This window comes from Diplotaxodon limnothrissa, linkage group LG16 (genome assembly GCF_057381915.1).
Source record: "Diplotaxodon limnothrissa isolate DT_005_m linkage group LG16, D_limnothrissa_male_GT1.1, whole genome shotgun sequence".
In the NCBI taxonomy this organism is placed as follows: domain Eukaryota; kingdom Metazoa; phylum Chordata; class Actinopteri; order Cichliformes; family Cichlidae; genus Diplotaxodon; species Diplotaxodon limnothrissa.
This window is the reverse complement of record NC_140611.1, coordinates 9,088,932-9,148,857: the sequence shown is the minus strand read 5'-3', so window position 1 is coordinate 9,148,857 and position 59,926 is coordinate 9,088,932. Positions and strand designations below refer to the sequence as shown.

The window sequence follows — 59,926 nt, the reverse complement described above, 5'->3', positions numbered from 1 at the left end:
GTAATCCGAAGCGAACACAGCAGCCGCCCTGCACAGCGCTACCCTTCCAGCGCGTCACACAGACCCGCCGTGTTCCCCCGCAGGAAACAAGCATCGAAGGCGTTTGGAAAGGGAGGGGGATAAGTGTGTGTGTGTGTCCATAGTTCGCCCTGCCAGGCTAAGTAAACAGTCTACCAGCCAACCCAGGTGGCCTTGTATGGAGTGGGAAGGAACAGACTAAACACAGTCGTTATCAGGGTGTTTTTGTTCGGCTCCAGCCTTGCAGCTGGCGCCAAAGGGGCTATCCGCATGAAGTGATGGTGCTTTTTACTTTAGTGCGAACAGCTCATATGAATTTCAAAGCAGTTCTACAGTCCAACACTGGTCTCTCAATCTCCTGTTGGAGAGCCGCGAGCTTCGCCATACTTGCGTTCTTTGATGTTGTCATTTCTTGTGCTCATGATGTTGGTTTTGATATCTGTTGAGAGGGAAACATGAAGATGAAACCAGAAGATGTCCTTAAGTTGTCATGTGATGTAAACTGTTTAGAACTCATACATATATACCAACAAGACAGTGTACATCACTGTCACAACAGCATTTGTTGTCATCCAAAGGTTTTATGGTTTTTCCTATAATACCTTGTGGCCACTCTCTAGTCAAAATGCCCTGACCGATTTTTTGTCCCAGTCCAGCTGACCAGGTGGTCAAGGTGCGGCCTCATGGTCTCTTGCTTCTACAGCCGAACAGAGCAGGCGGGCTAAAACTTTGTTATCGGTAAGCTGAAGAAATTAATCTCTAACGAGTTAAAATGCCATCCAAACTGATAATGTTCACAAAGTATAATTTTGTACTTGTCGTAGAGGACAGAGTGAAACCAGAAGGTTTACTGAGCTGTGGCTTCATGTAAATGCTGAGCATCCACTCGACGGCGGTAAGCTAAATGTGGCTAATCAGACACGTGATGTGCGGAGTGTGGGTACAGTTGTTGGGTGTCTCTGAAACGCACTGTTGATATGCTAGTTAGATCGTTAACCAAGTCATTAACATGTGAAAAGCTGTAAATGGTTAAAACAGCTGAAAATAAGTTTATGAGAGATAATTGTAAGCAGACTTTATGCTGCTTCCTGCTTAATTTTTTGATGTCAATCATTTGTTTTACAATACAGTGGAACCCCGACTTAGGAATACCCCATTTAACGAAAAATTCAAGTTACGACGGCACTTAACGGCAATATTTCTGCCCGTGTTATGGCAAAATGCCCGTGTAACAAAATCCACTGTCTCTGATTGGCTGAGCCCAGAATGCCTACAATGCCCACAATGCCTTCCAAATCATGTGACAACCCCCTTGGCTTTCGTACTTGAGCTTCGCTGTTCCACTTGAACGACGTATTGTTGTTGCAGTTAGCAATTAGCCTATAGCCTACCATTCACTCAAAAGGCGCGATGGGTGCTTCGACTTACGAAAATTTTCGACTTCTGAAAGACCCTCGGGAACGAATTAATTTCGTAAGTCGGGGTTCAACTGTACTCAGTATTGAATACTTGGAGGTAATTTTTAGTGTATTTCCACTTGTACTAGTAGGCCTATGATACAAGCGGGATTAAGCACATCTATTCTAATACTCCTATTCGTGGACTGAGTCCTTGTGTTTACATGTTATTGAAATTATTTGCACTTTGTTCGGTTTCTGATAAGCGTTTGTGTATTGCTCCAACAATGACTTTATATCTGATGGATCTAATGAATGTTTACCATGAAAAGTGAATTATATGGTGACTATAATTCCTGAATGTTTGAAGCCCTGTAGATCATCTTTAACATTGCTGCAGGTTACAACTTCAGGTCTCAAAGTCAAATGAACACTGCAGCATCACTGAGAGTTAAAAACTGTATAAATTATTTCACCTTTAATAAAATGGGTGTTCTGTTTTACAAAGTGTAACAATTACATTTAACATCCAGGTATTCATGAAAACAGAATTTAGTAAATTTAACAGAGTTAGAAATTAGCATTGAATTTACACATTACACTATACAATACACTATATTATGTTTATAAATAATGAGTTATGGAAAGTTCAAAAGAATTTTTCATTTAAAAAAACTATATATATATATATATATATATATAACTGAGAAAACAGAAGACACTGTGATGAATATTCACATGCTTGTCAGCATCAAAGAGAGACTTCTACTAATTGATTCATTCTACTAAATTATTTTTATGTGAATATACAATAGTAAATAATAATCTATGACAATATAGAAGGGAAAATGTGAAATGCAGGCATATGAGATGTTTAGAATTTAAACATTACCAGAAACAGTTTAAGAAATTGTTTGTCTTTGTTTTATGACCATTATGTTGTCATCAATAGAAGAACAGAAATCAACATTTACATAAATGTCATGACATTTCTATAAATTTGATCTCTTTTCCTCTGTCTAGTATGTAAAATCGGAGAAAAGGTACTCCATTGTCTAGTTTGCATTACAATTTAAAATTATATGCCATACATTTGATAATAGGGCAGTAATACCAGTGTTATTAAACTTGACAACAATATTTTGATATGTTTGAAAATTTCATTCATTTTGAGTCCATATATGATTGGATTTAAAAGAGGATGGAATACAATTGACTGAAACGTCAATGTCAAACGAAGAGTTTTGGATAGATCAGAATCCAGTCGAACTATAATTATATCAAAGAAAATAAAACAGGAAAAGTTGGTTAACACCAGCAGGTGGGGTAAACATGTCTTTACAGCTTTTTTCCTCACTTCTCTACAACAATGGTAAGATATTCTAAGAATCCTGATGTATGTAAAAAGTATGAAAAGCAAAGGTAGAAGGGCAATGCTTATCAACATGACCACACCATATATAGATATTGCGACCGAGGGCACACACTGAAGCTTGTAAAGTGAATTATTACAAAAAATTCCTGTCAGAGAAAAGCTACAGAGTTTGACATTCGAATACAACACACCCATCACTGAGGTTTCAAAAGCAGGTATAAGCCAAGCTAAAATCAGACATACATAAATAGTTATTCTATTCATAATAACTGGATATTGCAGGGGTTTACATATAGACACATACCTGTCATATGCCATTGCTGCCAACAGTAAAAAGTCTGAACCAACCGAGGTGTAATATGATAAACCTTGGAAAAGACAGAGTGGATATGATATCATCTGTTTTTCAGACAAAACATCAGATAAGAGCTTTGGATAGATAATCATGCTGTAAAGAACAGAGTTGATTAACAAAGCTGCAATAAAAATGTACATTGGCTCGTGAAGGTTTTTGTGAGTCCAGATAAGGAAAACTATAGTGGAATTAAAGCAGAGTATCAGAATATAAAGTGTAAATATGATCACAAAATAAAGATATCTGTATTTGTGCAATTCTGCAAACCCACCTAGAGTTAGCAATGTTACATTTAATTCAATATCCATTTAATGAACAAAAATGTTATTTACTATACAACTAGATGACATAAATGGTATTCATTAAAAATCAAATGAAAAGACAAGTCTTAATGTATTGTAGTAATGCTTTTCCAGCACCGAACTAAGAAGTAATTGGCTCTGTGGCTTTGTTTTATCAGACAATTTCCCATTCTCAATGGGACTCATTAAGTTCTTCAAGAACATGTAAACAACTTCACCAAACTTTATCAGTTGATATTTTTGTCTGTGTGATCTATCATCGTACAGCATACCTCATAGAGAGGTGAGTAGACTTAGTAGTGTAGATAAAATAATAATAAAATATCATTATTATTATTATTATTTGTGTATAACTTTCTATAACCAAAGTGCTTGCTGGTACAGGAGAAGCACTTCTAGTATATATTCTGAGCCCAGGCCATGAAGGACAGGTAATTAGTAAAATCTTAAAATCAATTCTAATGCAATATGTAAATTTTTCTTAGTCTTTAGAAGATGTCTAGCTGCTGTATTTTGCACGATTTACAGTCAATTTAATGCTTTCTGAATGATACCTGTTAGAAGACCATTACATTACTGTATTTTTTGGATTATAAAGGTGCACTTTAAACCCTTGATTATGTTGAATGATGAATTGAAGGCAAAAAAATACTGAATGCAATTCTAACAAGCTTGAAAGTCAATATGTGTTCAACACAGCTTAAACTCTTTTGAGCAAATTTTACTGAATGTCTTTAAATAGTCTTCAGGAATAGTTCTCCAGGCTTCTTGAAGGGTATCCTAAACCATTAATGTTGAGGTCCTGGTGCTGTAGACATCAGTCCATAACTGACAGTGTTCTGCAGTGTTGTTGTTTTTTTCGTTGTTGTTGTTTTTTAATTCCAGGTTATTGAAAGCCATTGCTAATTAGATATTTTCTAAATTATATCACATGGTGGATCAAACTCTGACATAACTTATGAAAGTGACCAACATTATTAGAGACAAGGAAACAGAAGCAGGGCTACAGAGTAGGGCTGAACGATTATGGAAAATAATCTAATTGCGATTTTTTGCCCCAATATTGCGATTGCGATGCGATATGCGATTATTTTTTAAGGTCTTTGTCTTCTGTATTTTAAACAAAGACAAGCAATACATCATATAGTATGGCCAATACTATATTACATTAATTTTAAACTGTTCTTTCCTGGAAGACAGACCTCTGTTATGATGACATGAGGTGATGCATGAATTGATGACTGACATTTTTATTTAACTTCTTCAATCACAACAGTATATTTGAACATACACAATAGTTTATTTTTAGCTTACAAACATCTGAGCATAAAGTGCTGACAAGGAACCCTGGTGTAAACATTAAAATGAAAGTCAGTACAATGTGCAGATTGCAGAAATATACATAAAAAAAATCAGTGGCTTTACCACACTCAGTTTTTCGACATCTGTGAACTACTAGACAGTCATTCAATTAAAAAATAATATTAAATAAATAAAACTATCCATCCATCCATCCATTTTCATCCGCTTTGTCCGGGGCCGGGTCGCGGGGGCAGCAGCCTAAGCAAAGAGGCCCAGACCTCCCTCTCCCCAGCCACCTCCTCCAGCTTATCCGGGGGAATACCAAGGCGTTCCCAGGCCAGCCGAGAGATATAATCTCTCCAGCGTGTCCTGGGTCTGCCCGGGGGCCTCCTCCCGGTGGGACATGCCTGGAACACCTCACCCAGGAGGCGCCCAGGGGGCATCCTTGTCAGATGCCCGAACCACCTCAGCTGGCTCCTTTCGATGTGGAGCAGCAGCTGCTCTACTCTGAGCCCCTCCCGGATGGCCGAACTTCTCACCCTATCTCTAAGGGAGAGGCCAGCCACCCTTCGGAGGAAGCTCATTTCTGCCGCTTGTATCCGCGATCTCGTTCTTTCGGTCACTACCCACAGCTCGTGGCCATAGGTGAGGGTAGGGACGTAGATCGACCGGTAAATTGACCGGTAAATAAAACTAATAAATAAAAAATACACACATCTTACTGATCTCTGCAGTCAGTAACATTACACATAAAGTGCAAACATAATAGCAATTGTATAAACACACACACAAACACGCCTTTAAAGTTTAAAGGCGTGAAATTGGACGGTCTAGTTCTGATTAGCGTCACCGCTGTCTCCGTGGAGTTTAATAAACTCGGCCGTCTGCTTCTTGCTATCTAAAATATAACCAGACACTGGTGTAAATTCTCGACTGTCTCATACTTCTGTTTAATAAGTTTTCTGTTTGACGTTTAGTCAGCTGTGTGAAAACCAAGGAGGAACCCACCCGGGGGATTAATAAAGTTTTATTTTATCTAATCTAATAACTTTAATCTCAGCCAAACCGATTTACTCACGAACAAACAAAACACTGAAAAAAGCCCAACAATAACATTTTTAGGTTGTCTAAGTGACTTATATATTACGTTTAACCCGAGCAGCGAAACTCCGCGGTGATCTGAAAATGATGTGCCGGGAGTTGTGCCGTTCTCGGCCGCATCAGTAACCCTCGAGCTCCCGGCTAGCTGTCGAGCTGGTGGGTAGCAGACGCCTCTGAAAACGTCGAAGCACTTTTGCAAATATGGGATATCTTGATAAACCGAGCAGATATTTGATGTTTACACAACTACTTTCTCGCCTGAAAATATGTTAAAAGTTTATTTTGTGACCCAGAAAGATTAGTATGAGTAATTTTAAAACTTAGTAGCGGCCGCCATTGCTGGAAACTGGAGTTTGGCTGGGCCGCGCTATGAATTCTGGGATATGGTAGTAATTTGGACAGCCTTCGGCGCGTCGCTGTGACGTAATCGGTCTACAAATGCGGCCTCAGGAGGATGCAGCCCATGAATTTGGACATGTCCAGAGTATAATCGCAGCCTTTGCGGTTAGAAAATTGCACTTGATCATGTCGCGATATTATCGCAAATGCGATATATCGTTCAGCCCTACTACAGAGTCAGAATACAAACAGACTAAAGAAGTCTCTCCAGAAAAAAAAGAACCACTGCCCAGTATTTACATCATACCCTGAAGTATACCTTGAAGAACCTGGAGAGGTTAATTCTCAAACATCTCACAACTCTGGTGAGTAAACTGCTGGATCCCCTGCTGGTCACTTACTATCCTAGTATTGGGGTGAATGATGCAGTCATGTACCTCCTGCACAGATCACTGTCACACCTGGAGAGTACTGGAAGCACTGTGAGATTCATGTTTTTTTTTTCTCCCTTCCTAACGGCCACCTCCAGAAATTCTCTGATGATACAGTCATTGATGGATGTCTGAGGGGAACGATCTAGAATATAGGAAAATCATCACCGACTTCATCATCTGGTGTGAATTCAACCAACCACCATCCATCGCACCAGTGAACATCCATAGTTTGGATATTGATGTGGTCGACACATACAAATTCCTGGGTGATCCAACATATCACCCTAATTTAATTTAGCCTTCTGTTTATTTTACTTTATACCTCGTGTATTTATATTTATTCAGTCGGATCTGTTTCCAGCCCTTTTTAAACTACTTTAAACCACTTTGATCTCTAATTTTCACTTGGTGAGGGATTATTATGTTCTTCCTAGTCTGAACTGCTCTCTTCACCTGAGCTGCTATCCTGTTCTGAGTCACTGTCTTCTTTGTTTCTTACAGTCACGTGCAAAATGTCCCTTTTTTCCACACTCCCAGCATGCAGCGCTAAAATTACTGTTTGGTGTGTATCTAAGTCTGCCTTTACCTCTTGCTCTTCCAATATGCATTCCTCTCCCTTTCTTTTGGATTATTCCTGCTCCAGCTTATTGTTTTTCTAAACATTTCTCATCAGGTGTTAATTTTACTTGTTTATTTCCCATTTTCAAAGATTTTGCTGGGCCGTCACTGGCACGCTTGACTTCAGAGTGGTTGCTGATACTCCCTTCTACTTCACTTCTAAAAAATGAAGCGGTATCAGTTTTATGAGATAAAACTCAACCGTTGTCCTTTGTCACCAGTACGTGAGCCTCAAGCAAAGAAAACAAAAAATGGAAGTAGTTCAGCAGCATATTGTGCTGTAAAATCAACTTACTTCCAGACAAATACACATAGACATTTGCGCCCTTCTACAATTTGTTACGAAGTAATTACGACTACCTCTAAAACCTAAGTCTAATTTGGTTCGTTACGGCGTAATTGCGGCTACTTCTAACCTATTTTACGCGTTTCATTAAACCTTTGCGGTGGTTTTATATACCAAAATAATGTTTCTCACCCTCAGATGTCTCACTGGTGGTTCGGATCGTCAGACTGAATCCCACCGCCGTGGACCAGACTATAAACACCTGCCCGCACCCGAATTCACGTCCCGGGGCTTTCTTCCTCGTCTAAGAGGAAAACCTTTTGGTGGCAGTGGTTATTATTATATTCACATGCTTCCATCTTCCATCAGTGGTCAGTGACAACTCGTACTTTTCGACTCTCCTTCTTCTCCCTCCTCGCGCTCACAGAAACATAACAGGTATTGCAGTCCATTCTCCCTGCAGCACAGACTACACTGCCCATGAGGCTACTTTCTTCTGCAACACTCTGCCTATTGCCTTCATAATAAATTATTTTGAATAATAATTTTTAAAAATATTTCTTCAAGTCATTAGGCGGCCGCAAGTACAGGTGACATGGGGCGCGAGATTCAGACACAGGCATTAGAGCCTCTTAATGCGTGCTTTCTTTGGGTTTCCACTGGCGTGGAATTACCAAAAATAGAGAGGGCATAGCCTAATATATGAAACAGGGAAAGACCGCCGTGTAATCCATTTATTTCAATAAGGTAACTGTATTCTGAATACCACCTTTTAAAACGGTAACTGTAATGGAATACAGTTACTCATATTTTGTATCTTAAATATGTAACGCCCGTACAATTATTCCATTACGCCCCATCACTGCCGGCAGGGTGCAGGTGTTGAGTGGCCAGATGTTGTTCTTCCCATTCAACTGACTATTCAAAACTTGCTCTAGCTTGAAGTTGGCCTTTAGTGTTGTTCTGTCATGGTTGGCTGTGTGGCAGGCAGGCAGGAGTGGTGAACCCAAAATGCAGGACTCTTAGGAAACGAGGTTTAAACTGAAAATGCGGCTTTATTGCTGGAACAAAACTTCAACATAAAATAAAACTCACAAAAGCAAACAAAACTCTAACTGAGGTGCAGGAGGCCTGGAAGTCATGAACACACAGCAAGTTGAGGGTACGACAAGACAGGGAGCACAGGAAAACACAGGGCTTAAATACACAGGGGAGTAATTAGGAAATGGACAACAGGAGGGAGACACAGCTGGGAGAAATTAGGCTAACGAGACAGGAGAGAGGTAAAACTAAACACATTGACATGAGACATGAACTTTCAGAATAAAACAGGAAACTAACAGACACAGAGAACCAGACAGGACACTGAACTTGGCAGGCAGACTCACGAGCAGACACAGTGACACCATGGACAGACAGAGGGAACACAGGCAGGCATGAAACAAACACACTAACACATAGCAAACCTAAACAAAAGACAAGGCAGAATAAACAAGAATATAGAAGAATATAAAGAAACACAAAACACCGAGTCCTCAGACTCAGGACCATGACATGTTCGCCACATCCCCACTGAATTGAAGGCTCTTAGCATTCTATGCATTCCATTGAGTCAACGGCTTTCATTTTCATTTTTCTCCTTGTGTGATTAAGTCTTACCTGTAGGCCATTCTGTGGATACAGTGATGTTAAGGATCTCTGCCTGTAAAATCTCCTCAAACACATGCATAGCAAAGTAGAATATTACCAAGCTCTCAGAGCTTCGCGATTAATAATCAATACTCTTTTGATGTATTTGTTTCGCAACTACTTTCTTCTCCTTTCCCCGTTTGCTACTGATGAACTGATAACACTATCGGAGTTATTACTGTACAACTGTGACATTTAAGAAATCAAAATATTCATATTTTCATTCATTCTTGTGTGTGTGTGTGTGTGTGTGTGTGTGTGTGTGTGTGTGTGTGTGTGTGTGTGTGTGTGTGTGTGTGTGTGTACATGCGCACTCGCATATGCCTTAGAAGAATGAAAAAAGGTACTTCAAACTGTATGATGCAATTTACTTCATAATATCAACATGGCCCCTTAAGGCGAATTCATGACTTTAACATTTGGCTACACAAAGCTGCCCCCTGGTGAGTAAGGAGCCGGCTCGCGTTGTTCACTTCAAAGAGTTGGCTCTAAGAGCCATTTTTGTGCCATTTCGTTCGTGACCGACACGTCACTAATTTGTATTCAGCCAATCTTGATATCTGATCACTCAGATCACTGCAGCGTTGACCTGCCCCACACTAAGACTAGGGCCTCAACATAGTCAAAATGAACATACTGTCATGTCTTAATTTCCTTTTATTCATGTTGCCACTTCTCCCTCCTCTGTCTTGCTTTAAGAATATACACTCTGTGGTGTCTAAATTTATTTGGAATGGGAAAAGGCCATCAACATTGCTACAGTTTTACTACTGGTCATTCAAAATCAGGGTGCTTAGGGGGTTGTTACTACCAGAGATGGGCAGTAACGCGTTACTGTAATCCGATAACTTTTTTCAAGTAACGAGTAAAGTAAGGGATTACTATTGCAAAAACGGTAATTAGATTACCGTTACTTTCCCGTAGGAATGCTGCGTTACTGCGTTACTAAAACCGTGATTTTTTTGCGAGAATGTCTCATGACAGTGACGTAAGCGAGTGGACGTTCGTGACAACAGCTGTGTGCAGATCAATGGATAATATATCGAGTGTGGGAGAGAGTATGAGCATGCAGCGTTTAAAGCGTGGAAGTACTGACCTTACTTTAAGTTTGATTCCATAAAAAGTGACAAAAACATTAGTGTCCGTTGTGCGTGGGAAGAAAACTTCTTTTTACAGCGAAAAAAACCTCTAAACTTCCAAGCAAGCACCAAGTGCGCTACGACGTAATGGGAAACTCACAGAGAAACTCGCGGATTCTTCCACTGACCGCTGCGGCACACCTGCACCAGGGTAAACCTCCGCCTACCCTGCTCCTGCTTTACAGGTGAAAATAGAGCAACAGGACCGCTGAGTCTCTGACTTTATTTATTTTCTGCTGTGTTTTACTTGCATCTATTTGAAAGAGTGAGTGTAAACACACAAAAATATTTTATGTGCTGGAATGTGCAGAAAATAGGTTTAAATATTAAACAAATTTCTTCCAGTCAGAGAATGTTGCATATAATTAAATTTTTGCTTGATGCATAAAGTTAAAAGATTAAAACTAATAAAACAAGTTTTAAAAAGAGACTTTTCCATTTGATTACATTTTGTATGATGGATTATGTAGAAAAAGTAGAATTGGACTGAAAGATCTATCGCTTTATCACCTATTCAGGTTGTAAATCGTGTTTTTAAAAAGTAACTAAGTAATTAATTACTTTTGAAAATAAGTAATCAGTAAAGTAATGGGATTACTGTTTTGGGGAAGTAATCAGTAATTAGTTACTGATTACTTTTTTCAAGTAACATGACCAACACTGGTGAGGAGTAATCCGAAGCGAACACAGCAGCCGCCCTGCACAGCGCTACCCTTCCAGCGCGTCACACAGACCCGCCGTGTTCCCCCGCAGGAAACAAGCATCGAAGGCGTTTGGAAAGGGAGGGGGATAAGTGTGTGTGTGTGCGTGTCCATAGTTCGCCCTGCCAGGCTAAGTAAACAGTCTACCGGCCAACCCAGGTGGCCTTGTATGGAGTGGGAAGGAACAGACTAAACACAGTCGTTATCAGGGTGTTTTTGTTCGGCTCCAGCCTTGCAGCTGGCGCCAAAGGGGCTATCCGCATGAAGTGATGGTGCTTTTTACTTTAGTGCGAACAGCTCATATGAATTTCAAAGCAGTTCTACAGTCCAACACTGGTCTCTCAATCTCCTGTTGGAGAGCCGCGAGCTTCGCCATACTTGCGTTCTTTGATGTTGTCATTTCTTGTGCTCATGATGTTGGTTTTGATATCTGTTGAGAGGGAAACATGAAGATGAAACCAGAAGATGTCCTTAAGTTGTCATGTGATGTAAACTGTTTAGAACTCATACATATATACCAACAAGACAGTGTACATCACTGTCACAACAGCATTTGTTGTCATCCAAAGGTTTTATGGTTTTTCCTATAATACCTTGTGGCCACTCTCTAGTCAAAATGCCCTGACCGATTTTTTGTCCCAGTCCAGCTGACCAGGTGGTCAAGGTGCGGCCTCATGGTCTCTTGCTTCTACAGCCGAACAGAGCAGGCGGGCTAAAACTTTGTTATCGGTAAGCTGAAGAAATTAATCTCTAACGAGTTAAAATGCCATCCAAGCTGATAATGTTCACAAAGTATAATTTTGTACTTGTCGTAGAGGACAGAGTGAAACCAGAAGGTTTACTGAGCTGTGGCTTCATGTAAATGCTGAGCATCCACTCGACGGCGGTAAGCTAAATGTGGCTAATCAGACACGTGATGTGCGGAGTGTGGGTACAGTTGTTGGGTGTCTCTGAAACGCACTGTTGATATGCTAGTTAGATCGTTAACCAAGTCATTAACATGTGAAAAGCTGTAAATGGTTAAAACAGCTGAAAATAAGTTTATGAGAGATAATTGTAAGCAGACTTTATGCTGCTTCCTGCTTAATTTTTTGATGTCAATCATTTGTTTTACAATACAGTGGAACCCCGACTTAGGAATACCCCATTTAACGAAAAATTCAAGTTACGACGGCACTTAACGGCAATATTTCTGCCCGTGTTATGGCAAAATGCCCGTGTAACAAAATCCACTGTCTCTGATTGGCTGAGCCCAGAATGCCTACAATGCCCACAATGCCTTCCAAATCATGTGACAACCCCCTTGGCTTTCGTACTTGAGCTTCGCTGTTCCACTTGAACGACGTATTGTTGTTGCAGTTAGCAATTAGCCTATAGCCTACCATTCACTCAAAAGGCGCGATGGGTGCTTCGACTTACGAAAATTTTCGACTTCTGAAAGACCCTCGGGAACGAATTAATTTCGTAAGTCGGGGTTCAACTGTACTCAGTATTGAATACTTGGAGGTAATTTTTAGTGTATTTCCACTTGTACTAGTAGGCCTATGATACAAGCGGGATTAAGCACATCTATTCTAATACTCCTATTCGTGGACTGAGTCCTTGTGTTTACATGTTATTGAAATTATTTGCACTTTGTTCGGTTTCTGATAAGCGTTTGTGTATTGCTCCAACAATGACTTTATATCTGATGGATCTAATGAATGTTTACCATGAAAAGTGAATTATATGGTGACTATAATTCCTGAATGTTTGAAGCCCTGTAGATCATCTTTAACATTGCTGCAGGTTACAACTTCAGGTCTCAAAGTCAAATGAACACTGCAGCATCACTGAGAGTTAAAAACTGTATAAATTATTTCACCTTTAATAAAATGGGTGTTCTGTTTTACAAAGTGTAACAATTACATTTAACATCCAGGTATTCATGAAAACAGAATTTAGTAAATTTAACAGAGTTAGAAATTAGCATTGAATTTACACATTACACTATACAATACACTATATTATGTTTATAAATAATGAGTTATGGAAAGTTCAAAAGAATTTTTCATTTAAAAAAACTATATATATATATATATATATATATAACTGAGAAAACAGAAGACACTGTGATGAATATTCACATGCTTGTCAGCATCAAAGAGAGACTTCTACTAATTGATTCATTCTACTAAATTATTTTTATGTGAATATACAATAGTAAATAATAATCTATGACAATATAGAAGGGAAAATGTGAAATGCAGGCATATGAGATGTTTAGAATTTAAACATTACCAGAAACAGTTTAAGAAATTGTTTGTCTTTGTTTTATGACCATTATGTTGTCATCAATAGAAGAACAGAAATCAACATTTACATAAATGTCATGACATTTCTATAAATTTGATCTCTTTTCCTCTGTCTAGTATGTAAAATCGGAGAAAAGGTACTCCATTGTCTAGTTTGCATTACAATTTAAAATTATATGCCATACATTTGATAATAGGGCAGTAATACCAGTGTTATTAAACTTGACAACAATATTTTGATATGTTTGAAAATTTCATTCATTTTGAGTCCATATATGATTGGATTTAAAAGAGGATGGAATACAATTGACTGAAACGTCAATGTCAAACGAAGAGTTTTGGATAGATCAGAATCCAGTCGAACTATAATTATATCAAAGAAAATAAAACAGGAAAAGTTGGTTAACACCAGCAGGTGGGGTAAACATGTCTTTACAGCTTTTTTCCTCACTTCTCTACAACAATGGTAAGATATTCTAAGAATCCTGATGTATGTAAAAAGTATGAAAAGCAAAGGTAGAAGGGCAATGCTTATCAACATGACCACACCATATATAGATATTGCGACCGAGGGCACACACTGAAGCTTGTAAAGTGAATTATTACAAAAAATTCCTGTCAGAGAAAAGCTACAGAGTTTGACATTCGAATACAACACACCCATCACTGAGGTTTCAAAAGCAGGTATAAGCCAAGCTAAAATCAGACATACATAAATAGTTATTCTATTCATAATAACTGGATATTGCAGGGGTTTACATATAGACACATACCTGTCATATGCCATTGCTGCCAACAGTAAAAAGTCTGAACCAACCGAGGTGTAATATGATAAACCTTGGAAAAGACAGAGTGGATATGATATCATCTGTTTTTCAGACAAAACATCAGATAAGAGCTTTGGATAGATAATCATGCTGTAAAGAACAGAGTTGATTAACAAAGCTGCAATAAAAATGTACATTGGCTCGTGAAGGTTTTTGTGAGTCCAGATAAGGAAAACTATAGTGGAATTAAAGCAGAGTATCAGAATATAAAGTGTAAATATGATCACAAAATAAAGATATCTGTATTTGTGCAATTCTGCAAACCCACCTAGAGTTAGCAATGTTACATTTAATTCAATATCCATTTAATGAACAAAAATGTTATTTACTATACAACTAGATGACATAAATGGTATTCATTAAAAATCAAATGAAAAGACAAGTCTTAATGTATTGTAGTAATGCTTTTCCAGCACCGAACTAAGAAGTAATTGGCTCTGTGGCTTTGTTTTATCAGACAATTTCCCATTCTCAATGGGACTCATTAAGTTCTTCAAGAACATGTAAACAATTTCACCAAACTTTATCAGTTGATATTTTTGTCTGTGTGATCTATCATCGTACAGCATACCTCATAGAGAGGTGAGTAGACTTAGTAGTGTAGATAAAATAATAATAAAATATCATTATTATTATTATTATTTGTGTATAACTTTCTATAACCAAAGTGCTTGCTGGTACAGGAGAAGCACTTCTAGTATATATTCTGAGCCCAGGCCATGAAGGACAGGTAATTAGTAAAATCTTAAAATCAATTCTAATGCAATATGTAAATTTTTCTTAGTCTTTAGAAGATGTCTAGCTGCTGTATTTTGCACGATCTACAGTCAATTTAATGCTTTCTGAATGATACCTGTTAGAAGACCATTACATTACTGTATTTTTTGGATTATAAAGGTGCACTTTAAACCCTTGATTATGTTGAATGATGAATTGAAGGCAAAAAAATACTGAATGCAATTCTAACAAGCTTGAAAGTCAATATGTGTTCAACACAGCTTAAACTCTTTTGAGCAAATTTTACTGAATGTCTTTAAATAGTCTTCAGGAATAGTTCTCCAGGCTTCTTGAAGGGTATCCTAAACCATTAATGTTGAGGTCCTGGTGCTGTAGACATCAGTCCATAACTGACAGTGTTCTGCAGTGTTGTTGTTTTTTTCGTTGTTGTTGTTTTTTAATTCCAGGTTATTGAAAGCCATTGCTAATTAGATATTTTCTAAATTATATCACATGGTGGATCAAACTCTGACATAACTTATGAAAGTGACCAACATTATTAGAGACAAGGAAACAGAAGCAGGGCTACAGAGTAGGGCTGAACGATTATGGAAAATAATCTAATTGCGATTTTTTGCCCCAATATTGCGATTGCGATGCGATATGCGATTATTTTTTAAGGTCTTTGTCTTCTGTATTTTAAACAAAGACAAGCAATACATCATATAGTATGGCCAATACTATATTACATTAATTTTAAACTGTTCTTTCCTGGAAGACAGACCTCTGTTATGATGACATGAGGTGATGCATGAATTGATGACTGACATTTTTATTTAACTTCTTCAATCACAACAGTATATTTGAACATACACAATAGTTTATTTTTAGCTTACAAACATCTGAGCATAAAGTGCTGACAAGGAACCCTGGTGTAAACATTAAAATGAAAGTCAGTACAATGTGCAGATTGCAGAAATATACATAAAAAAAATCAGTGGCTTTACCACACTCAGTTTTTCGACATCTGTGAACTACTAGACAGTCATTCAATTAAAAAATAATATTAAATAAATAAAACTATCCATCCATCCATCCATTTTCATCCGCTTTGTCCGGGGCCGGGTCGCGGGGGCAGCAGCCTAAGCAAAGAGGCCCAGACCTCCCTCTCCCCAGCCACCTCCTCCAGCTTATCCGGGGGAATACCAAGGCGTTCCCAGGCCAGCCGAGAGATATAATCTCTCCAGCGTGTCCTGGGTCTGCCCGGGGGCCTCCTCCCGGTGGGACATGCCTGGAACACCTCACCCAGGAGGCGCCCAGGGGGCATCCTTGTCAGATGCCCGAACCACCTCAGCTGGCTCCTTTCGATGTGGAGCAGCAGCTGCTCTACTCTGAGCCCCTCCCGGATGGCCGAACTTCTCACCCTATCTCTAAGGGAGAGGCCAGCCACCCTTCGGAGGAAGCTCATTTCTGCCGCTTGTATCCGCGATCTCGTTCTTTCGGTCACTACCCACAGCTCGTGGCCATAGGTGAGGGTAGGGACGTAGATCGACCGGTAAATTGACCGGTAAATAAAACTAATAAATAAAAAATACACACATCTTACTGATCTCTGCAGTCAGTAACATTACACATAAAGTGCAAACATAATAGCAATTGTATAAACACACACACAAACACGCCTTTAAAGTTTAAAGGCGTGAAATTGGACGGTCTAGTTCTGATTAGCGTCACCGCTGTCTCGGTGGAGTTTAATAAACTCGGCCGTCTGCTTCTTGCTATCTAAAATATAACCAGACACTGGTGTAAATTCTCGACTGTCTCATACTTCTGTTTAATAAGTTTTCTGTTTGACGTTTAGTCAGCTGTGTGAAAACCAAGGAGGAACCCACCCGGGGGATTAATAAAGTTTTATTTTATCTAATCTAATAACTTTAATCTCAGCCAAACCGATTTACTCACGAACAAACAAAACACTGAAAAAAGCCCAACAATAACATTTTTAGGTTGTCTAAGTGACTTATATATTACGTTTAACCCGAGCAGCGAAACTCCGCGGTGATCTGAAAATGATGTGCCGGGAGTTGTGCCGTTCTCGGCCGCATCAGTAACCCTCGAGCTCCCGGCTAGCTGTCGAGCTGGTGGGTAGCAGACGCCTCTGAAAACGTCGAAGCACTTTTGCAAATATGGGATATCTTGATAAACCGAGCAGATATTTGATGTTTACACAACTACTTTCTCGCCTGAAAATATGTTAAAAGTTTATTTTGTGACCCAGAAAGATTAGTATGAGTAATTTTAAAACTTAGTAGCGGCCGCCATTGCTGGAAACTGGAGTTTGGCTGGGCCGCGCTATGAATTCTGGGATATGGTAGTAATTTGGACAGCCTTCGGCGCGTCGCTGTGACGTAATCGGTCTACAAATGCGGCCTCAGGAGGATGCAGCCCATGAATTTGGACATGTCCAGAGTATAATCGCAGCCTTTGCGGTTAGAAAATTGCACTTGATCATGTCGCGATATTATCGCAAATGCGATATATCGTTCAGCCCTACTACAGAGTCAGAATACAAACAGACTAAAGAAGTCTCTCCAGAAAAAAAAGAACCACTGCCCAGTATTTACATCATACCCTGAAGTATACCTTGAAGAACCTGGAGAGGTTAATTCTCAAACATCTCACAACTCTGGTGAGTAAACTGCTGGATCCCCTGCTGGTCACTTACTATCCTAGTATTGGGGTGAATGATGCAGTCATGTACCTCCTGCACAGATCACTGTCACACCTGGAGAGTACTGGAAGCACTGTGAGATTCATGTTTTTTTTTTCTCCCTTCCTAACGGCCACCTCCAGAAATTCTCTGATGATACAGTCATTGATGGATGTCTGAGGGGAACGATCTAGAGTATAGGAAAATCATCACCGACTTCATCATCTGGTGTGAATTCAACCAACCACCATCCATCGCACCAGTGAACATCCATAGTTTGGATATTGATGTGGTCGACACATACAAATTCCTGGGTGATCCAACATATCACCCTAATTTAATTTAGCCTTCTGTTTATTTTACTTTATACCTCGTGTATTTATATTTATTCAGTCGGATCTGTTTCCAGCCCTTTTTAAACTACTTTAAACCACTTTGATCTCTAATTTTCACTTGGTGAGGGATTATTATGTTCTTCCTAGTCTGAACTGCTCTCTTCACCTGAGCTGCTATCCTGTTCTGAGTCACTGTCTTCTTTGTTTCTTACAGTCACGTGCAAAATGTCCCTTTTTTCCACACTCCCAGCATGCAGCGCTAAAATTACTGTTTGGTGTGTATCTAAGTCTGCCTTTACCTCTTGCTCTTCCAATATGCATTCCTCTCCCTTTCTTTTGGATTATTCCTGCTCCAGCTTATTGTTTTTCTAAACATTTCTCATCAGGTGTTAATTTTACTTGTTTATTTCCCATTTTCAAAGATTTTGCTGGGCCGTCACTGGCACGCTTGACTTCAGAGTGGTTGCTGATACTCCCTTCTACTTCACTTCTAAAAAATGAAGCGGTATCAGTTTTATGAGATAAAACTCAACCGTTGTCCTTTGTCACCAGTACGTGAGCCTCAAGCAAAGAAAACAAAAAATGGAAGTAGTTCAGCAGCATATTGTGCTGTAAAATCAACTTACTTCCAGACAAATACACATAGACATTTGCGCCCTTCTACAATTTGTTACGAAGTAATTACGACTACCTCTAAAACCTAAGTCTAATTTGGTTCGTTACGGCGTAATTGCGGCTACTTCTAACCTATTTTACGCGTTTCATTAAACCTTTGCGGTGGTTTTATATACCAAAATAATGTTTCTCACCCTCAGATGTCTCACTGGTGGTTCGGATCATCAGACTGAATCCCACCGCCGTGGACCAGACTATAAACACCTGCCCGCACCCGAATTCACGTCCCGGGGCTTTCTTCCTCGTCTAAGAGGAAAACCTTTTGGTGGCAGTGGTTATTATTATATTCACATGCTTCCATCTTCCATCAGTGGTCAGTGACAACTCGTACTTTTCGACTCTCCTTCTTCTCCCTCCTCGCGCTCACAGAAACATAACAGGTATTGCAGTCCATTCTCCCTGCAGCACAGACTACACTGCCCATGAGGCTACTTTCTTCTGCAACACTCTGCCTATTGCCTTCATAATAAATTATTTTGAATAATAATTTTTAAAAATATTTCTTCAAGTCATTAGGCGGCCGCAAGTACAGGTGACATGGGGCGCGAGATTCAGACACAGGCATTAGAGCCTCTTAATGCGTGCTTTCTTTGGGTTTCCACTGGCGTGGAATTACCAAAAATAGAGAGGGCATAGCCTAATATATGAAACAGGGAAAGACCGCCGTGTAATCCATTTATTTCAATAAGGTAACTGTATTCTGAATACCACCTTTTAAAACGGTAACTGTAATGGAATACAGTTACTCATATTTTGTATCTTAAATATGTAACGCCCGTACAATTATTCCATTACGCCCCATCACTGCCGGCAGGGTGCAGGTGTTGAGTGGCCAGATGTTGTTCTTCCCATTCAACTGACTATTCAAAACTTGCTCTAGCTTGAAGTTGGCCTTTAGTGTTGTTCTGTCATGGTTGGCTGTGTGGCAGGCAGGCAGGAGTGGTGAACCCAAAATGCAGGACTCTTAGGAAACGAGGTTTAAACTGAAAATGCAGCTTTATTGCTGGAACAAAACTTCAACATAAAATAAAACTCACAAAAGCAAACAAAACTCTAACTGAGGTGCAGGAGGCCTGGAAGTCATGAACACACAGCAAGTTGAGGGTACGACAAGACAGGGAGCACAGGAAAACACAGGGCTTAAATACACAGGGGAGTAATTAGGAAATGGACAACAGGAGGGAGACACAGCTGGGAGAAATTAGGCTAACGAGACAGGAGAGAGGTAAAACTAAACACATTGACATGAGACATGAACTTTCAGAATAAAACAGGAAACTAACAGACACAGAGAACCAGACAGGACACTGAACTTGGCAGGCAGACTCACGAGCAGACACAGTGACACCATGGACAGACAGAGGGAACACAGGCAGGCATGAAACAAACACACTAACACATAGCAAACCTAAACAAAAGACAAGGCAGAATAAACAAGAATATAGAAGAATATAAAGAAACACAAAACACCGAGTCCTCAGACTCAGGACCATGACATGTTCGCCACATCCCCACTGAATTGAAGGCTCTTAGCATTCTATGCATTCCATTGAGTCAACGGCTTTCATTTTCATTTTTCTCCTTGTGTGATTAAGTCTTACCTGTAGGCCATTCTGTGGATACAGTGATGTTAAGGATCTCTGCCTGTAAAATCTCCTCAAACACATGCATAGCAAAGTAGAATATTACCAAGCTCTCAGAGCTTCGCGATTAATAATCAATACTCTTTTGATGTATTTGTTTCGCAACTACTTTCTTCTCCTTTCCCCGTTTGCCACTGATGAACTGATAACACTATCGGAGTTATTACTGTACAACTGTGACATTTAAGAAATCAAAATATTCATATTTTCATTCATTCTTGTGTGTGTGTGTGTGTGTGTGTGTGTGTGTGTGTGTGTGTGTGTGTGTGTGTGTACATGCGCACTCGCATATGCCTTAGAAGAATGAAAAAAGGTACTTCAAACTGTATGATGCAATTTACTTCATAATATCAACATGGCCCCTTAAGGCGAATTCATGACTTTAACATTTGGCTACACAAAGCTGCCCCCTGGTGAGTAAGGAGCCGGCTCGCGTTGTTCACTTCAAAGAGTTGGCTCTAAGAGCCATTTTTGTGCCATTTCGTTCGTGACCGACACGTCACTAATTTGTATTCAGCCAATCTTGATATCTGATCACTCAGATCACTGCAGCGTTGACCTGCCCCACACTAAGACTAGGGCCTCAACATAGTCAAAATGAACATACTGTCATGTCTTAATTTCCTTTTATTCATGTTGCCACTTCTCCCTCCTCTGTCTTGCTTTAAGAATATACACTCTGTGGTGTCTAAATTTATTTGGAATGGGAAAAGGCCATCAACATTGCTACAGTTTTACTACTGGTCATTCAAAATCAGGGTGCTTAGGGGGTTGTTACTACCAGAGATGGGCAGTAACGCGTTACTGTAATCCGATAACTTTTTTCAAGTAACGAGTAAAGTAAGGGATTACTATTGCAAAAACGGTAATTAGATTACCGTTACTTTCCCGTAGGAATGCTGCGTTACTGCGTTACTAAAACCGTGATTTTTTTGCGAGAATGTCTCATGACAGTGACGTAAGCGAGTGGACGTTCGTGACAACAGCTGTGTGCAGATCAATGGATAATATATCGAGTGTGGGAGAGAGTATGAGCATGCAGCGTTTAAAGCGTGGAAGTACTGACCTTACTTTAAGTTTGATTCCATAAAAAGTGACAAAAACATTAGTGTCCGTTGTGCGTGGGAAGAAAACTTCTTTTTACAGCGAAAAAAACCTCTAAACTTCCAAGCAAGCACCAAGTGCGCTACGACGTAATGGGAAACTCACAGAGAAACTCGCGGATTCTTCCACTGACCGCTGCGGCACACCTGCACCAGGGTAAACCTCCGCCTACCCTGCTCCTGCTTTACAGGTGAAAATAGAGCAACAGGACCGCTGAGTCTCTGACTTTATTTATTTTCTGCTGTGTTTTACTTGCATCTATTTGAAAGAGTGAGTGTAAACACACAAAAATATTTTATGTGCTGGAATGTGCAGAAAATAGGTTTAAATATTAAACAAATTTCTTCCAGTCAGAGAATGTTGCATATAATTAAATTTTTGCTTGATGCATAAAGTTAAAAGATTAAAACTAATAAAACAAGTTTTAAAAAGAGACTTTTCCATTTGATTACATTTTGTATGATGGATTATGTAGAAAAAGTAGAATTGGACTGAAAGATCTATCGCTTTATCACCTATTCAGGTTGTAAATCGTGTTTTTAAAAAGTAACTAAGTAATTAATTACTTTTGAAAATAAGTAATCAGTAAAGTAATGGGATTACTGTTTTGGGGAAGTAATCAGTAATTAGTTACTGATTACTTTTTTCAAGTAACATGACCAACACTGGTGAGGAGTAATCCGAAGCGAACACAGCAGCCGCCCTGCACAGCGCTACCCTTCCAGCGCGTCACACAGACCCGCCGTGTTCCCCCGCAGGAAACAAGCATCGAAGGCGTTTGGAAAGGGAGGGGGATAAGTGTGTGTGTGTGCGTGTCCATAGTTCGCCCTGCCAGGCTAAGTAAACAGTCTACCGGCCAACCCAGGTGGCCTTGTATGGAGTGGGAAGGAACAGACTAAACACAGTCGTTATCAGGGTGTTTTTGTTCGGCTCCAGCCTTGCAGCTGGCGCCAAAGGGGCTATCCGCATGAAGTGATGGTGCTTTTTACTTTAGTGCGAACAGCTCATATGAATTTCAAAGCAGTTCTACAGTCCAACACTGGTCTCTCAATCTCCTGTTGGAGAGCCGCGAGCTTCGCCATACTTGCGTTCTTTGATGTTGTCATTTCTTGTGCTCATGATGTTGGTTTTGATATCTGTTGAGAGGGAAACATGAAGATGAAACCAGAAGATGTCCTTAAGTTGTCATGTGATGTAAACTGTTTAGAACTCATACATATATACCAACAAGACAGTGTACATCACTGTCACAACAGCATTTGTTGTCATCCAAAGGTTTTATGGTTTTTCCTATAATACCTTGTGGCCACTCTCTAGTCAAAATGCCCTGACCGATTTTTTGTCCCAGTCCAGCTGACCAGGTGGTCAAGGTGCGGCCTCATGGTCTCTTGCTTCTACAGCCGAACAGAGCAGGCGGGCTAAAACTTTGTTATCGGTAAGCTGAAGAAATTAATCTCTAACGAGTTAAAATGCCATCCAAGCTGATAATGTTCACAAAGTATAATTTTGTACTTGTCGTAGAGGACAGAGTGAAACCAGAAGGTTTACTGAGCTGTGGCTTCATGTAAATGCTGAGCATCCACTCGACGGCGGTAAGCTAAATGTGGCTAATCAGACACGTGATGTGCGGAGTGTGGGTACAGTTGTTGGGTGTCTCTGAAACGCACTGTTGATATGCTAGTTAGATCGTTAACCAAGTCATTAACATGTGAAAAGCTGTAAATGGTTAAAACAGCTGAAAATAAGTTTATGAGAGATAATTGTAAGCAGACTTTATGCTGCTTCCTGCTTAATTTTTTGATGTCAATCATTTGTTTTACAATACAGTGGAACCCCGACTTAGGAATACCCCATTTAACGAAAAATTCAAGTTACGACGGCACTTAACGGCAATATTTCTGCCCGTGTTATGGCAAAATGCCCGTGTAACAAAATCCACTGTCTCTGATTGGCTGAGCCCAGAATGCCTACAATGCCCACAATGCCTTCCAAATCATGTGACAACCCCCTTGGCTTTCGTACTTGAGCTTCGCTGTTCCACTTGAACGACGTATTGTTGTTGCAGTTAGCAATTAGCCTATAGCCTACCATTCACTCAAAAGGCGCGATGGGTGCTTCGACTTACGAAAATTTTCGACTTCTGAAAGACCCTCGGGAACGAATTAATTTCGTAAGTCGGGGTTCAACTGTACTCAGTATTGAATACTTGGAGGTAATTTTTAGTGTATTTCCACTTGTACTAGTAGGCCTATGATACAAGCGGGATTAAGCACATCTATTCTAATACTCCTATTCGTGGACTGAGTCCTTGTGTTTACATGTTATTGAAATTATTTGCACTTTGTTCGGTTTCTGATAAGCGTTTGTGTATTGCTCCAACAATGACTTTATATCTGATGGATCTAATGAATGTTTACCATGAAAAGTGAATTATATGGTGACTATAATTCCTGAATGTTTGAAGCCCTGTAGATCATCTTTAACATTGCTGCAGGTTACAACTTCAGGTCTCAAAGTCAAATGAACACTGCAGCATCACTGAGAGTTAAAAACTGTATAAATTATTTCACCTTTAATAAAATGGGTGTTCTGTTTTACAAAGTGTAACAATTACATTTAACATCCAGGTATTCATGAAAACAGAATTTAGTAAATTTAACAGAGTTAGAAATTAGCATTGAATTTACACATTACACTATACAATACACTATATTATGTTTATAAATAATGAGTTATGGAAAGTTCAAAAGAATTTTTCATTTAAAAAAACTATATATATATATATATATATATATAACTGAGAAAACAGAAGACACTGTGATGAATATTCACATGCTTGTCAGCATCAAAGAGAGACTTCTACTAATTGATTCATTCTACTAAATTATTTTTATGTGAATATACAATAGTAAATAATAATCTATGACAATATAGAAGGGAAAATGTGAAATGCAGGCATATGAGATGTTTAGAATTTAAACATTACCAGAAACAGTTTAAGAAATTGTTTGTCTTTGTTTTATGACCATTATGTTGTCATCAATAGAAGAACAGAAATCAACATTTACATAAATGTCATGACATTTCTATAAATTTGATCTCTTTTCCTCTGTCTAGTATGTAAAATCGGAGAAAAGGTACTCCATTGTCTAGTTTGCATTACAATTTAAAATTATATGCCATACATTTGATAATAGGGCAGTAATACCAGTGTTATTAAACTTGACAACAATATTTTGATATGTTTGAAAATTTCATTCATTTTGAGTCCATATATGATTGGATTTAAAAGAGGATGGAATACAATTGACTGAAACGTCAATGTCAAACGAAGAGTTTTGGATAGATCAGAATCCAGTCGAACTATAATTATATCAAAGAAAATAAAACAGGAAAAGTTGGTTAACACCAGCAGGTGGGGTAAACATGTCTTTACAGCTTTTTTCCTCACTTCTCTACAACAATGGTAAGATATTCTAAGAATCCTGATGTATGTAAAAAGTATGAAAAGCAAAGGTAGAAGGGCAATGCTTATCAACATGACCACACCATATATAGATATTGCGACCGAGGGCACACACTGAAGCTTGTAAAGTGAATTATTACAAAAAATTCCTGTCAGAGAAAAGCTACAGAGTTTGACATTCGAATACAACACACCCATCACTGAGGTTTCAAAAGCAGGTATAAGCCAAGCTAAAATCAGACATACATAAATAGTTATTCTATTCATAATAACTGGATATTGCAGGGGTTTACATATAGACACATACCTGTCATATGCCATTGCTGCCAACAGTAAAAAGTCTGAACCAACCGAGGTGTAATATGATAAACCTTGGAAAAGACAGAGTGGATATGATATCATCTGTTTTTCAGACAAAACATCAGATAAGAGCTTTGGATAGATAATCATGCTGTAAAGAACAGAGTTGATTAACAAAGCTGCAATAAAAATGTACATTGGCTCGTGAAGGTTTTTGTGAGTCCAGATAAGGAAAACTATAGTGGAATTAAAGCAGAGTATCAGAATATAAAGTGTAAATATGATCACAAAATAAAGATATCTGTATTTGTGCAATTCTGCAAACCCACCTAGAGTTAGCAATGTTACATTTAATTCAATATCCATTTAATGAACAAAAATGTTATTTACTATACAACTAGATGACATAAATGGTATTCATTAAAAATCAAATGAAAAGACAAGTCTTAATGTATTGTAGTAATGCTTTTCCAGCACCGAACTAAGAAGTAATTGGCTCTGTGGCTTTGTTTTATCAGACAATTTCCCATTCTCAATGGGACTCATTAAGTTCTTCAAGAACATGTAAACAATTTCACCAAACTTTATCAGTTGATATTTTTGTCTGTGTGATCTATCATCGTACAGCATACCTCATAGAGAGGTGAGTAGACTTAGTAGTGTAGATAAAATAATAATAAAATATCATTATTATTATTATTATTTGTGTATAACTTTCTATAACCAAAGTGCTTGCTGGTACAGGAGAAGCACTTCTAGTATATATTCTGAGCCCAGGCCATGAAGGACAGGTAATTAGTAAAATCTTAAAATCAATTCTAATGCAATATGTAAATTTTTCTTAGTCTTTAGAAGATGTCTAGCTGCTGTATTTTGCACGATCTACAGTCAATTTAATGCTTTCTGAATGATACCTGTTAGAAGACCATTACATTACTGTATTTTTTGGATTATAAAGGTGCACTTTAAACCCTTGATTATGTTGAATGATGAATTGAAGGCAAAAAAATACTGAATGCAATTCTAACAAGCTTGAAAGTCAATATGTGTTCAACACAGCTTAAACTCTTTTGAGCAAATTTTACTGAATGTCTTTAAATAGTCTTCAGGAATAGTTCTCCAGGCTTCTTGAAGGGTATCCTAAACCATTAATGTTGAGGTCCTGGTGCTGTAGACATCAGTCCATAACTGACAGTGTTCTGCAGTGTTGTTGTTTTTTTCGTTGTTGTTGTTTTTTAATTCCAGGTTATTGAAAGCCATTGCTAATTAGATATTTTCTAAATTATATCACATGGTGGATCAAACTCTGACATAACTTATGAAAGTGACCAACATTATTAGAGACAAGGAAACAGAAGCAGGGCTACAGAGTAGGGCTGAACGATTATGGAAAATAATCTAATTGCGATTTTTTGCCCCAATATTGCGATTGCGATGCGATATGCGATTATTTTTTAAGGTCTTTGTCTTCTGTATTTTAAACAAAGACAAGCAATACATCATATAGTATGGCCAATACTATATTACATTAATTTTAAACTGTTCTTTCCTGGAAGACAGACCTCTGTTATGATGACATGAGGTGATGCATGAATTGATGACTGACATTTTTATTTAACTTCTTCAATCACAACAGTATATTTGAACATACACAATAGTTTATTTTTAGCTTACAAACATCTGAGCATAAAGTGCTGACAAGGAACCCTGGTGTAAACATTAAAATGAAAGTCAGTACAATGTGCAGATTGCAGAAATATACATAAAAAAAATCAGTGGCTTTACCACACTCAGTTTTTCGACATCTGTGAACTACTAGACAGTCATTCAATTAAAAAATAATATTAAATAAATAAAACTATCCATCCATCCATCCATTTTCATCCGCTTTGTCCGGGGCCGGGTCGCGGGGGCAGCAGCCTAAGCAAAGAGGCCCAGACCTCCCTCTCCCCAGCCACCTCCTCCAGCTTATCCGGGGGAATACCAAGGCGTTCCCAGGCCAGCCGAGAGATATAATCTCTCCAGCGTGTCCTGGGTCTGCCCGGGGGCCTCCTCCCGGTGGGACATGCCTGGAACACCTCACCCAGGAGGCGCCCAGGGGGCATCCTTGTCAGATGCCCGAACCACCTCAGCTGGCTCCTTTCGATGTGGAGCAGCAGCTGCTCTACTCTGAGCCCCTCCCGGATGGCCGAACTTCTCACCCTATCTCTAAGGGAGAGGCCAGCCACCCTTCGGAGGAAGCTCATTTCTGCCGCTTGTATCCGCGATCTCGTTCTTTCGGTCACTACCCACAGCTCGTGGCCATAGGTGAGGGTAGGGACGTAGATCGACCGGTAAATTGACCGGTAAATAAAACTAATAAATAAAAAATACACACATCTTACTGATCTCTGCAGTCAGTAACATTACACATAAAGTGCAAACATAATAGCAATTGTATAAACACACACACAAACACGCCTTTAAAGTTTAAAGGCGTGAAATTGGACGGTCTAGTTCTGATTAGCGTCACCGCTGTCTCGGTGGAGTTTAATAAACTCGGCCGTCTGCTTCTTGCTATCTAAAATATAACCAGACACTGGTGTAAATTCTCGACTGTCTCATACTTCTGTTTAATAAGTTTTCTGTTTGACGTTTAGTCAGCTGTGTGAAAACCAAGGAGGAACCCACCCGGGGGATTAATAAAGTTTTATTTTATCTAATCTAATAACTTTAATCTCAGCCAAACCGATTTACTCACGAACAAACAAAACACTGAAAAAAGCCCAACAATAACATTTTTAGGTTGTCTAAGTGACTTATATATTACGTTTAACCCGAGCAGCGAAACTCCGCGGTGATCTGAAAATGATGTGCCGGGAGTTGTGCCGTTCTCGGCCGCATCAGTAACCCTCGAGCTCCCGGCTAGCTGTCGAGCTGGTGGGTAGCAGACGCCTCTGAAAACGTCGAAGCACTTTTGCAAATATGGGATATCTTGATAAACCGAGCAGATATTTGATGTTTACACAACTACTTTCTCGCCTGAAAATATGTTAAAAGTTTATTTTGTGACCCAGAAAGATTAGTATGAGTAATTTTAAAACTTAGTAGCGGCCGCCATTGCTGGAAACTGGAGTTTGGCTGGGCCGCGCTATGAATTCTGGGATATGGTAGTAATTTGGACAGCCTTCGGCGCGTCGCTGTGACGTAATCGGTCTACAAATGCGGCCTCAGGAGGATGCAGCCCATGAATTTGGACATGTCCAGAGTATAATCGCAGCCTTTGCGGTTAGAAAATTGCACTTGATCATGTCGCGATATTATCGCAAATGCGATATATCGTTCAGCCCTACTACAGAGTCAGAATACAAACAGACTAAAGAAGTCTCTCCAGAAAAAAAAGAACCACTGCCCAGTATTTACATCATACCCTGAAGTATACCTTGAAGAACCTGGAGAGGTTAATTCTCAAACATCTCACAACTCTGGTGAGTAAACTGCTGGATCCCCTGCTGGTCACTTACTATCCTAGTATTGGGGTGAATGATGCAGTCATGTACCTCCTGCACAGATCACTGTCACACCTGGAGAGTACTGGAAGCACTGTGAGATTCATGGTTTTTTTTTCTCCCTTCCTAACGGCCACCTCCAGAAATTCTCTGATGATACAGTCATTGATGGATGTCTGAGGGGAACGATCTAGAGTATAGGAAAATCATCACCGACTTCATCATCTGGTGTGAATTCAACCAACCACCATCCATCGCACCAGTGAACATCCATAGTTTGGATATTGATGTGGTCGACACATACAAATTCCTGGGTGATCCAACATATCACCCTAATTTAATTTAGCCTTCTGTTTATTTTACTTTATACCTCGTGTATTTATATTTATTCAGTCGGATCTGTTTCCAGCCCTTTTTAAACTACTTTAAACCACTTTGATCTCTAATTTTCACTTGGTGAGGGATTATTATGTTCTTCCTAGTCTGAACTGCTCTCTTCACCTGAGCTGCTATCCTGTTCTGAGTCACTGTCTTCTTTGTTTCTTACAGTCACGTGCAAAATGTCCCTTTTTTCCACACTCCCAGCATGCAGCGCTAAAATTACTGTTTGGTGTGTATCTAAGTCTGCCTTTACCTCTTGCTCTTCCAATATGCATTCCTCTCCCTTTCTTTTGGATTATTCCTGCTCCAGCTTATTGTTTTTCTAAACATTTCTCATCAGGTGTTAATTTTACTTGTTTATTTCCCATTTTCAAAGATTTTGCTGGGCCGTCACTGGCACGCTTGACTTCAGAGTGGTTGCTGATACTCCCTTCTACTTCACTTCTAAAAAATGAAGCGGTATCAGTTTTATGAGATAAAACTCAACCGTTGTCCTTTGTCACCAGTACGTGAGCCTCAAGCAAAGAAAACAAAAAATGGAAGTAGTTCAGCAGCATATTGTGCTGTAAAATCAACTTACTTCCAGACAAATACACATAGACATTTGCGCCCTTCTACAATTTGTTACGAAGTAATTACGACTACCTCTAAAACCTAAGTCTAATTTGGTTCGTTACGGCGTAATTGCGGCTACTTCTAACCTATTTTACGCGTTTCATTAAACCTTTGCGGTGGTTTTATATACCAAAATAATGTTTCTCACCCTCAGATGTCTCACTGGTGGTTCGGATCATCAGACTGAATCCCACCGCCGTGGACCAGACTATAAACACCTGCCCGCACCCGAATTCACGTCCCGGGGCTTTCTTCCTCGTCTAAGAGGAAAACCTTTTGGTGGCAGTGGTTATTATTATATTCACATGCTTCCATCTTCCATCAGTGGTCAGTGACAACTCGTACTTTTCGACTCTCCTTCTTCTCCCTCCTCGCGCTCACAGAAACATAACAGGTATTGCAGTCCATTCTCCCTGCAGCACAGACTACACTGCCCATGAGGCTACTTTCTTCTGCAACACTCTGCCTATTGCCTTCATAATAAATTATTTTGAATAATAATTTTTAAAAATATTTCTTCAAGTCATTAGGCGGCCGCAAGTACAGGTGACATGGGGCGCGAGATTCAGACACAGGCATTAGAGCCTCTTAATGCGTGCTTTCTTTGGGTTTCCACTGGCGTGGAATTACCAAAAATAGAGAGGGCATAGCCTAATATATGAAACAGGGAAAGACCGCCGTGTAATCCATTTATTTCAATAAGGTAACTGTATTCTGAATACCACCTTTTAAAACGGTAACTGTAATGGAATACAGTTACTCATATTTTGTATCTTAAATATGTAACGCCCGTACAATTATTCCATTACGCCCCATCACTGCCGGCAGGGTGCAGGTGTTGAGTGGCCAGATGTTGTTCTTCCCATTCAACTGACTATTCAAAACTTGCTCTAGCTTGAAGTTGGCCTTTAGTGTTGTTCTGTCATGGTTGGCTGTGTGGCAGGCAGGCAGGAGTGGTGAACCCAAAATGCAGGACTCTTAGGAAACGAGGTTTAAACTGAAAATGCGGCTTTATTGCTGGAACAAAACTTCAACATAAAATAAAACTCACAAAAGCAAACAAAACTCTAACTGAGGTGCAGGAGGCCTGGAAGTCATGAACACACAGCAAGTTGAGGGTACGACAAGACAGGGAGCACAGGAAAACACAGGGCTTAAATACACAGGGGAGTAATTAGGAAATGGACAACAGGAGGGAGACACAGCTGGGAGAAATTAGGCTAACGAGACAGGAGAGAGGTAAAACTAAACACATTGACATGAGACATGAACTTTCAGAATAAAACAGGAAACTAACAGACACAGAGAACCAGACAGGACACTGAACTTGGCAGGCAGACTCACGAGCAGACACAGTGACACCATGGACAGACAGAGGGAACACAGGCAGGCATGAAACAAACACACTAACACATAGCAAACCTAAACAAAAGACAAGGCAGAATAAACAAGAATATAGAAGAATATAAAGAAACACAAAACACCGAGTCCTCAGACTCAGGACCATGACATGTTCGCCACATCCCCACTGAATTGAAGGCTCTTAGCATTCTATGCATTCCATTGAGTCAACGGCTTTCATTTTCATTTTTCTCCTTGTGTGATTAAGTCTTACCTGTAGGCCATTCTGTGGATACAGTGATGTTAAGGATCTCTGCCTGTAAAATCTCCTCAAACACATGCATAGCAAAGTAGAATATTACCAAGCTCTCAGAGCTTCGCGATTAATAATCAATACTCTTTTGATGTATTTGTTTCGCAACTACTTTCTTCTCCTTTCCCCGTTTGCCACTGATGAACTGATAACACTATCGGAGTTATTACTGTACAACTGTGACATTTAAGAAATCAAAATATTCATATTTTCATTCATTCTTGTGTGTGTGTGTGTGTGTGTGTGTGTGTGTGTGTGTGTGTGTGTGTGTGTGTGTGTGTGTGTGTGTGTACATGCGCACTCGCATATGCCTTAGAAGAATGAAAAAAGGTACTTCAAACTGTATGATGCAATTTACTTCATAATATCAACATGGCCCCTTAAGGCGAATTCATGACTTTAACATTTGGCTACACAAAGCTGCCCCCTGGTGAGTAAGGAGCCGGCTCGCGTTGTTCACTTCAAAGAGTTGGCTCTAAGAGCCATTTTTGTGCCATTTCGTTCGTGACCGACACGTCACTAATTTGTATTCAGCCAATCTTGATATCTGATCACTCAGATCACTGCAGCGTTGACCTGCCCCACACTAAGACTAGGGCCTCAACATAGTCAAAATGAACATACTGTCATGTCTTAATTTCCTTTTATTCATGTTGCCACTTCTCCCTCCTCTGTCTTGCTTTAAGAATATACACTCTGTGGTGTCTAAATTTATTTGGAATGGGAAAAGGCCATCAACATTGCTACAGTTTTACTACTGGTCATTCAAAATCAGGGTGCTTAGGGGGTTGTTACTACCAGAGATGGGCAGTAACGCGTTACTGTAATCCGATAACTTTTTTCAAGTAACGAGTAAAGTAAGGGATTACTATTGCAAAAACGGTAATTAGATTACCGTTACTTTCCCGTAGGAATGCTGCGTTACTGCGTTACTAAAACCGTGATTTTTTTGCGAGAATGTCTCATGACAGTGACGTAAGCGAGTGGACGTTCGTGACAACAGCTGTGTGCAGATCAATGGATAATATATCGAGTGTGGGAGAGAGTATGAGCGTGCAGCGTTTAAAGCGTGGAAGTACTGACCTTACTTTAAGTTTGATTCCATAAAAAGTGACAAAAACATTAGTGTCCGTTGTGCGTGGGAAGAAAACTTCTTTTTACAGCGAAAAAAACCTCTAAACTTCCAAGCAAGCACCAAGTGCGCTACGACGTAATGGGAAACTCACAGAGAAACTCGCGGATTCTTCCACTGACCGCTGCGGCACACTTGCACCAGGGTAAACCTCCGCCTACCCTACTCCTGCTTTACAGGTGAAAATAGAGCAACAGGACCGCTGAGTCTCTGACTTTATTTATTTTCTGCTGTGTTTTACTTGCATCTATTTGAAAGAGTGAGTGTAAACACACAAAAATATTTTATGTGCTGGAATGTGCAGAAAATAGGTTTAAATATTAAACAAATTTCTTCCAGTCAGAGAATGTTGCATATAATTACATTTTTGCTTGATGCATAAAGTTAAAAGATTAAAACTAATAAAACAAGTTTTAAAAAGAGACTTTTCCATTTGATTACATTTTGTATGATGGATTATGTAGAAAAAGTAGAATTGGACTGAAAGATCTATCTCTTTATCACCTATTCAGGTTGTAAATCGTGTTTTTAAAAAGTAACTAAGTAATTAATTACTTTTGAAAATAAGTAATCAGTAAAGTAATGGGATTACTGTTTTGGGGAAGTAATCAGTAATTAGTTACTGATTACTTTTTTCAAGTAACATGACCAACACTGGTGAGGAGTAATCCGAAGCGAACACAGCAGCCGCCCTGCACAGCGCTACCCTTCCAGCGCGTCACACAGACCCGCCGTGTTCCCCCGCAGGAAACAAGCATCGAAGGCGTTTGGAAAGGGAGGGGGATAAGTGTGTGTGTGTGCGTGTCCATAGTTCGCCCTGCCAGGCTAAGTAAACAGTCTACCAGCCAACCCAGGTGGCCTTGTATGGAGTGGGAAGGAACAGACTAAACACAGTCGTTATCAGGGTGTTTTTGTTCGGCTCCAGCCTTGCAGCTGGCGCCAAAGGGGCTATCCGCATGAAGTGATGGTGCTTTTTACTTTAGTGCGAACAGCTCATATGAATTTCAAAGCAGTTCTACAGTCCAACACTGGTCTCTCAATCTCCCGTTGGAGAGCCGCGAGCTTCGCCATACTTGCGTTCTTTGATGTTGTCATTTCTTGTGCTCATGATGTTGGTTTTGATATCTGTTGAGAGGGAAACATGAAGATGAAACCAGAAGATGTCCTTAAGTTGTCATGTGATGTAAACTGTTTAGAACTCATACATATATACCAACAAGACAGTGTACATCACTGTCACAACAGCATTTGTTGTCATCCAAAGGTTTTATGGTTTTTCCTATAATACCTTGTGGCCACTCTCTAGGCAAAATGCCCTGACCGATTTTTTGTCCCAGTCCAGCTGACCAGGTGGTCAAGGTGCGGCCTCATGGTCTCTTGCTTCTACAGCCGAACAGAGCAGGCGGGCTAAAACTTTGTTATCGGTAAGCTGAAGAAATTAATCTCTAACGAGTTAAAATGCCATCCAAACTGATAATGTTCACAAAGTATAATTTAGCTTACGGCGGTAAGCTAAATGTGGCTAATCAGACACGTGATGTGCGGAGTGTGGGTACAGTTGTTGGGTGTCTCTGAAACGCACTGTTGATATGCTAGTTAGATCGTTAACCAAGTCATTAACATGTGAAAAGCTGTAAATGGTTAAAACAGCTGAAAATAAGTTTATGAGAGATAATTGTAAGCAGACTTTATGCTGCTTCCTGCTTAATTTTTTGATGTCAATCATTTGTTTTACAATACAGTGGAACCCCGACTTAGGAATACCCCATTTAACGAAAAATTCAAGTTACGACGGCACTTAACGGCAATATTTCTGCCCGTGTTATGGCAAAATGCCCGTGTAACAAAATCCACTGTCTCTGATTGGCTGAGCCCAGAATGCCTACAATGCCCACAATGCCTTCCAAATCATGTGACAACCCCCTTGGCTTTCGTACTTGAGCTTCGCTGTTCCACTTGAACGACGTATTGTTGTTGCAGTTAGCAATTAGCCTATAGCCTACCATTCACTCAAAAGGCGCGATGGGTGCTTCGACTTACGAAAATTTTCGACTTCTGAAAGACCCTCGGGAACGAATTAATTTCGTAAGTCGGGGTTCAACTGTACTCAGTATTGAATACTTGGAGGTAATTTTTAGTGTATTTCCACTTGTACTAGTAGGCCTATGATACAAGCGGGATTAAGCACATCTATTCTAATACTCCTATTCGTGGACTGAGTCCTTGTGTTTACATGTTATTGAAATTATTTGCACTTTGTTCGGTTTCTGATAAGCGTTTGTGTATTGCTCCAACAATGACTTTATATCTGATGGATCTAATGAATGTTTACCATGAAAAGTGAATTATATGGTGACTATAATTCCTGAATGTTTGAAGCCCTGTAGATCATCTTTAACATTGCTGCAGGTTACAACTTCAGGTCTCAAAGTCAAATGAACACTGCAGCATCACTGAGAGTTAAAAACTGTATAAATTATTTCACCTTTAATAAAATGGGTGTTCTGTTTTACAAAGTGTAACAATTACATTTAACATCCAGGTATTCATGAAAACAGAATTTAGTAAATTTAACAGAGTTAGAAATTAGCATTGAATTTACACATTACACTATACAATACACTATATTATGTTTATAAATAATGAGTTATGGAAAGTTCAAAAGAATTTTTCATTAAAAAAAACTATATATATATATATATATATATATATATATATAACTGAGAAAACAGAAGACACTGTGATGAATATTCACATGCTTGTCAGCATCAAAGAGAGACTTCTACTAATTGATTCATTCTACTAAATTATTTTTATGTGAATATACAATAGTAAATAATAATCTATGACAATATAGAAGGGAAAATGTGAAATGCAGGCATATGAGATGTTTAGAATTTAAACATTACCAGAAACAGTTTAAGAAATTGTTTGTCTTTGTTTTATGACCATTATGTTGTCATCAATAGAAGAACAGAAATCAACATTTACATAAATGTCATGACATTTCTATAAATTTGATCTCTTTTCCTCTGTCTAGTATGTAAAATCGGAGAAAAGGTACTCCATTGTCTAGTTTGCATTACAATTTAAAATTATATGCCATACATTTGATAATAGGGCAGTAATACCAGTGTTATTAAACTTGACAACAATATTTTGATATGTTTGAAAATTTCATTCATTTTGAGTCCATATATGATTGGATTTAAAAGAGGATGGAATACAATTGACTGAAACGTCAATGTCAAACGAAGAGTTTTGGATAGATCAGAATCCAGTCGAACTATAATTATATCAAAGAAAATAAAACAGGAAAAGTTGGTTAACACCAGCAGGTGGGGTAAACATGTCTTTACAGCTTTTTTCCTCACTTCTCTACAACAATGGTAAGATATTCTAAGAATCCTGATGTATGTAAAAAGTATGAAAAGCAAAGGTAGAAGGGCAATCCTTATCAACATGACCACACCATATATAGATATTGCGACCGAGGGCACACACTGAAGCTTGTAAAGTGAATTATTACAAAAAATTCCTGTCAGAGAAAAGCTACAGAGTTTGACATTCGAATACAACACACCCATCACTGAGGTTTCAAAAGCAGGTATAAGCCAAGCTAAAATCAGACATACATAAATAGTTATTCTATTCATAATAACTGGATATTGCAGGGGTTTACATATAGACACATACCTGTCATATGCCATTGCTGCCAACAGTAAAAAGTCTGAACCAACCGAGGTGTAATATGATAAACCTTGGAAAAGACAGAGTGGATATGATATCATCTGTTTTTCAGACAAAACATCAGATAAGAGCTTTGGATAGATAATCATGCTGTAAAGAACAGAGTTGATTAACAAAGCTGCAATAAAAATGTACATTGGCTCGTGAAGGTTTTTGTGAGTCCAGATAAGGAAAACTATAGTGGAATTAAAGCAGAGTATCAGAATATAAAGTGTAAATATGATCACAAAATAAAGATACCTGTATTTGTGCAATTCTACAAACCCACCTAGAGTTAACAATGTTACATTTAATTCAACATCCATTCAATTAACAAAAATGTTATTTACTATACAACTAGATGACATAAATGGTATTCATTAAAAAACAAATGAAAAGACAAGTCTTAATGTATTTGTTACAACCCACTCTGCTAGGCGTCAGGGGAGGAGTAACATAAACAAGCCCCCCACACAAACTGAGTAAAGTAAAAAGTTTTAATTTCAAACTTTAAACAGAAAACCGACAGGGCTGTTCAACAGACCACTGGGCATATAATTATTACATAAATTAAACAAAGAGCAACACAACAAAGAGGTTTAACAAACAAGATTCACATGCAGAGCAGACGAGAAGGACACTGCATATTCACTTCAGAGCAGCAGTTCCCCCTAGTGTGAAGGATCTTCAGCCTTTTATACTCCCAGGTGCAGACAATCAGCCAGTCAATTGGTCATGGAGTGGTCATGGGATCTCCAGGCAGCCAATCGTCCGCGAGGTCTGGCACACTGTGATCTGCATAAAAGAAGGCTGGCACAGGACTCCCAGCAGCCAGTCATCCACGAGTCCTGGCACACTTAGATTTGCATAAGCACAAAAGGGTAGTCTCACTCTCTCCAAGGCCCAGGGCCGTAACACCACTCCCCTTAAAATACAAGACTACGTTTTGTATATACAGATTTCAATATTCATGACAGACAACAAAACAAGTCATACTCACAACCGGGAGAGGCCATCAGCTAGTACATTTTCTGATCCTTTTATATGCCAAATCTCCAAATTGTACTCTTGCAGCAGCAAGCATCGCCAAATAAACAGGGGTACTCATGGACCAAATTAGCTATGTCTTCTTGTTGCTCGGAATGATTTTAACACTTCAGAGTAAGGCAAGCGGGGCTTAGAACCACTGGAGTCATTCAGTTTTAAACCATCAGCCTCGTCTGTGCTTTCTACCTCTGAGTGACTGAAGACGGCCACAGGAGCACAGCTCCCAGTGGGTTTTGGTTAGGGTCGGGAGTGGTATAACTTTAACATGATTATATGGCAAACACAGGTTTTGCGTCTTCGATTCGGCGTGCTGATTATGTAATCAGTTTCTCCTACTTGTTCGTGTACCTCATAAGGCCCCTCATACTCAGCAGAAAGAGATGATCCGGGGACAGGGAAGAGGACAAGTACTTCATCTCCTGTCTGGAATTGTCGTTTGACAGCAGCCTTATCATAAGCGTGTTTCATTTTTCCTTGTGAAACAGTGAGGTGCTGCTTAGCCAGAGCATTAGCCTGACTCAAACGCTCACAGAAATCCTGCACATACTTGGTCACTCCCACTCTAGGGCTCCCTTCCTGGATCAAATTTCTCTTTCATTGATTTAAGCGGGCCACGAGGCGTGTGGCCAAACACTAGTTCAGAGGGACTGAACCCGAGTGACTCTTGGACAGCTTCGCGAGCAGCAAACAACACAAAGGGAATCCCTTCATCCCAATCCACTTTGGCCTCTAAGCAATACTTGCGGAGCATGGCTTTTAAGGTTTGATGCCACCGCTCTAAAGCTCCTTGGGATTCTGGGTGATAGGCAGAAGACACAACCTGTTTGATTTGTAGGTTTTTAGCTACTTGCTTGAATAATTTAGATTGAAAGTTAGAACCTTGATCTTTTATGACAACTTTAGGCAGTCCAAATGTAGAAAAAACTTAGTAAGGGCTCTCACAACAGACCTTGCCGTAATTTGTGCAGTGGAATAGCCTCAGGGAAACGTGTAGCAGCACACATAATGGTGAGTAAATATTGGTTTCCTGACGTTGTTCTTGGTAGTGGACCTACTTAGTCTACTATGACGTGATCAAATGGTTGATCGACTACTTGGATGGGACATAATGGTGCAGGGGGTATAACCTGATTTGGTTTACCCTCAAGTTGACACATATGGCAACTACGGCAGAAAGCAGCCACATCACGTTTCATGCCAGGCCAGAAGAAGTGTTTTAATAGTAACTGATACGTTTTTTTGATGCCTAAATGTCCTGACCACTGGCTTTCACGAGCAAGCGCCAGGATCTTTGACCGATACAGCGTGGGTATGACAATCTGCTTAACCTTACTCCAGTCCACACTCCTAGCACCCAATGGAAACCATTGACGTATTAGCACAGCTTGTTCTATGAAAAAGGCTTGTTGCTCATTCTTAGCTTGCTCAGCACTTACCACATGCTTAAAACATCGCTGCAACGATTCATCAGCCAACTGGGCCGCCGACAGATTTTCTCTGGTTAAAGGCAGTGGTATTTCTTTTACAGATGGACTAGGCTCCTCAGGGTTTACCAAGTCTGGGGAAGACAAAACATTGTTGTCGTCAGGTAACGTGGCACCCTCCTCAGAAAATGAGGACATCAACACAGAATCAGCGAGGGTAACGTCACCATCTTTACGGGCTTGGGCACGAGTAACCACACAGGCTGGGTACAGCTTTGGGGTCACAGAAATATCTGGGGCATTAGAACTGAAGGGCTTATCCAGCACCTCCAGACTAGGACGCACTAATTCGCCCGTAATATCATTTCCTAGCAACATGGCCACCCCCTCTATTGGTAAGGACGGACATACTGCGACAGGGAAAAATCCCGTAACGAGTTCTGATTTGATATAGACCTGGTGAACGGGTCTGGGAGCATAACCCATCTCTATTCCACGCAGCACAACATTAAAGCCGCATGCACTGTCTGCTGAGAAAGGTAAAGCACTAGAAAGGATTAAGGTCTGAGACCCTTCGGTGTCTCTCAGTATGCGCTTCGAGTAATGAACCGTTTTTCAATACAAGCCTCAGTGCTTCAGAAAGCTTCATTTGGCCATCACTACCGACAGGGCTGTTCAACAGACCACTGGGCATATAATTATTACATAAAGAACAAACGAAACAGTCACGCGTAAAAGCTAAGGGTTAACTAAAGCAGGCTGGCAGCACACACAATAAAAGCTAAGGGTAACTAAGGCAAGCCAGCATCACAAAACTCTAATGAAACTAAGTTCAGCTGTATATCAGGTTTAAACAAAGAGCAACACAGCAAAGAGGTTTAACAAACAAGATTCACATGCAGAGCAGACGAGAAGGACACTGCATGTTCACTTCAAAGCAGCAGTTCCCCCTAGTGTGAAGGATCTTCAGCCTTTTATACTCCCAGGTGCAGACAATCAGCCAGTCAATTGGTCATGGAGGGGTCATGGGATCGCCAGGCAGCAAATCGTCCGCGAGGTCTGGCACACTGTGATCTGCATAATCAGAATCAGAATCAGCTTTATTTGTCACAAGCAGGTTGCCCTGCAGTGAAATGGGACCCCCCGACCTTACACACATAACACAGACATCACATGGGGTTACAAGTCGGAGATTGGTAGCGTTACAGAAAAGAACACTGAAATGTACACAACAACGGGAGGGTACAAGAGGAAAACAAGAGACCTCCACTCATGCTGTGCTTCCATGGTAGGACAGCACGAGAACAGGAAACAAAAAAAACTCTGCAGAAAAAAAAGCACATGAATGGCCACAGCACAACATTATGAAAGACATGACAAGCCACAGGGTTGGGTAGGGGATATCATAACACAATAAACACAGTGTGCACATCTGATCTGGGACTGCTGCAATCTTTCGACTGCGCCGCCAGCTGACCCGATGTCCAAATCATGGGGGAGGTAAGCATCGAAGGCGCTGGAAGGGGAGGGGGGATGGGTGAGTGCTTATCAGTGTAAGTGTATGTGTGTGCGTGTCCATAGTTCAGCAGAGACAGTGTCCTTCGCCCTATCAGGCTAAGTAAACAGTCCTCCAGCCAATCCAGGTGTCCTTGCATGGGATGGGAAGAATAGTCATCACACAGTCGTTATCAGGGAGTGATTGTTCGGCTCCAGCCTTGGGCCTGCAGCTGGCGCCGTGGTGGTGTCCGCATTTTGATGTTGATTTTGTTGATTTTTTCATGCGAGCAGCCCAGGAGAATGTCAAGTTGCTCTTTAACACTCTGACGCTGGTCTCTCAATCTCCCGTTGGAGAGTCGCGAGCCTCCCCATGATGGTATCAAACTTCTGTTCCATGGTGTTATCATTCTTTTGATTCTGAGACCCCACAACTGCAGTGATCCGTTCCGCGATGTGTTCCAACTTTCGCTCAAGGGTCTCATTTTGAGCAGGCCTCTCTCTGATGTATCCCCCCATACGCTCAATGGTGTTGTTTTGAGCCTTCACAGCAGCTGTAAGCGTCTCCAAGGTGTTAACCATGCTGCGTTCATTGTGAGAGGTCGCGCCTCGTCCCATCGTTTCAATTCCAGCGGGCAGCCTTGGGGGGGTTTGAACAGCCGGTTCTGCTCTCTTATTTCTCCGATAAACCAGGGCCAAGCCAGCTCCGATCAGCAAGAACCCTGTTATCATGGTTCCGAATAGGTAGATATCTTCAGCGTCCTTGATCGACAGGCACATGACCCTCCAGTTCTGCCACCCGTCCATCGTGTATCCGGCAGGGAAAGTCCCTCCAGGGTACTCAGGCTCTCCCGAGCCCAGACTTCTCGTTGAGAAAAGGGTGTCAATAGCATTCAGAGACCAGTTGATCAAATCCATAATTCTCTTTTAGGTTTAGAGAACGACAGTGAGCGACTGTTCCAGGGAAAGTAATGCACACGAGACAAGACAAGGACACAGAGGCTAAGCAGGGAAGATAGGGGTAAGAAGGCTGGCACAGGACTCCCAGCAGCCAGTCATCCACGAGTCCTGGCACACTTAGATTTGCACAAGCACAAAAGGGTAGTCTCACTCTCTCCGAGACCCAGGGCCGTAACAGTATTGTAGTAATACTTTTCCAGCACCGAACTAAGAAGTAATTGGCTCTGTGGCTTTGTTTTATCAGACAACTTCCCATTCTCAATGGGACTCATTAAGTTCTTCAAGAACATGTAAACAACTTCACCAAACTTTATCAGTTGATATTTTTGTCTGTATGATCTGTCATCATACATCATACCTCATACAGAGGTGGGTAGACTTAGTAGTGTAGATAAAATAATAATAAAATATCATTATTATTATTATTATTATTATTATTTGTATATAACTTTCCATAACCAAAGTGCTTGCTGGTACAGGAGAAGCACTTCTAGTATATATTCTGAGCCCAGGCCATGAAGGACAGGTAATTAGTAAAATCTTAAAATCAATTCTAATGCAATATGCTAATTTTTCTTAGTCTTTAGAAGATGTCTAGCTGCTGTATTTTGCACGATCTACAGTCAATTTAATGCTTTCTGAATGATACCTGTTAGAAGACCATTACATTACTGTATTTTTTGGATTATAAAGGTGCACTTTAAACCCTTGATTATGTTGAATGATGAATTGAAGGCAAAAAAATACTGAATGCAATTCTAACAAGCTTGAAAGTCAATATGTGTTCAACACAGCTTAAACTCTTTTGAGCAAATTTTACTGAATGTCTTTAAATAATCTTCAGGAATAGTTCTCCAGGCTTCTTGAAGGGTATCCTAAACCATTAATGTTGAGGTCCTGGTGCTGTAGACATCAGTCCATAACTGACAGTGTTCTGCAGTGTTGTTGTTTTTTTCGTTGTTGTTGTTTTTTAATTCCAGGTTATTGAAAGCCATTGCTAATTAGATATTTTCTAAATTATATCACATGGTGGATCAAACTCTGACATAACTTATGAAAGTGACCAACATTATTAGAGACAAGGAAACAGAAGCAGGGCTACAGAGTAGGGCTGAACGATTATGGAAAATAATCTAATTGCGATTTTTTCCCCTAATTTTCACAAAAATCAACAGTGCACCTTATGTATGAATTCTGGCTATGCATACTGACCTTGAACCAATTTTATGTGGTACACAGTGCTCAAAAATCTGTGAAAAAATGTCTTAGCACGGGTCCAAAACTCTGTCCGCTTCAGGTCTCAAAGTCAAATGAACACTGCAGCATCACTGAGAGTCAAAAACTGTCTAAATTATTTCACCTTTAATAAAATGGGTGTTCTGAGCCCCGGCTTGGACAGTCTCGGTCGTTGTGTCCTTGGGCAAGACACTTCACCCGTTGCCTACTGGTGGTGGTCAGAGGGCCCGGTGGCGCCAGTGTTTGGCAGCCTCGCCTCTGTCAGTGCGCCCCAGGGTGGCTGTGGCTACAATGTAGCTTGCCGTCACCAGTGTGTGAATGTGTGTGTGAATGGGTGGATGACTGGATATGTAAAGCGCTTTGGGGTCCTTAGGGACTAGTAAAGCGCTATATAAATACAGGCCATTTACCATTTTACCATTTCTGTTTTACAAAGTGTCACAATTACATTTAGCATCCAGGTCTTCATGAAAACAGAATTTAGTAAATTTAACAGAGTTAGAAATTAGCATTGAATTTACACATTACACTATGCAATACACTATATTATGTTTATAAATAATGAGTTATGGAAAGTTCAAAAGAATTTGACTGCCTGCTCAACCATTTGGTTTAGCATATTTTGAGAGACTATATATAATGAACTGGAGTACTTAGCTTAACTCAACCTTATTGAGCCATCTCTACCACTTGGTTGAGTTATGTTATCCTAAAAAAAAAAACACTAGATGGCACTGTGTCAGGATATGGCAGGCCTCATCTGCCACCCTCCAACCAGGAAATCAGAAAGCAAAAAATCACTCTGGACACATGGACTGTTTTGGCTAAAAATTTTAAAGGTAAGTACATTTTTCTTCAGTATAAACATCTCAGAGTCTTTACTGAACATGATTATGTCATTTGATACCAGAAAATAGCTGTAATAAATCCATAATATTTTTTTAAAAACATGCTCAACCAAACGGTTGATTTGTCAATTGATGGTAAGAGTAGCAAAACTTAGCTAATGTTTAGAACTGTTGTTTTAACATATGAAATTGACTATTTACTATTGAATATAAATAATTTAATGATCTATACATGTAAATATGACATGTTTAAATTTGGATTTGCATTGGCACTGTTCGACCAAATCGCACAGGTGGAGCCACTTTGATGACAGACAAAGAGCTGATGAAGAGAGGGCGTGGAGCTTTTGACTACAGGTCTGCTGAAGGTGTGATCGCAGTTAAATGGTTTGACAACAAATGTGTGAACCTGCTAAGTAATGCTTCTGGGATCATGCCACTTTCAACTGTCAAACGCTGGAGCAAAGAGTCCAAGGCGAAAGTTATGATCCCATGCCCATCACTCATCCCTGCATACAATGAGCATATGGGAGTGATAGATCTCTCTGACATGCTGGTACACCTGTACAAGACCCCAGCCAAGTCTACAAGATGGTACCTGCCACTCTTTGGTTACATGCTTGATCTGTCCATTGCAAATTCCTGGCTGGTCTACAAGAGGGAATGTGGACAACTAAACCAGAAACCAATCACACTCAAAAGATTCTGCCTGGCAGTTGCGCATAGCTTGAAACAAGTCAACAAGCCAGCATCCAAAGTTGGCCGACCATCATCCAGCTCTTCACCACCACCAAAGAAACCACAGCCAGATGTGCGATATGACTGCTTTGGGCATTGGCCACTTCACTGTGACAAGCGAGGCCGATGCAATTACTGTCCAAAGGGCGTCTCAAGATGGAAATGCCAAAGATCCAATGTTTTCTTGTGCTTGAATGCCAGTCAGGAATGCTTTGCAGTGTACCACCAGAAGATCTAATCATCAAGGGGTATTGGTGAAGTTGCATGAACGGCAAAAGAAAAGAGCCAGAACTGTTTCAGTGTGTTCTCAAATTTTTCAGTGCAAAATGGCAATGGTATATAATATACCACCAGAATTTTCTGGAAGATAAAATAAAAAATGTTAGTGCTGTTCCAACACTACAGTGAAAAGTTTATGTTAACAACAGGTCAAAAGTGAATTTGTATGTTTATGAATTTTCGGTAATTGCAGATCAAGTTTTTGATCAAATTTACAATATTTTTGTGTTTTATACATTTTGTGGTTTGTTATTATAACGCCCACTGTTGAAATGGAATCCAACAATGTTTGATGTTTTACTACCACAATAAAGTGGGTCAAACACAAAATTGGGTAGTTATTGTTTTGCAAAATGAGTATAACCTTTACTTTTTTCTACTAGTTATGTCTGTAGAACTTTATGTAGTTGTACCATAGAGAGACATCTCAACCGTTTGGTAGAGGGTAATATTTAAAAAACTATAAGGTGTGTATAATTTTTTTTTTTAATTGTGATCATTATTGACCTAAAGGAATAGAAAATATGAACAAATAATTTTTTCATTGTATTTTTCTTGGTGAGGCAGTCAAAGGGTTAAAAAAAATTATTATTATTTTTTTTTTAAGTATTGTAAACTTCATGTAGCTGATGGAGGTGACTTTGCAATTGGTCATGTGGTCAGCCGTCGACCATCACAAGCCACAACGTGAGCGTGTGTCAGTGACTGTCTATCCTTTCTCTACAAATACCTACCACATTACATGAAGAGATACACCAAATGGATAGATGGACAAATTAAAGGCTTCAAAATGTTCTGATGATAGGATCAACAGAAAAATCAAATTTTTTACCCAGAGAAGTGTAAATTTTAATTAGCTTATTTAGCTGCATAAATATATATAACTGAGAAAATAGAAGACACTGTGATGAATATTCACATGTTTGTCAGCGTCAAAGAGAGACTACTAATTGATTCATTCTGCTAAATTATTTTTATGTGAATATACAATAGTAAATAATAATCTATGACAATATAGAAGGGAAAATGTGAAATGCAGGCATATAAGCTGTTTAGAATTTAAACATTACCAGAAACAGTTTAAGAAATTGTTTGTCTTTGTTTTATGACCATTATGTTGTCATCAATAGAAGAACAGAAATCAAAATTAACATAAATGTCATGACATTTCTATAAATTTGATCTCTTTTCCTCTGTCTAGTATGTAAAATCGGAGAAAAGGTACTCCATTATCTAGTTTGCATTACAATTTCAAATTATATGCCATACATTTGATAATAGGGCAGTAATACCAGTGTTATTAAACTTGACAACAATATTTTGATATGTTTGAAAATTTCATTCATTTTGAGTCCATATATGATTGGATTTAAAAGAGGATGGGATACAATTGACTGAAACGTCAATGTCAAACGAAGAGTTTTGGATAGATCAGAATCCAGTCGAACTATAATTATATCAAGGAAAATAAAACAGGAAAAGTTGGTTAACACCAGCAGGTGGGGTAAACATGTCTTTACAGCTTTTTTCCTCACTTCTCTACAACAATGGTAAGATATTCTAAGAATCCTGATGTATGTAAAAAGTATGAAAAGCAAAGGTAGAAGGACAATGTTTATCAACATGACCACACCATATATAGATATTGCGACCGAGGGCACACACTGAAGCTTGTAAAGTGAACTATTACAAAAAATTCCTGTTAGAGAAAAGCTACAGAGTTTGACATTCGAATACAACACACCCATCACTGAGGTTTCAAAAGCAGGTATAAGCCAAGCTAAAATCAGACATACATAAATAGTTATTCTATTCATAATAACTGGATATTGCAGGGGTTTACATATAGACACATACCTGTCATATGCCATTGCTGCCAACAGTAAAAATTCTGAACCAACCGAGGCGTAATATGATAAACCTTTGAAAAGACAGAGTGGATATGATATCATCTGTTTTTCAGACAAAACATCAGATAAGAGCTTTGGATAGATAATCATGCTGTAAAGAACAGAGTTGATTAACAAAGCTGCAATAAAAATGTACATTGGCTCGTGAAGGTTTTTGTGAGTCCAGATAAGGAAAACTATAGTGGAATTAAAGCAGAGTATCAGAATATAAAGTGTAAATATGATCACAAAATAAAGATACCTGTATTTGTGCAATTCTGCAAACCCACCTAGAGTTAACAATGTTACATTTAATTCAATATCCATTTAATGAACAAAAATGTTATTTACTATACAACTAGATGACATAAATGGTATTCATTAAAAATCAAATGAAAAGACAAGTCTTAATGTATTGTAGTAATGCTTTTCCAGCACCGAACTAAGAAGTAATTGGCTCTGTGGCTTTGTTTTATCAGACAACTTCCCATTCTCAATGGGACTCATTAAGTTCTTCAAGAACATGTAAACAATTTCACCAAACTTTATCAGTTGATATTTTTGTCTGTATGATCTGTCATCATACATCATACCAAGGTTATTATTGTTAACAAAAACTAACGTAATAATGAAAACTAGAAGTGAAAAAACATTTTCGTTAACGGAAATAAAAATAAAAACAAAAAAAGGAAAACTAACTAAAACTGTAATGAGTGTTCACAAAACTAACTAAAAGTAACTGAATTTATAGCAAAAGTGTGTTTAGTTTTCATTGATGTGTGCGTGTCATACAATAGTCAAGGGTGAAAATGAAGTTTAGTTTCCAGATTTTTTCCTTGCTGTCTAATTATGCCAGCAGGTGGCAGTACGTTACTCTAGTCGTCTGTGTTGCTGCTCCGTCCACGCGCAGAATCATGTCAGGAAAAGTCGGGAGAAAGCGCCAGAGTCCAATTTGGGATTACTTTGAATATGACTGTGTTTTGGATAAAGCAAGTGTCTTGTAGTGGAAAGAGACAAATCATGATATCAGATTATAATATATGATATCAGATTGTGAACCACAGTGCAATGTCTTTGCATCTGAGTCTAAAAGACTCAGTGCAGTCAAATTCCGTCCAGCAACAAAACTTGCAAACCACAAAAATCTTTGATAACTTTCTCAAAAATTTGATATACCGTAGTATAACAATTACCAGTGATCAACTAACTGAATTGATTTGTTAGACTTACTAAGACATATTTTGAAAAACTAAATTCTGAAACTAATATTGCAATGCCCTGGCGTAGCGATCCCCAGCTTCCAAGAATAGCAACTGGGATATGTAACGTCACTTCTCTGGTGGGGAAGGAGCCTGAATTAGTGCATAAGACTGAGAGATACTGATCAGATATAGTTGAGCTCACCTCAATGCATGGCTTGGGCTCTGGAACCATTCTCCTGGAGAGGAGCTGGACTCTGTCTCAGTCTGGAGTTGCCCTCAGTGAGAGGTGGCGGGTTTCAGAGATGGCACGATACCACTTTTTTTTATGTCCAATACTGATATCATAATTTTGGATATCAGCCGATACTGATATGAATACGATGCAGTGTATTTTATAATCAATAAAACGTTTTAGGTTTTTTTTTATATCTTGCTGCATTTTGTGAAAGTTCATACTCAAGTTTTAAAAAGCAAAACACTAAAGCTATTAAAAAATACACTGCACCCAAAATATTTCTTTATTCAGCAATACTGATCAGTCTAATAAACTTAAACCTACACCATCCGCTCTAATCTGGTATTTTAAAGAGTACTTAGCAGAAATATTAAACACCCAGCAAAAGCCACCCCCACCCTCCGCCTCATAATGCTTATTATCGTGCGATTGTGGCTCAAGATTTAGGAGTTCGTCTTGTAATCGGAAGGTTGCCAGTTCGAGCCCTGGCTTGAACAGTCTTGGTCGTTGTGTCCTTGGGCAAGACACTTCACCCGTTGCCTACGGGTGGTGGTCAGAGGGCCCGGTGGCGCCAGTGTCCGGCAGCCTCTCAATCTTATATAAACAAAAGTGTCCAACACAGTCTGAGTGCTTGTGGGCAAGAGTTTGTGTGCAAGTGGGTCGGGGGATTCAGTGAAAGGGCAATGGTAGAGCTCCAGCGAAGCCCCCATGATCCTCTCTGCTGCTTTCTTTCTCTAGAAGGTTTTGATCATGGGGGTTGAAGTTCTTGCTCTCCTCAGTTTGTGGAGAAAGTAGAGTCGCTGCTGGGCGTTACTAACCAGTGATGCTGTGTTTTTTGGCTAGGAGAGATCTTTTGAGATGTGCACACCTAGGAACTTTGTGCCACTAACCCTCTCCACAGCAGCACCATTCATGGTTAGTGGGGTGTGCAAGGTGTGAGTTTTAGTTGTGTCACTTGCAAATTTGATGAATAGGTTGGAGCTGTGTGATGGTGTGCAGTCATGGGTCACCAGAGTGAAAACAAGGGTCTCAACACACGTGTTCAGCATTCTAGTGCATGAGGTGTTGCTGTCGACCTGTACTGTCTCCTGTCTTCCTGTCAGAAAATTTAGTAGCCAGTTAAAGAGTGAGGTGCTGATCCCCAGCAGATCCAGTTAGTGAATGACTTGCTGGAGAATGATTATGTTGAATGATGAATTGAAGGCAAAAAAATACTGAATACAATTCTAACAAGCTTGAAAGTCAATATGTGTTCAACACAGCTTGAACTCTTTTGAGCAATTTTTACTGAATTTCTTTAAATAGTCTTCAGGAATAGTTCTCCAGGCTTCTTGAAGGGCATCCTAAACCAGTAAGATTGAGGTCCTGGTGCTGTGGACATCAGTCCATGACTGACAGTGTTAAGCAGTGTTGTTGTTTTTTTCGTTGTTGTTGTTTTTTAAATCCAGGTTATTGAAAGCCATTGCTAATTAGATATTTTCTAAATTATATAACATGGTGGATCAAACTCTGACATAACTTATGAAAGTGACCAACATTATTAGAGACAAGGAAACAGAAGCAGGGCTACAGAGTCAGAATACAAACAGACTAAAGAAGTCTCTCCATAAACAACCACTGCCCAGTATTTACATCATAAGTGCCAGAATGCTCAGAAATCAAACAAATAAGTTGGAATTTGTTTGATTCCAACTCATCCCCAGCAGATCCAGTTTGGAAGTCGAGGTATACCATCAGCTCGACTTCCTTCTTTTCTTGTGGCGTTCGTGTCGCATATATATGATGTCAGGGGACATTTGGCGACATCGCTTTTATGACCCCACTCGGTGGTACTCAATTTAAATTTAAACAAGCTGAGTCAAGTTGAGTTGCCTTGAGCTGATCCGAGTACTGTATGTACTGATTGAAAAGGGGTATTACTGTGATCTCTTTACACAAGAAAACATAGAGAACTACACAACCACTCTCCTGTTTTATATAAAGAACTGTCTGAATAGTGTCACTATTGATATTCTCCTGATAGAAGATTCACCATGGGCGTCTGTACCATGGGCTTGCTTACAAATCCAGGTCTTATGGAAATGTGGAAATTCTTAAAGGGAGATAGTATGTTAATCGTGTAGTATACCCTGAAGAACCTGGAGAGGTTAATTCTCAAACATCTCACAACTCTGGTGAGTAAACTGCTGGATCCCCTGCTGGTCGCTTACTATCCTAGTATTGGGGTGAATGATGCAGTCATGTACCTCCTGCACAGATCACTGTCACACCTGGAGAGTACTGGAAGCACTGTGAGAGTCATGTTTTTGTTTCTCCCTTCCTAACTGCCACCTCCAGAAATTCTCTGATGATACAGTCATTGATGGATGTCTGAGGGGAACGATCTAGAGTATAGGAAGATCATCACCGACTTCATCATCTGGTGTAAACTCAACCAACCACCATCCATCGCACCAGTGAACATCCATAGTTTGGATATTGATGTGGTCGACACATACAAATTCCTGGGTGTTCACCTTAACAAGTTCCATCTGCTGGGCAAGCTGAGGTATTTTGAGTTATGCAGGACATTGCTGAGGACCGTTTATGACACTTTGAAGGCTTCTGCTACCTTTTATTTTGTTATCTGCCCTGGAGGTGGTAGCACAGAGAGGGACAGGAAACAGACTGATAGACTGGTAAAGAGCGCCACCTCTGTCCTGACCACTCCCATAGATCTCATAGAGGAGGTGGGTGAAAGGAGAAGCCAAGCTTTGCCCATTGTGCACACTCAGCCCATGCATGAGACTGTGGAGGCCCAGAGCACCTCCTTTATCAGTAGGCTGTTACGGACACAGAAAAATATAAAGAGATAAGGAGAATCTTGGAGTATTTTATTGTATAAAGTAACCATCTGTACATAGTATAGTACTTGGTCTTTTTTATGTTTCTTATTCTTTTTTTCTATTATATTGTTTTCTAGTATATCTGTAATTCAGGGAACATTATGTTGCACATTATCAGGGAATACAGTTTCCATTAAAGGGTGTACAGTTGTCCCTCACTATAACGTGGGACAACTGTTTTTGCAGTGTAATTATCCTCTGCACAGCTTTCCTGTTCTCAGTAGTGGCCCCTTTGTACCAAACACCCAGGGAGTAGGAGACCACGCACTCTGCTGAGGGGTGGTAGAAGGCCAGCAGCAGCTTCTGGTTCAGGTTATTCTTCCTCTGGTCCTGGCAGAATAGGACCAGAGGCATTGAGGCATTTGGGATGTTTTGATGGAGCCAGGATGGAGCCAGGATCCAGGATTCAGTTACAATCAGTAAACGACACTCATAGACAAATCTGTTATAGTAGGTTGTGATTGTAGCTCCTCCATTTTCTTTGTGAAGGATCTTGCATTGGTCAGGAAGATGAATAGATACATAACATGCAGGGGCCTGTCCGTCAATGATGGTCCTTCTCCTTGCTCCTCTTCTTTCTTGGGTTTCTGCTCCCTGAGGTATTCAATAAGCAGCTGTGAGTTGTGGACATTAAATCAGGAGAAGGAGCTTTCTTGTCTTGATGTTAGTGGCTTCTATTTCCTTTTTTGGCTAGCTTATTATCCCAGCAGGGTATTTGATCACCAGCAGACAGTGTTGGGAAGGTTACTTTAAAAATGTATTCCACTACAAATTACAGAATACATGGCCCAAAATGTATTTTGTAACGTATTCCGTTACGTTACTCAACGAGAGTAACGTATTCTGAATACTTTGGATTACTTAATATATTATCATGCTTTTTACAACTACACGAATGTACTATTGCTGTGTGATTTATTACTAATACTGAAGGTTACTCGCCATATCAATACCAACTAGATTTTCAAATCTCAATATAAAATGAGTAAAATTAGGTAAGGCTGCACTTTTTGCAGCAATCTAGTATATAAAACTATTCCGCGCATATATAAAACAGGTCAGCAGCTCCAAACCGTAGTAAAGGGACCTCTGGCTAATATGTCGGGTTCCATGTCGGGGTCATAGCCAAAAACCTTTTGGTGGCAGTGGTTATTATTATATTCACATCTCCATCTCCCGTTTCTGGTCGGTGACAACTCGTACTTTTCGACTCTCCTTCTTCTCCCTCCCTCGCTCACAGAAACATAACAGGTATGGCAGTCCATTCTCCCTGCAGCATGGACTACACTGCCCATGAGACTACCTTCTTTAGGGCTATGTCTGCAACACTCTGCCTATTGCCTTCATATTAAATTATTTTGAATAATAATTTTAAAAAATATTTCTTCAAGTCATTAGGCGGCCGCAAGTACAGGTGACATGGGGCGCGAGATTCAGAGGCATTAGAGCCTCTTAATGCGTGCTTTCTTTGGGTTTCCACTGGCGTGGAATTACCAAAAATAGAGAGGGCATAGCCTAATATATGAAACAGGGAAAGACCGCCGTGTAATCCATTTATTTCAATAAGGTAACTGTATTCTGAATACCACCTTTTTAAACGGTAACTGTAATGGAATACAGTTACTCATATTTTGTATCTTAAATACGTAACGCCGGTACATGTATTCCATTACTCCCCAACACTGCCGGCAGGGTGCAGGTGTTGATTGGCCAGATGTTGTTCTTCCCATTCAACTGACTATTCAGAACTTGCTCTAGCTTGAAGTTGGCCTTTAGTGTTGTTTGCCACATCCCCACTGAATTGAAGGCTCTTAGCATTCTATGTATTCCACGATCCACGAGTAGGTCATTGTGTCAACGGCTTTCATTTTCATTTTTCTCCTTGTGTGATTAAGTCTTACCTGTAGGCCATTCTGTGGATACAGTGATGTTAAGGATCTCTGCCTGTAAAATCTCCTCAAACACATGCATAGCAAAGTAGAATATTACCAAGCTCTCAGAGCTTCGCGATTAATAATCAATACTCTTTTGATGTATTTGTTTCGCAACTACTTTCTTCTCCTTTCCCCGTTTGCCACTGATGAACTGATAACACTATCGGAGTTATTACTGTACAACTGTGACATTTAAGAAATCAAAATATTCATATTTTCATTCATTCTTGTGTGTGTGTGTGTGTGTGTGTGTGTGTGTGTGTGTGTGTGTGTGTGTGTGTGTGTGTGTGTACATGCGCACTCGCCTTAGGAGAATGAAAAAAGTTACTTCAAACTGTATGATGCAATTTACTTATAATACTTACTTACTCATAATAATATTATTTACTTCATAATATCAACATGCCCCCTTAAGGCGACTTCATGACTTTAACATTTGGCTACACAAAGCTGCCCCCTGGTGATGTAAGCATACCTTAATGAGTCATTAATGACCTATACTGTGCCTTTGCATCTATCTCACTTGCACTGTGGAAAACAACAGGCCAGGCCTCAGAGGAGTGGCCTGACTACAGCCAGTCTCTAAACCTCTAATTATGACCCAGTGGCAACAGTGAGCTCATGGGATGTTCTCCCATTTACCTCTGTAATTACAGGGATCCAGTGGTATTGATCTAATGTGTTATTTTATAATAACCATTCAGTACACCTTTGGGTTTTTATAACAGAGAATTTGTGGTGGTCAACAGGTCATTATGTCTTTTGCCTCTAGAGAGCAATTAAAATGCAGCTTGGTATTAACTCTCACAAATACAAGCTCTTCAACAACAACAATAAACGTACTGTTTATAATAGTAGTTTTCTCTTTCATAAAACAAGTAATGATGCAAATGCACCAAAAGTTTAAGGAGTCAAGTAAATGTTTCTGATTTTCAGAAGAGAGTGAATCTTATATTTTAAATGTAGACTTTCCACAGGTCTACAGCCAACATCTCTTTCAGAATTAATAAATCATTCTTCTTACAGGTTGTGTATAAATTACATTCAGCGTTTCATGTTTTTTATGACTTTCAGTCTCATGAACCTTGCAGTTCCTTTCTAGAGGGCTGGTGCTGGTAGGGTAACCTCATACTAAAGATCAGTAAAACTGAAAAATATTATGTTAACTTAACCAGAAAGTATCAGGGGAGAAGATGTGAGTTTTGTCACATCATTATGATAGTCAAAAAAGTCTGAACGAGTCTTGACCACTTCATGTATGCCCAAAGAGATTTTAAAATGTGAATCAGGATCCAGTATTCTCAGGAAATTGCAGTAATTTCACTGTAGTTTTATCGTAAATAAACACATGTGGTTTATACTGTATAGTAAAATTATTATTTTGCTGGACTCCCTTAAAACAGCCATGTATTATGGTGAGCTGTGTGACAGGCAGGGGTTGGACCCAAACGCAAGTCTCGGACACAAAAACGTAACTGAAAGCGACAGCTTTATTGTTGAAAAAACAAACTAAAACAAAAAGAGGTGAACACTAAGGACACTAACAAAAGATACTAGAACTAACAACTGGACGTGACATAACATGACATAACATGACATGGCATGACATGCCGGGAGAACACACAACTAACAGAAGAAAACACAGAGTCTTCACACACTCCCGTTCTCTGTTACCTGGTGGGGGGGGGGGAGTTTGCTGTCCGATTGAGTCTGGAATGTGGGGCTTCCCTGCTGCTGCGGAGTCGGGGAGGTCTGCTTCTCTCCACCCCAGGGAAGAGGGTAACACCACCTGAGTCTGGGTGCAGTTTCCCCCTCTAGGGGCAAGGGTACCTAGACCTGGGGTATAAAGTACGCTTGGGGAGTGTGATTGTGTGTACAGTGTCTGTTTATGTCTGTCTCCACGTTGGGTGAGTGCTGAGTAATTGCATATGAGAGCATGAGGGTGGGAATGGATGGTTGTATCTGTGTGTGCCTGTTTGTCTGTGTCTAAATGTCAGGTTGGGTATCAGACGCCAGCTCTCTAGGGACATCTCAGGCCCTCCATGGTATGGAGGCCTATCTCCCTCCACCACTCCCCCTGCCAGTGGCAGACACCCTCAGTCATCGGTGCATTGGTGGTTCTTTGTGTCTGGGGATGGGGGTCCAGGTACGCACTGGCTCACTCCTGGTGGCTGCTTGTCAGGGCCTGGAGCCTGGGGCTTGTTCGGGCCCCTTCGGGGGGTGGGATGCCCTCGGCAGAAAATACAGCTAACAGGGAGAATGCAACAATGAACAGAGGGAGACCGAAGACTTAAATACACATGCAGGATAACAAAGGGATGGGAGACAGGCAGGAACACAGTTGGGACTAATCAGACCAGAAAACATAGGGAAGAAGTTAAACTAAATACAATGAACACAGGACAAAGGACTACGAAAATAAAACAGGAACCAAGAGACACACTCTAAGATGCGGAATGACTAAATACAAAGAACAGGGGGGAGCGAGAGACACGACAGGGAAACAGATCAATTAACACAGAAACAGAACTTAACATGCACAAGAGAGAGACTACATAAGCAACAGGGACACAGTGGAGGCACAGCACACTACCATGACTAAAACTAAACACAAGGATATGAATAAAGCCAGGAAACTGGATGAACGTCCCAGGACCGCGACAAATACTAAACAAAACAAGAACCAAAACCAGGGAGATGAACTACATTTTAGAATAATGTATAAACCATAATCTCAAAAAGAAGAAAACGGAAACGACACCATGGAAGAATCCTAATATAATAAATAATAAAATATTAATTCGTCCTGTAGGCCCATCACTCTACAGGAGGAATTAACAGATACTGTTCATAATTTTTATGGGTGTAATTTCTAGGCGTAACCAAGTGGTGAAAGGCTTCCGCTTGGGTGGTCTCAGAACCTTGTCACTTCTATTTACATATGATGTGGTTCTGCTGGCTCTAGGTGGTGGCCTTCAGCTTCCACTGGAGCGATTTGCAACCAAGTGTGAAGTAGTGGGAATGAGAATTAGCATGTCCAAGTCTAAGGCCATGGTCCTCAGCCAGAAAAGGTTGGAAAGCCCAGTCTGGGTCAGTGCCAAGTTGCTGCCCCAAGTGGAGGAGTTTAAGTATCTCGGGGTCTTGTTCACAAGAGAGAGTCGAAGGGATCGGGAGATTGACAGATGATTTGGTGCTTTGGTTGCAGTAATGCTCTGCTGGTCCGTCGTGGTGAAGAGAAAGCTAAGCGTAAAAGCGAAGCTCTCGATTTACCAGTTGATCTACATCCCTACCCTCACCTATGGTCACAAATTTTGGGAAAATGACCAAAAGAACATGATTGTGGATATTAGCAGTGGGAATGAGCTTTCTCTGAAGTGTGGCTGGCCTCTCCCTTAGCAATCTGCAGTCTACAAACAAGCCTATGATCAGAATCCCCAGTGTGTCAGCTAGGATATTAATATGTGGTTCTGAAAGGAGACATAGTTTCAGGAATGCAGCCGCAACACACGACAAATGATCCACTTTAACTTTTTAGGTGGTAGCTCGGAATAGTATTACGTTGTGGCAAGTTAAGAAGCAGAGTTTTTAATTGACATTATGGATAATGCTTCTACAGTGAGAATTTTTAATCTGTTAGCATTCAATGAGACAGCTAATTACAGAGCTGCTTTCTTTTCTGCCACTCTAGTGTGTTACTTTGCAATTGTATTTCTTAATGTCACAGTCATCATGATTATTGTCTTAGATGAAAGCTTACATGAACCTATGTATATTTTAGTATGTGTGTGTTGCATTAATGGGCTTTATGGAAGCACAGGTTTCTACCCCAAGTTCCTCATTGACCTCCTTTCATCTTCACAGGTCATCTCTTATAGTGAATGTCTTTGTCAGGCATTTGTAATGTACTCTTTTGTTTGCAGTGACACATCTATTCTTGCAGTCATGGCTTATGACAGGTATTTGGCCATATGCCAACCACTTCAATACCACTCTGTTATGACAAAAAAGAAGCTCTCCAAACTAGTATGCTTCTCTTGGTTAACACCTTTCTGCATTTTCTCCATTAACATTATGCTGACAGACAGGCTGATATTCTGTGGTACAGACATTCAGAGACTCTTCTGTGTTAATTGGCTGATTGTTAAAGTTGCCTGCCCTGGCATGGACACTCTTGTCAATAGTGCCTTTGCATATGCTACGCTTTCAATTTACATATTTCACTGGATTTTTATTGTTTGGACTTACATCTATCTTGTTAAATCATGTGTGCAATCAAAAAAGGACAAGGCAAAGTTTATGCAGACATGTGTGCCCCATTTGATCTCTTTGGTTACTTTTTTTGTAATTGTGATTTCTGATTTGATGCACATGCGATTTGCATCAAATGATGTACCTCAAAGTTTTCAAAACTTTGTCGCTATAGCTGTTCTCTTTATTCCTCCAGTTATGAATCCTTTACTTTATGGATTCAAACTATCAAAGATCCATAACAGAATTCTTGTTACACTTCATATCAAAAGATGTTGACTTTTTCTTTTAATCATTATCAGTTACTTGTGATAAGTGGAAGCTATGGAGGCTTTATTAAAACATTTTTCTTAAATTGTAAATAGACCACTGTTTAGTATTACATGACACTGGTAACAGCCTTTGTAAGTCCATTGTATATAGCTTAGTTTAAGATTCTGACTTGACTTAAATTACATGAAAAAAAGAGGTTCAGAGTAAGTGTGTGTGATTTCAGAAAACTTATGCAAAAAAACAAAGCCATACCCTGCGTGTACCACCCTTTATCATTGAGTTATCTTAATATAGGTCACATTTAATCTTTATGCCATAATGTACCTTACATATCATATATATTTTCATAATTTGTGAACAATTGCTTTTAAATTTAAATTTTATTTTGCAAAACATGCCCACTTTAACTTTTTTCCTTGTTGTCCTTTATTGTTTGGTCATTTTGATTTCATTGATTAAAGTTAATTACAAAGAGTTTGTACCTCTATGAAACCTGAAGAGCTGAAAATCTTAAGACAGAAACCAAACTGTTAGCAGAATAAACAATTTGGTTTTAGTGTTTAGAAAATGTGTTTGTGGGTCTTTTATAGTGCAGAAGGTTTTGATTTTCTTTTCCCTTTTTCATTTATTTTGTCTACTTTTATTGTCTTGAATGTTTCTTTTTTTATTATTATTTTATAAAAGGGAGAAAGAAAGAGAGGTAGGGAAAGAAAAACAGCAGGGAAGAGGAACGGTGATAAAGGGCAAAAAACAAAAAACAACAAAACAAACAGACAAAAAATACATATATCAATCACCTGGATCACCTGTTGAGAAAGAAAAAAGAGAAAACAAGCAACAAAAAAAAGAGCAATATAATAAACAACATCATCGTGATAATCTATGTGAATATAACAGTAAATACTAAATAATGAATATTATTGTGCAGCACGTGGGATCGACAGCACACACAGTGTGCTTTGAGGCCCGTGAGCTCCGCCGGCAGCCAGCTGTGCCAGAGTGACCGAGCCCCAGGCCCAGAGGCCGAGGGCACCCCACCCCCCGAAGGGGCCCGAGCGAGCCCCAGGCTTCAGGCCCTGCCAAGCCAGGAGTGAGCCCGTGCGTACCTGGACGCCCATTCCCGGACACAAAGAACCACCAATTCATCGATGTCTGAGGGCGTCTGCCACTGGCAGGGGGAGTGGTGGGGGGAGATAGGCCTCCATACCGTGGAGGGCCTGAGATGTCCCTAGAGAGCTGGCGTCTGATACCCAACCTGACATAAAGACACAGACATACAGGCACACACAGATACAAACATCCATTCCCACCCTCATGCTCTCATATGCGATTACTCAGCACTCACCCAACGTGGAGACAGACATAAATAGACACTGTACACACAATCACACTCCCCAAGCGTACTCTAAGCCCTGGGTCTACGTACCCTTGTCCCTAGAGGGGGAAACTGCACCCAGACCCAGGTAGTGTTACCCTCTTCCCTGGGGTGGAGAGAAGCAGACCGCCCCGACTCCGCAGCAGCAGGGAGGCCCCACATTCCAGACCCCAATCAAACGGTCAACTCCTCCCAGCCTCCCCGTCCCAACAGGCAACAGAGAACGGGGATGTGAGAAGACTCCAAACCTCCCTCCGCCTGCCTGCTCATATGTAGTGTTGATGCATGTGTGTTCTAAGGTGCATTTAAAACCCAGGAGGGCATGGAGCTACCTGCCAGAGAGCAGCAGGTAAGCGCATAGCCCCTCCTGATAGCCCTCAATATATACGTGTATTTAAAAATTGAAAGGTGGGCAACGACGCCAGGGGTGAGGTTGTACATCCTGATGGTCTTCTGGATGCCCACCCCCAAGGTCCTATATGTATGTGTAATGAGAGTGTGAGTAATGTGAATGTCTAAGTTGTGGGATAAAATTGAGGCACAGGCAGCCAGAAGGGGACAGAGGGGGGGATGCCTCCCCTGCACCCTGGTGACATACCTGTTGTGGGTTCGAAAATGTTGAGCAATGGAACAAACCAACAGAGGCCCAGAAAAGTTCAGTCAAACAATGATTTATTGAGTACACGCGTGGGAAGATGTATACTGCCACACCAGCATCGATCTTCCCCGAAAAGGTCTATTCACAATGGTTTCATTCATCAGGGTTACGCCCCTTCATGCGTCACAAATGAACATAATATGCATCAGTTATAGTAAATGGTCAATCTTAAACCCCTAAAATTAGACAAAGAAGTTCCTTTTTCTATCACACCTTCCATACAAGGCAATAAGTTGCAAGCCTAAATGGTCCCTGAGGGCTTGTCCTTTTCTTGACTTGTCTTCTGTCACCTGTTACTAGGCAAGCTAAAAGGCAGTTAGAAGCAAAATGTATCTCAGGCCTTTGGCCTGGAATCAATACTTTCATGTGTGCTTGTAAGCGTGCATGCTTTGAACCTTCTATTGCTCCAAGTCACTTACACCATTGATCGCCTGGACAGTCACGCCACGCGAAGCTTAAGAACTTTAATAGACCGAACATCAACTCTCTAGAAGCACAATCCTGCAATGTGTGTATAAAATGATTATAACTGCACCTGTAATGAAAATGTTAATATGTGATTATGATAACACCTGTAATACAAGTTTTAACATAATGCCAACAGCTTCAATAAATGCTTTGATGAAATGATGATGGTTATGAATAGTAGCAGTAAAATATTTCCCTCATCTCCACACACCTTTACCCCAAGGCCCTGCATGTGTGGGTGATTGTGGTGGAGCGGGAAGAGGGAAGCAGCTGGAGATGGGGAGGGAAGGAAGGGAGGCCCCTCCCTGGGGCCAGCTCCCCGGCTGACCCAGTAGACACCCCCATACCCTGGAACCCACCTGGGCAAGGGGGCCCAGGCCCATCTGGACCATCCGTCTTGAATGTTTCTAGCTAATAATGACTATTTTAAAAATACATAAGCAATACATTTTCAGGAAATAACAAAAGTAATATCTTTGTCCACTATAAAAATATTGTGGAGATTCACAAGCATTCATGCAAAATGAAAATAATTATAAGGCAATGTAAATAAAACAGAATGCAATGATTTGTAAGTCTAATAACCCCATATTTTATTCAAAATAAG

General features: G+C 40.0%; 6 protein-coding genes across 6 annotated transcripts; 1 reads left to right on the top strand and 5 right to left on the bottom strand.

The window, feature by feature from the left end:
- Positions 1 to 2,493: 2,493 nt before the first annotated feature.
- On the bottom strand, positions 2,494 to 3,453 carry LOC146615711 (olfactory receptor 6N2-like). Its single transcript, XM_085373800.1, has one exon. The coding sequence runs from the start codon at positions 3,451 to 3,453 to the stop codon at positions 2,494 to 2,496; it is 960 nt and encodes a 319-aa protein (XP_085229926.1).
- A 10,069-nt stretch (positions 3,454 to 13,522) lies between these two features.
- On the bottom strand, positions 13,523 to 14,482 carry LOC146615710 (olfactory receptor 6N2-like). Its single transcript, XM_085373797.1, has one exon. The coding sequence runs from the start codon at positions 14,480 to 14,482 to the stop codon at positions 13,523 to 13,525; it is 960 nt and encodes a 319-aa protein (XP_085229923.1).
- A 10,051-nt stretch (positions 14,483 to 24,533) lies between these two features.
- LOC146615709 (olfactory receptor 6N2-like) lies at positions 24,534 to 25,493 on the bottom strand. Its single transcript, XM_085373796.1, has one exon. It carries the CDS (start codon positions 25,491 to 25,493, stop codon positions 24,534 to 24,536), a length of 960 nt encoding a protein of 319 aa, XP_085229922.1.
- A 9,999-nt stretch (positions 25,494 to 35,492) lies between these two features.
- On the bottom strand, positions 35,493 to 36,452 carry LOC146615708 (olfactory receptor 6N2-like). Its single transcript, XM_085373794.1, has one exon. The coding sequence runs from the start codon at positions 36,450 to 36,452 to the stop codon at positions 35,493 to 35,495; it is 960 nt and encodes a 319-aa protein (XP_085229920.1).
- A 2,050-nt stretch (positions 36,453 to 38,502) lies between these two features.
- LOC146615707 (olfactory receptor 6N2-like) lies at positions 38,503 to 46,368 on the bottom strand. Its single transcript, XM_085373793.1, has 4 exons — positions 45,459 to 46,368; positions 38,825 to 39,007; positions 38,610 to 38,731; positions 38,503 to 38,520 (listed from the first exon to the last, which is right to left on the bottom strand). Exons 1-4 carry the CDS (start codon positions 46,366 to 46,368, stop codon positions 38,503 to 38,505), a joined length of 1,233 nt encoding a protein of 410 aa, XP_085229919.1.
- Positions 46,369 to 55,894: 9,526 nt separating this feature from the next.
- LOC146615706 (olfactory receptor 1D2-like) lies at positions 55,895 to 56,824 on the top strand. The gene has a single exon (XM_085373790.1). The coding sequence runs from the start codon at positions 55,895 to 55,897 to the stop codon at positions 56,822 to 56,824; it is 930 nt and encodes a 309-aa protein (XP_085229916.1).
- Positions 56,825 to 59,926: the final 3,102 nt, after the last annotated feature.

What these genes read in the sequence shown, in the direction of transcription:
- LOC146615711 (XM_085373800.1), bottom strand. Translation starts at nt 3,453, where the DNA reads ATGGATATTGAATTAAATGTAACATTGCTAACTCTAGGTGGGTTTGCA.
- LOC146615710 (XM_085373797.1), bottom strand. Translation starts at nt 14,482, where the DNA reads ATGGATATTGAATTAAATGTAACATTGCTAACTCTAGGTGGGTTTGCA.
- LOC146615709 (XM_085373796.1), bottom strand. Translation starts at nt 25,493, where the DNA reads ATGGATATTGAATTAAATGTAACATTGCTAACTCTAGGTGGGTTTGCA.
- LOC146615708 (XM_085373794.1), bottom strand. Translation starts at nt 36,452, where the DNA reads ATGGATGTTGAATTAAATGTAACATTGTTAACTCTAGGTGGGTTTGTA.
- LOC146615707 (XM_085373793.1), bottom strand. Translation starts at nt 46,368, where the DNA reads ATGGATATTGAATTAAATGTAACATTGTTAACTCTAGGTGGGTTTGCA. An exon ending in TATCAAAATATTGTTGTCAA is followed by an intron (nt 39,008 to 45,458) that starts GTTTAATAACAC and finishes TCCCTGTCGCAG; the next exon opens with TATGTCCGTCCTTACCAATA. An exon ending in TGCCCAAGCCCGTAAAGATG is followed by an intron (nt 38,732 to 38,824) that starts GTGACGTTACCC and finishes TGTCTTCCCCAG; the next exon opens with ACTTGGTAAACCCTGAGGAG.
- LOC146615706 (XM_085373790.1), top strand. Translation starts at nt 55,895, where the DNA reads ATGGATAATGCTTCTACAGTGAGAATTTTTAATCTGTTAGCATTCAAT.